Source organism: Vulpes lagopus, chromosome 8 (assembly GCF_018345385.1).
Source record: "Vulpes lagopus strain Blue_001 chromosome 8, ASM1834538v1, whole genome shotgun sequence".
In the NCBI taxonomy this organism is placed as follows: Eukaryota; Metazoa; Chordata; class Mammalia; order Carnivora; family Canidae; genus Vulpes; species Vulpes lagopus.
Window position 1 is genome coordinate 124,668,070 of NC_054831.1, and position 71,632 is coordinate 124,739,701.

Genomic DNA, 71,632 nt, shown 5'->3' on the forward strand with positions numbered 1-71,632 from the left:
TTGTAGGACACCCAGCTGGTGCCACAGAATTCCTTGGTGTTGGAACCCCCACCCCCCATGACACACATTCTTGACCACAAGTGTCAAGTGTTCTCTGCAAAAGCAGAGGAGAAAGACACAGGAGAAGACCTGCAAGTTTTTCCAATACAGGCATGTCTTCGTCTGCTGGGGCTGCCATAACAAAGTGCCACAAATTTGGTGGCTTAAATAACAAATGTATTATCTCACAGTTCTGGAGGCTAGAGGTCCAAAAGGAAGGTGTCAGCAGGGCCACACTCCCTCTGAGATTCTGGGTAGGATCTTCACCCCCCTCCCCAGCTTCTGGAAGCGGCATCAGTCCTCCGTGTTCCTTGGCTTACAGCTAGTTTCTTTCTGGTGTCCCTTGGCTAGCTACTCTAGTTTCTGCCTCTGTTGTCACATGGTGTCTCCCTGTGTGGCTCTGTCTCTTTGATGTAGGAAAGATGATAAGGTTCGAACCTGATGGCCAAAAGAGAATTCTTGAGAGGGATCTGGCGCAAAAAAGGTGGTTTTATTAAAGCACGGGGACGGGACCTATGAGCAGAAAGAGCTGCACTGGGGTTGTGAGTTAGGAGGAGGTTAGGGATAGCGTAACCCAGGTATTTTGGAAACAAGGTTTCCAGAATCCTGAGGGAGCTAGCTATTGTGAAGAAAAGGTCATTTGTCACTGTTTAGTAAAAACTCAGTCATGAGACTCTTCAGATATATATCGGTGGGCCATATGCTTGGAGGATGATTGCCAACATGTATCTTGGTTGGATGGGGTAGAGATAAAGGAAGTTTCCAAAGGAATTTTTGTATGTTAAAGTAGACTTACAGAATCTTCAGGGTCAGGCTAAGATTGCCTCTGGCCTTAGGAAAAAAAAAAAAAAAAAGAATTAGCATTAAGGCAGCTGAGTCCCTAGAGGAATGTCACTCTCCCTGTTTCAAGGACTTGTCAGTGGGCTACAGGTAGAAAGGAAATTTTCTTTTGCCTGTTTCCCACATCATCTTTACATCACCACCTTATAAGGACACCGGTTATACGGCTCAAGGACCCACCCTGCTCCAGCATGATCTCATCCTAACTAATAACACCTGCAATGACCCTATTTCCAAACAAGGTCACATTCTGAGGCTCTGGGGGTTAAGACTTCAAACATATCTTTTGCCAGGGGCGGGAGTGGGGGTGGATGACACACAATTCAACTTGTTAACAGGAAAAGATTTAAGAAACCGAATCAGTAACACTTAGAGATGGACTACGTATTTAGGGGAGGGACAAAGGGCAGAAGACTCAGGAAGGCTGAGAGCCAGGTGAAGAATACAGCAACCCTAACTGTAATAATAATCACTAACATTTACCGAATGCTTCCCATGGGCCAGCGCTGTGCTGAGTGCCCACACATATCTGTATCCCATATAATCTTTCTTCTCTTTCTTTGGGTCTTAGCTTAAACAGCACCTCCCTCCCAGACACCCTCTCCAACGTTGCCCCTCTGTACTCTCTACCTCAAGCCCTCCACAGAATATACATCAATTTATAATTATTTTGTTCTGTTTACTTCCTAGCTAAATGAGTGTTGGAGGCCCCAAACCCCTCTACAAGGCGGTCACAATTACTATCCCATTTTACAGCTACGAAAATTTAAGCTGATATTAAGTTGCCCAAGATCGCATAGTTACAAAGGGGCACACCTGAGACTGGGACCCAGGAAGACTTGACCCCTATAGCCCATACCACCTCCAAAAATGTTTCAGTGAGTGAATGGAGATAACCAGGAAGTGGGGAGAGGACGGGTCAGAGATGGATGTACTGGGTGATATAACAGTTGTAGGAACAAGGCCTTCATACTAGAAATGGTTCAGAAGTTGCACCGGGAAGGAAGAAGGACTCCTAACCCACCTCCTGCCCCCAGGTGTTGGAGAAGAGGGTAATGAGTAATATCCTTTTGAAGGAGCTGCAGAGAAATCTTTCAGGGTAGTCAAAACCCCACAGCTTAGAGTTTAAGGACCTGCCAAGCTAGATCAAACTTCCTTTCACGATTTCTCAATACTCCATTTGGATCAATCTATATTTTGTTTCCCAAACTCATCTTGTATATTTCTCCCTCCAAGACTTTGAAGCTTGTCACTCTTCCCACCCCAAGTACATTCTCCATCTCTTCTTCACTCCCTCCTCTGCTGCCAGCCTGCCTAATTTTCAAGTCATGGCTCAGGTTCAATTCTTCCACATAGGCCTCTCGTAAAGGCACCAGCCTCAACTAGCCTTGTGATTCTTTCTATTCTCAGAATTCCTCTAGCTTATGCCACTGACAGAGACCAACTAGCCTTCCTCTTATCCGGGCAGCACTGAGTGGCAGATTGTTTGCCACACATCCATTTCCCAGGTGATACCTGCTGCAGAGGAGAGGGAAAATGAATTGGCAATGCATAACTGGCTATCAACTGGAAGCCCAAGGCACTTACTGCTCAATATCAGCTTCCAGCAGCCTCCCATAAGCCCCACTATGGTTCCGCCTGTTGGATTCTGAATTATAAGTTGAAGCAGTTTATCAATTCTGCACAGCAAACTTCAAAGGAGTTCAGTTGGCCTCCAGAGACAGTTCTCAGATTAATACCAAGCTAACAACCTAGTTGAGCTTAGTAGTAAACTACGTAGCTTGCCAACTAATATCAAGTCAAAGACAGAAGCAAGCAAGCTGCTTTCAGGGGCTGTCGCTCAACAGGGATTGTTTGCCCTGAGAAAACTTCCAAAACACTGAAGTGCGAAGACCCAGAACTAAATAAATTTCTGCTTAGCCATCCTGAGTCTGTTCCTAACAAAGTTTAGAAGAAGCAAAGCAGCTACAAATCTTTCTCTATGAAAGTTTTAAGATACAATACAGCATGCCATCAACAAAGAAAATTATTCATAAACACAAAGGGCAATTACTAAAGAACGTGGAGATGTGATTCTTGTCCCAGTTCTGCCCTGGATGATGCCTGCCCCTTTCCCTCTCTGGATCTCAGTTTTCTCACCTGAAAAGTGAGGAAGTTGAACCATATAATCTCCAAGGGACCTTCCAACCATAAAATCCTTTAACTGCTTTCTGCTCTCCTTGATACAAAACATCCAATTACTCATTGAAGATCATTAATCTTGTGTTATCCTCAGGGCCACCACATATGGCTGTTCAGGATGTACACTGAACAAATCTGGAGGTCACCATTCATGTTATAATCTGTGTAAACTATACCCCTGTGTTTGGGGGTGCACAACCTAAATATCCATGTATAGAAACTTTGATGTTGTTCTTCAATCTTTTTTTTTTTTCAATCTTGTAAAATATTTCACATTTCACTTTAATTTCCTTAATACCCATTGTTTCCCTTGTGTTCCTAACCAGCAGGGATAAACCACATTAATATCTGGTACTGGGTAAAGTACTCTCTTTGGATTAGCTCTTACTCATGGACAGAAATTGAGGATAATACACTCAGTGTATTATTAATACACTCTGTTTGTTGATCACCTACTGTGTGCAAGACACTTTACATGTATTAATACATGTGTATATTTAATTCTTTTTTTTAAAGTACTATCCTGTTTCTTTTTTTTTTTATTTTTTTTTATTATTATTTATTTATGATAGTGAGAGAGAGAGAGAGAGAGGCAGAGGGAGAAGCAGGCTCCATGCACCGGGAGCCTGATGTGGGATTCGATCCCGGGTCTCCAGGATCACGCCCTGGGCCAAAGGCAGGCACCAAACCGCTGCGCCACCCAGGGATCCCCTCTTTTTTTTTTTTTTAAGATTTATTTATTTATTTATTCGTGAGAGACACAGAGAGAGAGAGAGAGAGGCAGAGACACAGGCAGAGGCAGAAGCAGGCTCCCTGCAGGGAGCCGGACGTGGGACTCGATCCCAGGTCTCCAGGATCAGGCCCTGGGCTAAAGGTGGCACTAAACCGCTAAACCACTGGGCCACCTGTATACTTAATTCTCATAAAAGCCTATCAAGTATATATTATCATCTTTATCTTTGGATTAAGTAAGAGAGATTAAGTAAACTGGTCAAAGTCATAACTATGGCTAAAAAGTGGCTGGGACAAGTATTCAAACCCACCTCTGACTCCAAAATTCATCCTCTTTTAACTCCACTATCCAATAAAAATTAATTAAAAAAAAAAATAAATAACTCCACTATCCATTTCACCTGCTATGCTCCAGAGTCTTCCTCCAAACCTGACATTTTTGTGACATCAGTGAACAAGTTCAAGTAATTAGAACATTTGGCTAACTGGAAACAGCCATAACAGAGCATAACCACACTGGAAAGAAAGCCAGCATTCGCCAATTTCCACCTTGATGTTGTCACTTGCTAGAGATGTATTCACCTCTCTGTGGGCCTGTTATCTGCCAAATAGGGGTAATGGCTTAGGTCCGTTTTTTCCACACACACACCCCCCCCCCCCAGGTTTATTTATTTATTTATTTATTGCTCAGGTTTTTAAATTATTTTTCATTTTTTTTACTTTTTTTTATTGGAGTTCAATTTGCCCACATATAACATAACACCCAGTGCTCATCCCGCCAAGTGCCCCCCTCAGTGTCCATCATCCAGTCACCTCAACCCCCCACCCACCTCCTTTTCCACTACCCCTTGTTCATTTCCCACAGTTAAGTGTCTTTCATGTTTTGTCACCCTCACCATCACTGATATTTTCACTCATTTTCTCTCCTTTCCCTTTATTCTGGCTTGGGTCCTTTTTAGGCTATTTGAGTACCAGCAATTCCTTTTTTTTTTTTTTTTTTTTTTAGAATTTTTTTATTTTTATTTTATTTATGATAGTCACAGAGAGAGAGAGAGAGGCAGAGACACAGGCAGAGGGAGAAGCAGGCTCCATGCACCGGGGGCCCGATGTGGGATTCGATCCCGGGTCTCCAGGATCGCGCCCTGGGCCAACGGAAGGCGCCAAACCGCTGCGCCACCCAGGGATCCCAGTACCAGCAATTCCTATAGCAACAACTATTTAATTATTTGCACTCTCTGACTTTTAAAGTTGATTAGTCTTTTGGGCCCCAATTAAACTCTTGTGCCACCCTTACGACCACTTTAGCCACCATGGAGAATTCCTTGTGGTCCCTGTTCCTTGGACCTCCCTAAGGGCATTCATTCCTGTGCTTTCCTCCTTGCCTTCAAGACCCAAATCTGAGAGTTTATTCCATATAATTTGTAGCCTGTGAGACACTTGCTTATTTCCTTGTTTCCTTGTCTTTGAAGTCTCCAGCTTTTGGGGGATCTTCCCAATGAATCATGCACTGCATTCCTAAAGAGGGTTGATGTGAGAGTCGTGGTCAAGCAGGGGTGAAGTGGAAGAATGGAAGCTGTTTCCCCTTCACAGACCCTGTCTTTTTTTTTTTTTTTTTTTTTAGACCCTGTCTTTTGACTCAACATCACTCAACAGAGCTAGAAGACCTCTGAATGAGCAAATGCACAAATTTCAGATCCAGATCAGGTTTTCCCTCTCACTATGAATAGTCAAGTCACTCTGACTCCGATTAGGAGGGTGGACTTAAGCAGATATCTAAATAAAATTATAAAATTAAAATGTGTGTATTATTTGTCAAGTATAACTAATATTTTATGCTCTGTAGTACTTAGATGCAAGATAGAATTAGAATCTTTTCCTTATTTTTCTGTACCAGGTTATATCTGGCTCTGAACACTTACCTATCTGGACAGAAAAATGTAATCCTGGTTGCATAAAGGCCTGCACCTTTCCCAGAATTGTACATGAGTATCAGGGCATTTGGGGGAAGGTTCTCTGATCTTCAGTCTATCCAAGTTGACAGTAAGATACTCACTACCCAAAACTATATGACCTGTTAAAGGATGACAGCCTGTCACATCCACTCACTCCATGCCCTGCCCAGCCATAGAGACCCCACTTACCCCCCAAAACTCAGGGCTCCATGTGACACTTAGAGTGGAGGAATTGCCTATCCTGGAGTGGCGATTGATGGCTACCTAGGCACTGGCTCCTGCTACTATTGTGACTGCCACAGCCACCGGGGAGAGTTCTCTGTGGTCCTTGCTTCTTTGTGGCTCCAACCCATGCCATCCAAGTCCTGAAAAGGAGTGTGTGATGGGTGAAGCCTAGATCACAGATTCACACCATAGCTGCAAGTGATGCTGGGAAAATGAGTGTCAGGCTCTATAGCATCTAAACTCATTATCCTCATCCTGGGAGAGGGAAGAGCCAGCTGTAAGGAGCAAACTAGAGGTGATTATGTTTTGATCATCAGGGCAAGGAATTAGGCTGAAATGCCCATTAAAAATGGGTATGATTCAGGGGGGCTGGGCTGGCTCAGTCAGTAGAACACGCCAATCTAGGGGTTGTGAGTTCAAGCCCTATGCTAGGTACCTACTTTAAAAAAAATGAAGTAAATAAGTAAAAGTGGGAAAGGTCCAGAAGTCATTCCTTTCCAACAGTTATCAGTGAGCAAAGGGGATTCTAGAAAGGGTCAGACTTAAAGAAAGGAAAAAGAGAAAGAAAAAGATGCTCTAAAGTGGGGCACAAAAAAAAAAAATAAAGTGGGGCACATTGCACAGAGAAGCCAGGACAGAGGAAAATCAAAAGATGGGGCAGAGGTCATCCTGCCCTAAATTAGAACCAGGTAAAACCTTCAGCTTTTCATCAAGGGCTCCAAGTCACCTGATCCTCCCACATGCCAGCAGGCTGCACAGTAACCAAGTCACACAGATGTGAGTACAGTGGGAGTAAATAATTAAATTTCTATGTCTTTGCTTTTCTTGCCTAAGTTCTCTCCATGTGAGAAAAAAAAACTAATGCAATTTTTCCCCATAATTGTGTGCCTCCTTTCCTGTACCAGGCATGAACATAAATAACAATTGATTATAAAATATGGTTCCAAAAAGAATGCTAATAAACTTGTTTACTGGGATTTTTTTATCTATAGGATAGTTTGAGCCTAAAAATAACAAGAAAACTATGATTACATAAAATGAGTATTTTTGTGTGTGTATTAAAAAAAGCTCCCTGCACAATTCTCTGCTGCCATATTACAATACATATAAATACTTACAAACTCTATATTACATATGCATACATGTGTACGTACATAAATACATGTGCATACATATACATGCATATATATATATGCAAACTATAAATTTTATTTTTTAAAAGATTTTATTTATTTATTTATGAGAGACACAGAGAGAGAGGCAGAGACACAGGCAGAGGGAGAAGCAGGCTCCATGCAGGGAGCCTGATGCGGGACTTGACCCTGGGTCCCCGGGATCACACCCTGGGCTGAAGGCGGCGCTAAACCGCTGAGCCACCAGGCCTGCCTGGTACTACACTTTTTTATGGCTGAATAAGATTCCATTGTATGAATATGCCATATTTTGTTTATCTATTTATCAGTTGATGGATATTTGGGTTGTTTCCACTTTGGGGTACTGTGAATAGTACTGCTATGAACATTCATGTCCAAGTTTTTGGTTGAACACCTGTTTTCAGTTCCTTTGGGTATATACCCAGGAGTGGAATTACTGGGTCATATGGTAATTCTATGTTTAATTTATTGAGAAATTTCCATACTGTTTTCCACAGTGGCTGCACCATTTTACATTTCCATCAGCTATGCACAGGGTTCCGTGGATTAAAATTTTAGTATGCAGTTTCCCAGTGCAAGACTGTCCTGGCATGAACAAAACAAAGCCCCTACTTTTGAGAAACTGACATTTGGCATAGGGAGTCACGGAATAAACAAGTAAATAAATATGAATCATCTTTTGATTTTTTTAATAATTTAAAAATGTAAAACACATTCGTAGTACACAGGTCACACAAAAACATGCAACATTGGGCTACAAGCCCAATTTGGCCCAAGGTGCTACGATTTTCTGACCCCTAATGCAGATTCCCACTCGTCAAGGCTGATTTGGCTACAGCCAACCTGCCAGGTACAAAGATCAAAGCTGACCCCTGATATAATTCCTCACAGTTCATCACAATTGACCATATCAGTAGGAAGAAGTAGGGTTGTTGTTCTTACCATGGGGGTTGGGAGGAATGTGTATGGAACCCAGGTGACCTCATTAGATCCCTCTGGATATTCTTTGACAGTTATACTGTGAGGGGGCAAGTGCTGTAACCCTGGCATGGTGAGAAGGGGCTCAGACCACCACTGGGTAAGCCATCAGGATTTGAAGAAGTGCTAGTGAGGATGAGGATAGAGGAGGAGGGAGAGGATGAGTATCAGCTGTGGCTACAGGGGCTATGGTTCATCCCAGTAGTCTCCCTCTTTTTCCCCTTAGTAAGAAACACCCATGAGACCCATGAAGGAGCTGCTACTCATTAATGTTCAGAGAAGGGAATCTGCATAAGGCTTGAACTTTGGCCACCATGGGAACATGTCACTCAGATCTCCCATCAGGGGTGACTCTACCCCAAGGGAAGTAGTTAGCTGGTGATCTCAGCCACAGTGCCTTCAGGATCCGCTGCAACGTTTGATCTGAGGCCATGCTCTTCCCAGGCAGACCTAACCAAAGACTGAGCACAATGGGGATCCTAGGGCCTGGCCATATCTGTCCAACAAAGGACTCCTCAATGGGTGATGAGTTGGTAAAACTTTCTCTGAGCTGCACTGCAGTATGAGGTTCTTCCTAGCCACCTCTCTTCCTTCTCCCTTTCTTTTCACAGGATTAGATCTGGTATGAAGACCTTCCCTGCCCTCCCTCATTCCCTTTTCCCTTTTCACTTCACAGGCAGTGACCCCAAGAAATCTCTTGTATTTATCACCCTATCTTGGCATCTGCTTCCTGGAGGACATATCATATAACCTAGCAATTGACTTTCTAGATATTTACTCACAAGAACTCAAAACATACATCCAAAAAAAAAGACTTGTGCACAAATATTCATGGCAGTTTGATTCATAATGGCTCTAAACCAGAAACAACCTAAATGTCCAGCAACAGGTGAATGGATAAACAAATTATAGTATAGCCATGTGTCTTATTCAGGGTACTCCAGAGAAATAGAACCAATACAATGTGTGTATGTGTATCCATTTGTTCATTTATCCATTCATATAAAGAGATTTATTATAAAGAATTGACTCACCTGATTATAGAGGCTGAGAATTTTCATACTCTGCAGTTTATTAACTGGAGACCATTTTGTGACCATGAAGCAATTTGAGTAAAGAAGCCAGCACTGGGAATAATGGAGAAGAGAGAAAGAAGGAGGAGCCTGGATATCCTGAAGCTGCCATACCAGTCCTGGACTCCCTATTTCTGACTTCTTGTAATACAAAAAAAAAAGTAAATAAGTGAAACTCCCACTAATTTGTTTAGCACAGTCTATAAATCTATTTCCTCATCAAAAAAAGAAAGGAAAGAATAATAGAAACCTATTATTTATAGAAACCTGACATTTTAAAAAAATAAAAATAAAAAATAAAAAAATTTTAAAAATTAAAAAAAAAAGAGAAAGAAACCTGACATTTAAGTGCTCAATAGATGTTAGCTATCATGATCAAGATTATTCCATGGGGTGCCTGGGTGGCTTAGGCAGTTAAGCATCTGTCTTCAGCTAAGGTCATGATCCCAGGATAGTAGGATCAAGCCCCACAATCAGGCTCCCTGCTCCTAGCGGAGGCTGCTTCTCCCCCTCCCTTTGCCTCTGCCTGCCAGTCCCCATGCTTGTGTTTTCTCTGTCAACTGAATAAATATTTTTTTAAAAAAGATTACTCCAGGCTTCTGTAACTGGCAATTGAATCCAATTTATAATTGATACAGCAACCACTAAAAACTATATTTATGGGGCACCTGGTGGCTCAGTTGGTTAAGCATCTGACTCTTGATTTCAGCTCAGGTCTTAATCTCAGGGTCCTGAGACCTGCTGGGCTCCACACTGAGTGCTAAGTCTGTTTGGATTCTCTCTTCCTCTCCCTCTCCCCCTGCTTGCTCACTCTTTCTCTCAAATACATCTTTATTTTTTTATAGATTTATTTATTCATTCATGAGAGAGAGAGAGAGAGAGAGAGAGGAGAGAGGAGAGAGGCAGAGACACAGGCAGAGGGAGAACCAGGCTCCATGCAGGGAGCCCAACGTGGGACTCAATCCTGGGTCTCCAAGATTAGGCCCTGGGCTGAAGGTGGTGCTAAACCACTGAGCCACCTGGGCTTCCCCTCAAATACATATTTAAAGAGAAACATATTTATTAAAATGATTTAACAGGGAAGATATTTATAAAATAGGATATGAAATATTTAGTGGGAAAAAACACATTATAAAACTGTATAGTAGGACTCCAATTTTAAGAATTACAGAAATGCATAAAAATGCATAAAGGTTTAGTAGTAATTAGTCCTGAGCAGTAGGATCACAGGTGATATTTGTTTTCTTTAGAGTTTTATTTCCAAAATTTTTAAAATAAACACTGGAAATTGATAATTAAGGAAAATGTTATTTTAAGATATTAAAATGAGGCCAAGATAGAACAAATGATTTTACCTTAAGCAAATTCTTTTTTTTTTTTTTTTTTTTTACTTATTTATTCATGAGAGACACAGAGAGAGAGGCAGAGACACAGGCAGAGGGAGAAGCAGCCCCACGCAGGGAGCCCAACGCGGTACTCGATCCTGGGTCTCCAGAATCAGGCCCTGGGCTGAAGGCAGCACTAAACCACTGAGCCACCTTAACCAAATTCAAGCTAGCAATCTATGTGCTATTATAGCATCTAAGGAATATAATGAACAAATATGTGCATTCATAGTGAATTCACCCACACAGCAGACCTAACTAGTGAGAGCCAGGGATTAAAAGAACCTGAACACTAGTAAACTGATAATGTGTAATATGTTTATGCTGCAAAGTTTCCATCCCATAAGAAAGGAATGTCTAAGCTAAGTCCTCCTCAGTCCAGGGAACTTGGTCTGTTGCCTACACATTAGTGACAAGCCTTATAGGAAACATCAGGCATGTCTTATTAAATAAATTTTAAAAGCATGCTTCTTATTGATTTTTTGCCCATGGACACAGAGACCCCGTGCTGAGCACTGTCTAGGACAATTGCCTGAATTAAAGGGTTGTACCAGTAAAATGAATCAGGCTTTGGTTCTGCTTAAGGAGACAGGCTCATAACTCCAAGGTATTAACACAAAATTTGTACCTGTGAGTCTCTCTCTAGCAAGTAGCGCAGCTCACTCAAGCATGATGTCTGTGCTATGGCCCATAAATCAAAAAGAAAAAAAAAAAAAGCTGTTTAGGATCAAGGAAATTCATAGTTGTATATTTTACATTTTGGTCCTATTTCTGTGGTTCTGAGAATACTAAGGAAAGTGGTTTTCCGACATAAATCCCAATGAAACATTTCTTCAAGAATAGGTACAGTACCAAGAGACTATTATAGAACATTTGGCCTTTGGAAAAATAACCAGCCCTGGCATTGTGCTCAGAGTGAAATGTGGTGCTCTTAGCCACACTGGCCAGCACTTTGATGCAGGAGCATTGTACTTCCACAGTTCCTTGGTGTATCTTTCTTCTCCCCCACCTGCAGCACATCCACAGTTTCCTCAACTGCCCAACTTGATCTCCAGCTGGCTTAAAGATGCTTGCTTTTTCTATTTTCCCCCAATATCTTTTTCAAGGCTCTGGGATCCTAGAGCACAAAAGATCGAAGGGGCATCTGATAATGCGAAGCAGAAAGCAACTCCACTTAGTAAATATTTGTACCTCACTTGTTCCTATGATTTCTCAACCATTATGAGTAATAGCAGTAATTGCTAACATTTAGAACAGACTCCATGGGCATGCCACCTGGGCAGGTTACATGGGGCTCCACACTCAAAACAACCCTGCACTTGGCGTAGTGCCCTTGTCATCTTAACAATTTTTGAAGATTTTCATTTTGCACTGCGCTCCAGAGATTATGTAGCCAATCCTATTAACATTTATAGGGCAAGGGCACCTGGGTGGCTCAGTGGTTGAGCATCTATCTGCCTTTGGCTCAGTTTGTGATCCTGGGGTCCGGAGATAGAGTCCCACATCAGGCTCCTTGCAGGGTGCCTGCTTCTCCCTCTGCCTGTTGTCTCTGCCTCTGTGTCTCTCATGAATAAATAAAATCTTAAAAAAAAAAATTATAGGGCAGACTGTTTATAAACCTTTACACATATAAAAACGGAATGGATGGCGTACCTATGTAAATTTCCTCTATCTCAAGATAATGTACAAAAGACTGTTTTCCAGCCACTAAAAAATGTTTAATTCGAGAGAGGGGAGTGCTCAGCAAGACCTTCCTACACAACCTACACAACCCTGTCTTTAAAAAAAATTTTTTTTGAACTTTCACATTACCATTTCATATCACAAATCTTCAATTACTGCAGTTATTTGCTTATTTTCTATAAAAACATAAATTCCACGTTTTTCATCACTATTTCCAGCATCTAGCACAACGTCTGACACATTACAGGTAATTAATAAATGTTTTCATAAATTGTGTCCAAAGCTTCTAGGAAAATGTAAAATGTAGAAAAACAATAGCTCTGCTACAGAGCACAACAGACCATCACCACCCATGTCAAGTCATGTAATTGCTTTGGGTGCTGATTGATGCAAAAATAATGCTTTTTGTGGCCTTTTGTAAAGTAAAAGCTCATTTAATTAAACAGTATTTGAGTCCCTGCTAATCTGCTTTGCAAAGTGCTACCTGCTACATGCCAGAGGCATTTTTAATAGGTTATCCCTCATCTCCCAAAATTGAATCTGGTGGAGCAGGGAATGGTTCTCAATCTGTGGTCTGGGAAGGGTCCCTAGAACCCCTTCAAAGAGTTAAAACCATAGTAAACATTGTCTTTTTCATGCGCAGTCTCTCACAAATACATAGTGGAGCTGCTGGGAGGCTACAGGATGTGTGATGAGGGGGGTGTGGAATGTGTGCTTGCGTGTTCCTGCGTCCTAAAACTTTCTCCATTTTAAATTCTAGCTCAGCAAATATTAACACCTACAACCCGCATAAACAGAACTCTTTGGCATTTTCCCTAATTTCTAAGAGCATGAAGAGGTTCTGAGACCCAAAAGTTGGAAGGACCCCTGCAACACAGGCCATTAGCAACAACAACAAAATAGCTGTGGAGGACAGTGGAGATGAAGATGTGAGATTTGCATTGCATTGCAATCGAAAGGTTGAGAGCGGCCTAATCGGGAGGAAAGAGGCTGGAGAGGTGGAGGAAATGATGGAGAAGGGGGCAACCCGGGCACGGGTCCTCAGGGAGTGCGCCCACGACGTGCAGAGAGCTGTGCGGAGGCAGCCCCCCCCCCTCCACCAGGACATACATCTCGTTCCCTTGCAGGTCAGCGATCTCATAAAAGCTAAGACATAACTTGGACCAGTAGGAAATCGTACGGCGGTCTCTTCGATTTCTAATTTTTTAAATTGTCAGGTTAGCAAAAACTGTAAACTTCGGGAGTAGGGGGTTAAAACCTCTGCTTCCTGACTTGCAAGGGGAGGAAGGGAGGGGAAACCGGTACAAGGCAGAAAAGGGCGGGAAAATAAAGCACGAAGAAAAAAAAAAAAAAAAGAAAGAAAGAGCGGGCTTGGGGGAGGGGGAGGAGGCCGCGCAAGAAGCCAATGAATGAGAGCGAGGCTGCGGCACGTATCCACCCCCCGCCCCCGCCGCCCGACTGCGCAGGCGCACGCCCGGTGATCTCGCGGGAAAGAGCCGTTGCCGGTCCCGGCGTCGAGCCCAGGTGGCGGGGGGAGGGGGTGGAGGCGGGAGTGAAGTCTCGCGAGAAGAGGCGGTTTCGTAGCGGAGCCCTCGGGCTGAGTGTCTGAGGCTCTACCGCCGGATCTGCGGACGGTTTCCTGAGCCCGTTAGTGCCCCTGCCGAGACTCACGTCGCCGTCATGTCCCGCTACCTGCGCCCCCCCAACACGTCTCTGTTCGTAAGGAACGTGGCCGACGACACCAGGTGTGTACAGGGGAGGGGCTCCGGGCCTACCCGGGGAGGCCGCGGGCGCTTGGGGAGGACTCGTGCGGCGGCGGCGGCGGCGCGCTGGGCCGGGGGAGGGGAAGGCGAAGATGGCGGGTCCCGCGCGGGCTTTCGGGCCCCGGCTAGGCCGCGCCGCCGCCTCACCCGCCGCGTGGGAGCGAGGGCGGCGCCCGGGTCCTCCCAGGCCGCGGGGGGGAATTGGGGGAGGAACGCGGGCCGCGGGGGGGGGCGGTTAGGGGGGAACGCGGGCCGCGGGCGGGGGGACTGTTAGGGGGGGAACGCGGGCCGCGGGCGGGGGGACGGTTAGGGGGGAACGCGGGCCGCGGGGGGCCGGTTAGGGGGGGAACGCGGGCCGCGGGGGGGCAGTTAGGAGGGAACGCGGGCCGCGTGGCGGGGTTTCGGTCTCCCCTCCCCCCCTTGCACTCGGGAGCCCCTTCCTCCCGGCGTCTCGATGCGCCCAGCCCCCGCCGCGGCCGAACGCCCGCTCTCCGCATTGATCTGAAGTTCACGTTCTTTGGGGTACACGCCCCCTCGGCCCAAGGGGGGGGGTGTTTTGTTTTGTTTTTGGTAGTTAAAAAATTGCAGCGAAATAACGGGATCGGGGGAGGGGCACGTACGGCGAAGCATTCGCAACTCTTTTGTTGTGTTGTACTTCTGATTTTGAAAATGTTGGAGAGGTTTGGAGAAAGGGAATGTTGGAAATGGGAAGATAAATTATTCCAATTAGACGGTGCGAACTAGTTCTTCCCATCTGCCGGAAATAACCGGTCGCCCCTTTGAGAAGTGAGGTTTAGGACGTTGTAAAACTAAAATTGGATTAATCCGGCTTTGTTCTCACCAGTTCCCTTAATTGCTTGTAGTTGCCGTCAGAATTTTTTTTGAAAGAGGTCTCATCAGTAAAAGATGTTAGGTTTCACAATCGCCCTAATCCCTGAAAAGGCAAATTTATTTTGGTACTCCTGTGTGACTTACATTTTTCTGCCCTAACTTTAGGTAGGAAAGTAAACTGTGTCCTAGAGTCTAGAATATTTTTCCTTTGTCATTTTGACCTTTATGATTTTGAGGAGTTACATATATTTGTGACTTTTCAAACCTTTACCTCCTATTAAGTGTCTAACCCTGTCGCTAAAATTTTAGTATGAAAGTGCTTGATATTTTTCGGAGTACTAGTATTGGTTTGGTACTTTAAAAGAGAAACATTAGAAATAACATGGAATCTAATGCTACTGTGCCTTTTATGAAAAATTAAAGATGTGGTTAGAAACAGTAGATAAATTGTGACCAGGTTTCCTTAGGTGCCTTTTCCTATTCCTGTAAAATAGTAATAGACTATTACAAACTGCATTGTCTTCCAAAGATCTTGGATCTTAGCGTTCCTTTTTCAAAAAAGAGAGATTGCCTGTATATTTTTATGCACTTAAAGTTGCCTCTTGATGTTGAGATTTAGAAAGCAAACGGTCACCCAGGGATACGGCACAATCCCTTTCATTTATTCGGATTACAGAAAGATAGCTATTTCTTACCCATTTTTTTAAAGAAGTGAAAATAAAAACTAGGGGTCTTTTTATGATGTTTTAGGTCTGAAGATTTACGACGAGAATTTGGTCGTTATGGTCCTATAGTTGATGTGTATGTTCCACTTGATTTCTACACACGCCGTCCAAGAGGATTTGCTTATGTTCAATATCCTTTCTTCAGATGGCTGATTAGTGAGGGGTGTTGGAGTTTGAAATTCAAGTTTATGTAAGAGGTAACATCTAAAAAGTAGTTTACTTTTGTCCTCTAATGTTTTATGTCTTCAAATTTTTGAAAATTAATTCTGACTCACACATTGCTCTTAACTATTTCTTAAAGTTAATCCAAAAACAGTAAAGTATTTAAATTCCCATTCATGCTGCTGAAACTCAAATCAATGATTATAGTATGTGATTTAAATTTGAATACACTCTGGTTGCTACCACCTATAATGTAAGTCAAATTAAAAGTTAATATGTTCTTGTGCTTAGCAATTAAAGTTTGGTATTGTCTGTTAATTTGAATCACTTGATCAAAAACAAATTGTATAACAATGAGGTAAACTTCTTTAATATTGTCCCCTAATTTGCTGTCCTCTGTTGTTACCTCAGAGAATGTAAAGCTGTACAGTTATGGCGACCCCAAAGAGAAAGCATGAAAGAACCTTTAGAGTAGAGTTCAACACTTAAGGCAAGTAGACAAGCCAAAGACCTCTTAAGGATCAGGCTTGAAGAGAAGGGAGAGTTTGGGAAAAGAAAAAATAAAGAAAAGCTGGAAGAAGGACAAGCCTAATGGGAGACAAAGCCTCGCTTTATCTACAAAAGGGGGAAAAGGTTGTTTTTCAAAGTTAAAGATAAAGCCATCTGTCATATTTGGCCAAGCATCTCATGACAAGTCCTTCTGACAAGCACTTAAAGAGTTAAAGGTCAAGATGAAGTTGAATGATGGCCAAGATTAAAGGAGTCATACCTGATGTATCCTACAGAATAACTTTTCCTTTTTTTTTTTTTTTTTTTTTTTAATGTTTTGTAAGCAGTTAATTTTCAAAACTATTCTGGTTTGGTCTAGTGACAAAACCTGTAACTTGATTTATGTGGGCCTTGATGTTGTGATTGTGGTCTTGTATAAATGCACTCTCTCTTAGCTTGTCAAGTTAAAGTGTACCAGGATGTAATGTTAAGTTTAAACTCAGCATATTTCTGTTTTGGACCAGGTGGTCAGATCCCATAGGGTAGTAGACAGTGCTCTTTGGAGTAGCATGAGGTTCTCCGGTCAAGCCGACTCCACAGAGTCGTGCTTAAAATGGGAGACAGTGCTAGCACTGGGAACTACTTAGAAACAGTTCTGGTAGTTTTGTAAGGTCAAATCCACTGGAGATAATGCCTGTTTATAGATTTTAAAGTGGCTGGGGAGGGGGGTGGGCGCACATACATACTCCTGACTTCTAAACTTAGGTCTGTGAAGGCTCCTGGTCCTGCACTGCTTTCCCACATACCATCAGTTAGCCCTGAGTGGATTGCAGAAGACATTCTCCTTTGTATGAGTACCTAATCAGAATCTATAGGAGGTCATTCCCTGACCCGGAGTTTTAGGTGACATTAACTTCCTTCAGTGAGAGAGCAAAGGTTTGGGCTGTGGGCATGAGACTAGGAAATGTTGTTACTGCTTAAATTCAATAAGTCTCTTGAAACTTAGGAGTCCTAGTGAGACTTAGGGGAAATGTTGAAAGCTGTTACTTCTACAAAGGTAGTGATCAAGGACAGGTGAGAAAATTGGTTGCAAAGCTCTGTTACAGAGAGGATAAGAGCTATATTTGGCTTGTGGTTGTTTTTTTTGTTTTTGTTTTTAAGCGATGCTTTCTGGCTTCCATGTTGACCCGATTTTATCTAGGTTGGGGTGGCCTGGGAACCTGGATCAACAGTGATTTGACTCAAGAGTATGTGATACTTGGGCCAGAAGAGAGTTGTCATCCGTCTAAAGGAGAATCACATACTTATACCTAAAGTCTTTTTATATTCTTAAAATCGTTAAAAAGAAATCAGTCTCAGGATTTTGCAGATCCTGAGTACAAATTTCTCCATTACTAGCATCAGATTGATATTTGACCCCGTTCCCAGTTAGCCTTTTCTTAACATGTATAGTAGAACTTTGCCATGGTTCATCCAGCCCAGGATTCTGTTTTTGAGGGTAGGTCCAGAAAAGGAGTTAATCTCAATAACTTTGATACCTTTTAATTATAACCCTCTAAAAAGTAAATTATATTCTGTCCCCTGGGATTGTAAGTAGTATATCCATTAAGTGAACTTTTAAAAATACTTTTAGAGCTCAACTTCATTAATCTTGAGGGGTATTCCATTATAGTACTCAGCATTCTAAACTCCCTATCATCATCCTTTGCCTTTTCATGTTGAAAGCCCCATGACTTAGGACTTGGGGAAACCTGTCTTGCATTAACATGCGCGTAATAGCTTCAGGACGAGAGAACTGGGAACTTGATACGGTTAACTCCTTTCAGAACAAAAAATAGGAAATCTGATGAGGCAGACCTTTTTGATATCTGAAATGGATATTAGTGTCAGTCTTGAAGGGAGTGTGCATCTTCGGCGATGTTTTTTAATCAGCTCAAGATCTGCTTGTCTCTCGAATTTGAGATATGTAAATGGACAAGTTAGATTTTTAGGATAGAGTGAAAAATCTATACCCAGACTTAACCTGTTTCCCTTTCCAAAGCTTTTATATCAAACTGCTCTGAATATTTGTTTGGCTTCCATTAGAATGGTGGTTTTAAGAAAGGAGCTAAATTTGGGCAGAATAACTTTGTAAAGTCAAGGGTTCACATAGTTTTATTGCTGACAATGAGGGAAGAGGGCAAGGTGGCAGCAGCGTCTCAAGTCAGAAAATGGTACTCGCAGACCCTCTCAGGTTTATATAAATGTTACCTTGAAATTCTCAGGTTAAAAACCAGTTCCAGACCCACTTCTCGCAGGAAGCTGTATGTTTAGTATTACAGTTAGGGCTTTCCAGTCCAGGAATCTTTAGAAATGGTCTGTTACTTTTTTGACCGCATGTTTTTATAGTCTGTGCATGGGTGTAATACGCTTTTGGTATAGTGATGTCTTGAGTATTTATTGCTTGATTCTGTCTTGATAATCCACAAGTGGATTGCATACCAGCCTTCACTGTATGGCATAAGGAAGACAGCTACATGAAGTAATAGTGTTAGGTATATCGGAGAAAAACAGCAAAATAAGATGGAAGTTAATGCTTTATCTCTTGTAAGGTAAGGTATATTCTGCTTGCTTACACAAGAACTATTGGCATTTTCTTTTTTTTCCTTAAACATAAATGAAAAACAGTTTTGGTTTTATTTTAAGGAATTTTTGTTTTAGTATACAGCATAGAGCTGATATTTTTTGTTTTGTAAAACTTTCATTAAAACTTGGAAATTTTTGATAGCATTACTTGGTAGTTCAGCTACAACAGATCTTTAATAACTTTATAATGTGTATTCACGTGTATTTTCAAATGTATGCTGTAGGAAATCACAAGTGCTTTTAATGCTGTGAAGTGTCTATAGCCAAATCAACCAACCTAAATAAGTGAGGTCTGGATGATTTTCTAGAATAATATTGAAAGATTGTGAGTTGTTCCAGACTTGCCATCTGAGCATTCATTCATTATCAAAGTATGCAAAACTTCCCAAGCCCCTTAACATTTAGCACATTTGAGGATGTCCGTGATGCTGAAGATGCTTTACATAATTTGGACAGAAAATGGATTTGTGGCCGCCAAATTGAAATACAGTTCGCACAGGGGGATCGAAAGAGTAAGTACCCTTATGCCTAATATATGTATATGTATAATACGTCATTTTTAAATGGTGCTTAGTATCTTTTCTTTTTTTTTGAAGTATTTGCAATTTGTCTATCTGTTCGAAATCTAAAAAGATAATTTTTGAATAGATAATCTCACATACTTTGCAAAAAGGTAGAATGTGAAGATTAGAATGCCTGAAATACGTGTTTGGACTTTTTAAGAAAGTCGATCAATACTATCCGCTGCGGCATGTTTAAATTACTGGGGGTGGAATTAAAAGGGAAATAATTTGGAAAGTATTGGGTCTTTTCAGCCATTTCTCTTCATAAAGACCTTCACGGTATAATTGGCTATTTGTGTGGGTGCTTGTCTGTGGAAATGAATAGATAGAATTAAACTGAGAAAAATTATAGGTGAAACCTAGAATTGGTTTTATATTAGTCTGTGGTTTTTATTATGCAAGCAAACACCAGCTAACCAGGTGTAGGCTGCATGCTAATGAGGCAGGAGTACGGGCTTTGGAGTCATAGACCTGGGTTTGAATTTGGGCTCAACCATTTTGTTACCTTGGGCAATATATTAAGAGATGAATATAGCTGCTGAAGAAAGGAGGGGCATGGAAGTAGACGCTAACTGCCAGTAATTCTCTGGTTCTTGTGTTGGGTGGTGGGTTCTTGGGTATTCGCTGTGGTATTTTTATAAACACACAGACTTCTAGTACTTGCTTCATAGACTTGAATGAGGTAATGGGAATTGAGGACTGTCCAGGGGTACTGGGTAAGGCATCCGATAAGTGCTCTTTTCCACTTTTGTTGTGTTCTCTCAGAACCATATAACCAACCATTATCACTGCATTTTGATACTAAAACATTGTTCCTAGGCTACCAATAGGTATTTTATCGTTGTTAATTGTATTCCTAAAAAGTGAAAAATGCACAGAATAATTCCAAATTATCATATGGTTCAGTCATTCATATTTTAATTTGGAAATTTTAAAAATGTGGTAAATTTTCCTCATGTTGGAGTTAGTTGGCATATTTTTTGACAGCAAGCCAAATGGTGAAAAGGTCTGGAAAAAAAAATAGTTGGGAAGATACTGGAAAGTATCATTTTTATTTTATTATTATTTTTTAAGATTTTTTATTTATTTATTCATGACAGACACAGAGAGAGGGGGCAGAGACACAGGCAGAAGGAGAAGCAGGCTCCATAGAAAACCTGACATGGGACTCGATCCCAGGTCTCCAGGATCACGCCCTGGGCTGCAGGCAGCACTAAACCGCTGCGCCACAGAGGCTGCCCGAAAGTATCATTTTTAACATAACAGTGTTTTGATAGACTTCCTTAAAAACAAATCCCTTCTTCAAGATCATTCAAGATCAATAGTTGTATTAACCTTGATGCCGATTTAGGGGTATAAGGGAGGCAAATAAGGAAAATTTTCCTATAATTTGAAGACTTACTGTATAAGATATTAACATTTCTAAATATTTTGTTCCGTTTATTTCATAGCTCCAAATCAAATGAAAGCCAAGGAAGGGAGGAATGTGTACAGTTCTTCACGCTATGATGATTATGACAGATACAGACGTTCTAGAAGCCGAAGTTATGAAAGAAGAAGATCAAGAAGCCGGTCCTTTGACTACAACTATAGAAGATCTTATAGTCCTAGAAAGTAAGTGTGATGTGTAGTACAGTAATATTCATAAAAGATTTATGTTTGTTAGCTTTTAATTTTTTAATATTTTGTACACTTTAATTATATACATTGAATGCTTCATTGAAACTAAAAATATTTTAGTGCTTCATTTAAAAAGTTTTATGGCTCATTTTTTTTAATTAAAAATTTTAGAAGACTGTAAATAGACATTTGTCACTGTTTGCTCTTTCTGATGTACTTTTTAGCAGTAGACCGGCTGGAAGACCACGGCGTAGCAGAAGCCATTCCGACAATGATAGGTAAATAACTTTGCTTTGAAAAAGACTTAAACGTTTTTTCAATTTCAGAGTGAACTTTTGCTCTAAAAATAACAAATTTGATTAATATAGAATCTAATTTTTACTCTAATTGTATCTCTCCTCTGTTTTGAAAGATTCAAACACCGAAATCGATCTTTTTCAAGATCTAAATCCAATTCAAGATCACGGTCCAAGTCCCAGCCCAAGAAAGAAATGAAGGCTAAATCACGTTCTAGGTCTGCATCTCACACCAAAACTAGAGGCACCTCTAAAACAGATTCCAAAACACATTATAAGTCTGGCTCAAGATATGAAAAGGAATCAAGGAAAAAAGAACCACCTAGATCCAAATCTCAGTCAAGATCACAATCTAGGTCTAGGTCAAAATCTAGATCAAGGTCTTGGACTAGTCCTAAGTCCAGTGGCCACTGATAGTAAAAACCTTGATATTTTTAGGCATGTATCATTCATTTACTCATAGTTTGGTTTACTTAAATTATCAGGAATACAATGTTGCAATGATGCTTAAAAAAACACTTGTCAGTTTTCCCTGTACCAGGCAAATGGTTATAATTAAAATGATATGCTGTTGAGAAGCCACTCTTAAGAGTCCAGTTTGTTTAATGTTATGGGCAGCTACCAATTTGTGGTGTCTCTGTATATTTTTGTAAAGATTCTCATTTTTTATGCTTGAAGTATTGGTGAAAAGATGTTGGTTGACCATAATTTGCAACATTGTCTTATTAAAAATAAACTTTCATATCCATATTTGGTAGAACTGTTAACCTAGAAATGTAGCTTGCTAATAAGATAGAATGATACAAAAGTGAAGTTGTAGCCACAGTACAACACTGATCAGACACATTTAGGTTCAGGGTGGACCTTTTTGTCTTGTTAAGATGTCTAGGCCCGTGATAATAGTTAATTTAAGACAGAGCGTGGAATAGTTCTTTTGTTAACCCTGCTGTCTTGGGGAATGATGCCAGCCGCGTTAAGTAGGATTGGGGAAGATTGAGTTTTTGACTGAAACATGGAGCCTTCACTACTTTTTTCTGGTTTCTTGAAGATTTGGAACATAAAAACATCGGAAGAACTACCTTAAAATTTGAGCAGGTCAATGGTGGCAGAAATCATTTTAAGGGGAAAAATGCTCTCATGTAGTTACTCTAAACTTTAAGGAGCATTGCTGGTCATATTGCTTAGTTTTCTTACTGCTATTGAAAAGCAGCAAGTAAATTGTTTCAAAGTAGGTTTTGTTTATGCATACGCAGAGTATAAAAACTGAATTTTGATGCTTCTAGCACCTGCCCTGTGCATTTGTATCAAAATTCGCCTACCACTTTATGAAGGAGGCTTGTTCTTCACACCTCAGCTTATTTCACGTGAGGCAAGTTGAAAGAGAACACTCCCATTCTAGGTGATTCTATGGTGCCATGAAATTTAAAATATATTGGAAAAAGAATTAAGAGTCACATCTCTGAGTTTGATTTTCAGTGTAGTACCTGGCAATAAATACCTGACTTAAAAAAAAAGACCCTAACCATTTATAATTTCTAGCATTTCTCTGAGAGATCGTTTGGGGGGCAATAAAAGGGACATGTCCAATCTCATTTCAGAATAAAAGCTAGCATCTTTTAAAATTTTAGATTGCTTGCTTGCAGGTATAAGAAAGATTGTGGGAAAACGATTCCTTTTAGAGGATTACTTTTTTTCAATTTTGGTTTTAGTAATCTAGGCCTTGCCTGTAAAAGAACAAAAGATGGTTTTTAAATACTGTTTGTGGAATGTGTTTAAAGGATTGATTCTAGAACCTTTGTATATTTGATAGTATTTCTAACTTTCATTTCTTTACTGTTTGCAGTTAATGTTCATGTTCTGCTATGCAATCATTTATATGCACGTTTCTTTAATTTTTTAGATTTTCCTGGATGTATAGTTTAAACAACAAAAAGTCTATTTAAAACTGTAGAAGTAGTTTGCAGTTCTAGCAAAGAGGAAAGTTGTGGGGTTAAACTTTGTATTTTCTTTCTTATAGAAGCTTCTAAAAAGGTATTTTTATATGTTCTTTTTAACAAATATTGTGTACAACCTTTAAAACATCAATGTTTGGATCAAAACAAGACCCAGCTTATTTTCTGCTTGCTGTAAATTAAGCAAACATGCTATAATAAAAACAAAATGAAGGAAATAATGATTAACTGGAATTATTATAGTTTTGAATGAAATTCTAAAATAACAGTGGAAACAATTCTTGTAGATTTAGGAATATTTTTAATCAGTGTTGCACTAGGCACAACTAGCTTTTCTTTGGAAATGATAGATCCTGCCAGAAAGGTACATCTTTTATATACTACTTAAAAATTCCTTATGTAATGTCAGAGTTTCATGATTGCATATTAAGCCCCTTGGGTTAAATAATAGAGATTATTGGTAGTATTAATATAAGTATTAAAATGAAATTTGAGTCCGCTAACTGTAAGTTTATATTTTCATTATTGGATGGTCCAATACTGCTCTTCCCTGTCCTAAACAAGATGTATTGGGCCTTATATTTATGGCTTGATTTAAAATACTTCTGCATTGAATGTCAGTGAGCAGTTAATATATTAAGTGATAACCGCTTGGGGAAACTGGTTTAGGTATGTTATGGTTTGAATTCTAGCTACTATATAATGACAACAATTTTAACTGATACTTAGTATTTATGATGTGCCAGACACAGTTCTAAAAACTTGATGTGTTAACTCATTTACTTTTCATAAAACTAGGAGAAAGATACTTTGAGTAACCCCATATCACAGATAAGGAAATTGAGACACAAAGGAGAGGCTGTAAAAGGCAGATCTAAGATTTGAGCCCAGGCCTAGTCCTTATTATTATTTTTTTTTAATGGACTATAATTTGAGAAAACTAGATTGAGGAGATATCCCATTGAAATTGTTCAGTCTTTGTGTAGAAACAGAAGGCCTGATGATCTCATTTTTGTTTTTATTTATGTCACTTAAAGTGATCCCTCCCCCCCCCCCATTTCCTTGAGAACTATGTTACTTCTAAAGTGACATACGTAACAGCTTCAAAAGGACTAAATTACAGTTGAACCCATGATAGTTAGGATCCTACTCATACTTGATGAGGATCCTTACACAGTGCTTTAATTTTGGGCTACATAGTTCTACAGTTATGGAGGATCTACTGTGTGTCTGGCACTGTTATCAATATTAGAGTAGGTCATATGAAGACTCAAGTGAAGACTGACACTTCACCTCTCTTTACTTAAGATCTCTCTGCATTTTGTTTTGTTTTGTTTTGAAGCCAAGTAAGCAAGAAGAAAAATGACAGATAATGCTTCAGTGAGAAAGGAAAGGTGCTACATAGAGTATGAGCTGTTAAGTTTACAACCCAGGGAAAAGACCTGGGGACTATTGTACTATTCTCTTGAAAATTTGGCCCAGTAAGCTGCTACATCCAGTTCAACTAACAAAATCCTGTATACCACAGAGAAGAATAAAGAAAACCAAACTGACAAACATCCTTCTTTTATTTAAGACCAAACTGCAGCTGGAATACCCAGTACAGTTCTGCTTACTACACTTCAAGAAAGATCTGAGAAAGCGGAAAAAGAACCAAAGAAGGGCAGTTCAAGCGACCAAAGGGTGGGTGGAAGGTGCTGCAGTATGAATACTGTACGAATATTTTGACTCTGGTCTGAAAAGATAAAAGAATGTAATCGAAACTACATGGAATAATTGAAGTCCCTTCAAGTTTGAAAGTAAGCATTTTAGGACAAATAAAAGGAAATTCAACTTTGTACTTGTGGAAACTAATCCCTAAATCTGAATAGGTTTATATTGATTCATGGGTAACAGGTCCATAATAAATGATTGGAAACTAGGATGTCTGACTATCAAGGAAGACAGCCATAGTCTCTCACAGTGCCTCTGTTGGTCTGTCTCAAACTGAATTGGGTGAGAAAAGGTATGGTCCAATATAAACTTTTTCTTGGTTATCTCTTAAAGTCAGTTCCATGTTCGCTATTGGCAAATCTTGCCTTTGTTTATTCCAGTGCCAGTGTTTTTCTGCTTAATGGTTTGCTTTGTTGGCATCTAAGTTTATTGACTTGTATGCCACGTGCAGTTTACATCTTCCTTACACTCTTTCCCAGGTAAATTCCGATTCTGATACTTGACATCTAGCTAAGAGGGTCCATCTCTTCTCACCTCTATCCTAAGTCAGTATATTCAGCAAACATTTATTTACAGAGCCCTTTCTGTGGGCAAAAATTGTTCTGGGTAATTGGGGAGAAAAATAGAAAATTCACTTATTTAATAAATGTCTACTGAGCACAATCTAGTGAATCATTACAGTACAGCCTCATTGTTTCGAGGTGTATTATTCGTAATTATTTTACACCATTCGTATCTTAAAGTAATTATAAGACCCAGAATACTATCAAAGATAATTTTGTGGTTATCTGACATTTAAAAGTATCCAGTATTTCTGTTTGCATCCCATTAATACAAATAATGAAAAAATGTTTTAATCTGTAATAAACTGATTTATTGTGCAGTGACTGTAATATACTAGAGTTATATTAAATTGTTAACTCTGCCTCCTCAAACACATATTAGGCGATAATCCCAAAAATAAGTATTTAACTTGGCATTAGATATAAAGGAGACTCTGGGTGCTATAATTAGATTATTTTGAGGCAGACAGAGAGCTGTTATCCCAACTGATTTAGTATGTTCTGTAATTGAGAAAATGTTCACCAGATTATACTTTTTAGTGATTTACATGTACATTTTATAGGGGACATGTTCTGTGTATAGTGAATAAATAACTTTTATAGTATCACAAAAATGTTTTGGATTCCTTAGTTCCTTATTAGGATATGAAGTTTGTTATACATGATTCTTCATCACTCACATTTGAGTTTTGTCATGTTTCTGCCACATTTTAAGCTGCTTTCCGTGGGAAGTTACTCATCTAAAAATATGGAAGTGTTTGAGCCTTTATAAAAAAAAATTTGAAAATATTGCACATAACTACAGAAGATACGAAATGGAAGTATTTTTATCCGTTTGATGAAAAAATTTTTTGCAAACTTGCCTAATAACACAGCGGAGTAAGTGGCAAATCCTAGGTTGGAGTTAATGGTTTTTTCATGTGGTTCCTCTACTGCTGTTTTGTGCCTTTTTTTTTTTTTAATGGGAAATTTTTTGTAACTTAAAAAATAATATAATGGAATCTACAGTTCATGTAGAAGGAAGATTTAATAGATTTATGGAAAAATATATCAAAAGATATTTGTAATCTTCCTGAATGAAAAAAAGATTCAGTATAACCTAAGATCTCACAACTAATTGTGACAGGCTGTCTCCATTCTGGCTTTCCAAATTTCAGTCTCCTTGTATTGCTTTTTTGACCATACTGTTGTTTACAAACTCCTGAGATGCTTTGAAAAGGGGAAGCTATGACTTAAGACAGCACAAAGATAGTTGAGGAATACTCTAAATGGTATTTCTACCAGGAAGTCAGAGCCGTTGTAATTGAGAAATGAAGAAAGCTGCCTATTTGTTTTCATTCAGCTATTGACATCTTTAAGACATAGTTGCTATAGAAAAGTTTCCTTCTCTTGGTTTTTTTTTCTTCTGCCCCCCTCCTCCAACAGTGTTGGTTATGTTTATTGCATTGTGTTTCTATGTATTCTCTAACAGTTGTTTCGCCCTATTAAAGTTGGGATTCTTTATTTGGAATAAAAAGCAAGGCATGTAAATTCCTTTTATTGATAATTGACAGAGTAGCTTGTAAAGAAGTAAAAGGCCTTTGTGTCTAGTTTTTTTGTAGATCCCGTCTCTGAACACTAGAGTGAAATAAACTGGTCTAGGAACCAAAAAATGTGGTGTCCCCTCCTCCCCTCTTAGGTTTAGTTCTGCCTTCCAGGTTTATGGCTGGGTAGGCCTTCCTCATTTGCATGAGAGGCTTTAGAGATGTACTTTGTCTCCTGTTTTACAGAGTAATTGCCGATGAGAATGCAATTAAAGAAAAACCCAAAAACCTTCGTTTTTTTTTTTCCTGCCTTGTGCTTGCTTTTGGAAATAGAACTTAACCAGAAATGAAATGTAAAGCTAGGTCATAGACCCAGATTCCATCATACTGTACACCATCAAAAAGATGACAAATTTAAGTTCTAACAGTCTTAAGGCTACATGGCTGACTTCAGCCTTAGAGGATAGGTGGTTTCTCTTTACAACAACTTTTTGGTTCTCACAAGTACAATAATTTGGGAAATTCCTGTAGGCTAACCAAAATTGTAAGTAACTCTTCTGGGAGTGAGAGGTTATGATCATTAACCTTTTCCCTAGGTTATCCCTAGCTATTAAAAACTTTATGGTTAGTAAGCCTTTTGTACTTGATCCTCAAGTCTGAACACTTCCCACTTGAGTCAATCCTAAGCCCAAAACTTAGTATATATATTGTATAAACCCAATGAAGTTTCAGTGCAGTTACAGAAAATTGAGTTTGACGATCCTTGGCATTGTTCATAGACCTTACACTGGGAATATAAAAAAAAAAACTGAAGTTTTGATTTTCTCCAAATCTGTTACTTGCTGTTTGCATGATAAAAGTAATGGCATTGCGCTGGGATTCACCACCTATTAAACTAGTTGAAGCCACCTCCCCCCCCACCCCCAACTGGAACCAAGTGTGGTTCTTGTGATGCCTCCCCCCCCACCCACCCAAAGTTCCCTGGTGGAAATTCTACTTTTATATATAACATCCAAACACTGGACTCCTGGGGGGCTCAGTGGTTGAGCATCTGCCTTTGGCTCAGGTCAGGGTCCTGGGAGGAGTCCCACATCGGGTTCCCCACAAGGTGCCTGCTGCTTTCTCTGCTTAGGTGTCTGCCTCTCCTGTGTCTCATGAATGTCCTGAGTACTAAAAACCGACAAACACAAGGGTTAATTTGAGGAATCCTTTTCTTTTTTTAACCTTTATGATAGTCACACAGAGAGAGAGGGGCAGAGACAGGCAGAGGGAGAAGCAGGCTCCATGCACTGGGGAGGCAGAGGGAGAAGCAGGCTCCATGCACCGGGAGCCCGGGTCTCCAGGATCGCGCCCTGGGCCAAAGGCAGGCGCTAAACCGCTGCACCACCCAGGAGTCCTTTATCTCTATAAACCTGTCACCTTTGAATGTAGGAAAAGGAAGAGGCAGGTGATTGAACCTGCTTTGACTTGCCAATGAATCAGAAGCTTAGTTTCTAAAGTGTTCTGTGGTCTTTTACTGTTAAGCCTACTTGGGTGGGAAGCTGTTGTAGAACTGTTGAACTGACCCAAATGTCTTTTTTTTTTTTTTTTTTTTGACCCAAATGTCTTTATCAGCAAATTGGTTACCTCTTAAACAACAGTACTTTCATTTTTCAGTTCAGTTAATTATGTGCATTCTAAAATAGTAAAGATAGTCATAACAATCTTTCATAAAATACAAACAAGCCACTGGGGGGGGAAGAGGCAATTTTATTTTTTAATTTCATGCTTGAAATTCACAAATGCACATGAAGTACTATGTAAACTTTAGGATTATTTGACTTGAACAATATCACCTCAATCTAAGTTTAACTGGGGAAATACAATTTGGCCATTCTGCTTTAAAATGTCAAAAAGCCACCAAATTAGAATAGGGCACTTACAATTAGAATTTTTAAATTGAGTCTCCCGTACAGATTTGTAAGTTAATGTTGGATTAACTTATAACACGTTATCAAGATATTATGCAAGAAATTACATCTTTTGCATTAATGGTCCCCTGGGTTGCACTTGGACTAGTAACAAAATATATACTGACATCATACACTAAACTATATTCATATTATAGATTACAAAAATTATTGAAAGCCAGAATGAATCTTTAAGGTTGGAGGGACCTTTAATAGTTTAATCTTTGGGTTTAAGAAAGAAAAATTAGTCCCATACTGCATCTCACATCTCTTAAAAATAGGAAGTGTTTTAGCAGCTTAAAACCTTTAGTTATATAAAACTTATTACACTAGGATTTACTTTGAAATATAGTTTACAACCAGATCAATTATACATACACTGGCACTTTAGCACAAGGGCAAACTTTTAAAAACAAATTATTTTGGACCTTTAAAATCAGGCCATAGTATAAAAACAGAGTCCATGGTCTTACATTCAGCAAATTCATACTAAAATATTCTATTTTTGTAGGATAAAGCCAACAAAACTTTACATATGCTACAAGTTTATTACATATATTTACATGGCTCTTTCCTAAGGTACTTAAAACTTTCACATTATACAGCTCCCCACTTCAAGTAAGCTTTGCAGGGAATGATTTGAGACCAGATCACTGTCAGAATAGCTTATGCAGTGCTGTAATACAAAAATGTATTTTGAAAGCTACTCAGTGACCACCAAATACTGTTTCTGTAAGAAATGGTTTTGGTGCATTAGTTGGCAGACACCCACTGCATGAAACAAACGGCCATTGGGATATATGGTCTCATCTAAATTAGATAGCCCCTAGTGCCCTTTACCACATTTCACCAGCATAGTTTTACAAAAATGCAACTATTCTCTAAGAAAAACTCATATTTTCTTTTTGGCAGTGCATCGGGTTGTTGTCATATTCCTGGTTTGGGTGTTTCTAGGACTTTAAACTGTTAAATATTCAACTACTCCAATCCCTGTAGGTCTTAGATCTTAACTGGATGCTTATAATCAGATTCACTAGCTTCCAACAAGTAAATCTACTGATCCATGAATGATAATCTTAAATTAGTATTTGTGCCCAGCAGACCATAGGAAAAGTTGATTACCATTCCCCAAATCTAAATTTGACAGGTTTCATTTAAGAGTTACTCAATCGAGAACACAATATCAAGTACAATTATCAATAATTTAGTTATTTCAAGTTGCACTGATACTACCATTACATCACAGTGCACACTACACGTAAAACAGTTAAGATGAAATCTAATAATGTTTTCTACATTAGCAATTTTACAGATTAATTCCCTAGTGAATTTGGTCTGAAACAACTGACAACTACCCTTAAATAGAACTAAATTTAAACATTAGTATTTTATCTTATTTTATACCTGTACTTTAAGTAAGGTTTTAAGTTGAAATGTCATTATTTCCTTATCAGAAGGATTAAAGGAAACTGGAACCCAGTGGCTTGGTGGTTTAGGAAGAACACTTGGTGATGGTGGCTCACTAAACTTGGCTCCAGCGTAGTTCTGATTAGTTTGAGACTTAAAAAGTAAAGTGGGACTCGATAAGCTAGAGTTCCAGTTTTGATTATTTGGAAAATTTTTGTTCTTCCCCCCGTTTTGCATGGCCTGCCGTGCAGCTGCTGAGGAGGTGTAAGTGTGTCCTCTTTCTTTTTTCTTGTGAACAATCTTCATTTGGGAATTCTGATCCTTGGTCTTCTGTCTGTTAAGCTGTTGCTGGTTCTTACTAACATTTCTCGACTGAGGGGCTGGAATGTTATACCTCTCTCCACCACCCATCTTCAGCTTCTTTGTCACCTACACATAAATGGAAAGAAAATATTGAGCAAAATTCCAGTAAGAAAAGTTCAAAACTTGAGGAAGGTTCTGTAGCCCCAAACTTGTAACTCCAGAATTCATTTTGGAAAGAATCAAAACTGCTCCTCGGTTGCTTTAACTTCACTGTATATTCACACTTCATTGTATGCACAGCCTTTATTACCTTCTTTATAAAAGGCTTAATCTGAAAATCTGAACAATCACTTTAAAAATAAAGACAACTGGTTTAGGAGCTTTGTTCCAAAACATGAATTTTGTACCTTTCGGTCTGCTTTTCGGATCGCAGGATTTCCACCACCTGTCCCCTTCCTTGCTGCCAAGCCCAGGATAAGAGATGTTGCTTTCTGCCGGATCCTTTCCTTTGTCTCAATACAGAAGTTTTCATGGGCCGATCCGCCGAGTTCAGCCTAAGAGCTGAGGCCAACATCGGAGTCTCCTCAGCACACAAGCTTGAGAGAAGTCCTAGCTAGGAAAGTAGAGATCACTCCGTTACTTCAACTCAAAAAACCTGGGGGGAAAGGGATGGTTCATATTTACTCCAGAAATACAGTTAAGAATGGCCGCTTCGTGAACTAGTTAATAAGATAGAAAATCCTCTTGTCCCTGTCCTCCGTGGAGTTCGCCCAGCCCGGCGACCCGGGGGTGGGGTCTGCAAGTGTCCCCACGAGTTACATTTCCCCCCGGGAGGGTGGGGACTTTCCTGTCTCACGGATCCTGTCACCAAAATGTTCAAACCAGGGAAGCATCAGCTTTTACAGCCACTCCCAAGAAACCGGCTGAAAAGGAGTTTTCCTCAAGAGACCACGTTTTTAAAATCCGCTTCGAATATTCCCATCTTGCGGCCCATCACGTATCGCAACACGTCGACGTCACGGAAAGTGTCCCCCTTCAGTTACGAACTCTCGGCTCCTCCCCATCAAGTTTTCGCAAGCCACAACCTAAGCCAATTTCCCATCTCGACTACACAGAAAGGGCTCGGGGCGAGCACCACGCACTCCCGGTTCCACCCCTATCCCAAGGAAGCCGGGACCCAACCAACGAGCCCCTTCTTCCGGGAAGGGCAAGGGCCTTGCAGACGATTGCCACAGCCCCCGGGTCAGTCGCGCTCGAGCCCAGAAGGTTCGGGTCTTCCGGGCGGCCTCCCGGCCGCCCGCGCCCGCCCCGGTTCCCCGGTCTCGCCGCGTCCCCCAACAATGGGGAGCGCGGCCGCCAAACATGGCCGCGCCCGCGGCGCCGCCGCCACTCACCGACTTCAAGCTCGGGACGGCGGCGGCGGCGGCTCCTGCTCGGCGGCGAAGCCCCCCTCCCCTCCCAGGGAGAGACGACGCACGGAGCGAACGAAACCCACGGGCACCGACGAGCCAGCTGCTGACCACCTCGGCGTCCGGACTCGACCTCCTCCTTCCGCCTCTACCGACAAAATGGAGGTAGCTGCGAGCGCCGAAGCGGGGCCGGGAGGCAGGGCGGCCAATCAGCACGCGCCGCCGCGCCGCCTGGCCAATGAGAGGCGCGCCGCCGCCTGTTGCTGGGGCCGGCCGGGCCGAGGGAGGAGAGCTTGCGGCCGGGTTTGAAATCCTCCCCGAGAGGTGCATGTCGGGAACAACTGCTGCAGCCCCGGCCGCCGGCCGGCCCCCCGCGCGCCCCGCCCCGCCCCTCCGCCCCCGGGGCGGTCCTGCCCGCGCGCGCTGGGCGCCGGGGAAGGGGCGTCCAGCGCCCTCCTGGCCGCGGCCCCGCGGCTCCGGGGAGGGCGGAGCGGGACCGAAGCGGCTCGGCTCCGAGGTGGGCTCGCTGGGCCCCGTGACCGGGTTTCAGCGACGGAAGAGCCTCAACAAAGTTGCCTCCCGAGCGCCGGCCGCCGCCCGCGCTGCTGCTCTCGCCGCCTCCTTCTCCTCGGTCGCGAGAACGTCCCTGCAGCCCCCCGGCCCGGTTGGCGCCCGTCCTGCGGTTCCCCCTGGGGTCCCCCACCCCGGCCTCCTCGAAACTTTGCGAAGGGGCCTCGCCTGTGGAGGCGATTCCCGCACATGCGCGGATCGAGTCAGTGGCTCCTTTGTGTCCCCGCGGGCCCCTCGCTTCGGCTAGAGCCCTCGGCTAGAGCCCTCGGAGTTAGGGCGACTGCGGGTCCCCGCGTCCGCCCCCAGGCCCCCGGGGGCGAGGCCCGCGGCTGGTGTTTCGGAACACGGTATCTCACCCGTTGTCAGCGCGCAAGAAAGCAGGGGCGCCCGGGTGGCTCAGTGGTGGTGCCTCTGCCTTGATTATTCCAGCGAGGCCCAGCGAAGAGGGAAAGGCAACTTCTTTGGGGTACATAGATAAGCAATCCAAAATGGGTGTTTTAAAAGAGAATGCCAAATTCTATGAACATATGAACATGTTTTTTGCAGGACTTACACTTTTTATAAGTTTCACATAATTCATTTTTTTTTTAATCTGCAAGTGTTGTGCTACCATCATCCGCCACCCCTGTGTCTTTCTAGCCATGGACCTTATGTTTTCTTAAGAAAACTTATTTAAGCTACTGCATTTTAAAAGAGAAGTTTGTTAATCAAATTAATTTGGTAAAAAATATAGAAGAGATATTTTTGAGCATGGGGCTTTCTGGTGCTAATCATATTATAGTCAAATAAGATGTGTATAATAAGCACCTGCTAGCTTACTGAAAGTGTAATCTGTTTCCTAAAATCTCAAAAAGCTAGCTGGCTTAGACATCTGGCCAGACGGCCAGGCTGTATTTAATGAGTTCCGACTTTCAACTTCAGAAAAGATCCTTACTTTGATTTTTTTTATATATATATATATATAATGGTTTGTAAAGTGAAAAGTCTGGTTTCAGTCTGAGCACTTTATTTTTCTGATTTTTTTTGATCATCTTTTAATAGCTAAGATTTATTAAACGCTAAATGCTTATCACTGCATTTTATATATTCTATCTCATTGAATATTTATCTCTAAATGCATTCTTTTTTTATATAAAATCAATTAGCCAACATACAGTACATCATAAATTTCAGATGTACAGTTCAGTTATTCATCAGTTGCATATAATACTCAGTGCTCATCACATCACCTGCCCTCCTTAATGCCTATTACACTATCCCCCCACCCCCTTCCCCTCCAATAATCCTATTTGTTTCTTGAAGTTAAGAGTCTCTCATGATTTGTCCCCGTCTCTGATTTCTTCCTGTTCAGTTTTCCCTCCCTTCCCCTATGATCCTCTGCACTCTTTCTTATATTCCACATATGAGTGAAATCATATAATTCTCTTTCTCTGATTGACTTACTTAACACAATACTCTCCAGCTCCAGTTCATCCACATCGATGTAAATGGTAAGGTTTCATCCTTTTTGATGGCTGGGTAATATTTCATTATGTATATATAATATTCCATATATATTATATATTATATTCCCTTTTTTATATAATATATATTATATTCCATTTATATACATATGTATTCCATTGTTATATATGTCAATCAATCACATCTTCTTTATCCATTCAACTGTCAATGGGTATCTGGGCTCTTTCCACAGTTTGGCTATTGTGGACATTGCTGCTATAAACACTGGGGTGCAGATGCCCCTTGAGATCACAACATTTGTTATCTTTGGGGTAAATAGTTCAATTGATTGGTCATAGGGTAGCTCTATTTTTAACTTCTTTTTTTTTTTTTAAGATTTTATTTATTCATGAGAGACACACAGAGAGAGAGGCAGAGACACAGGCAGAGGGAGAAGCAGGCTCCACGCAAAGAGCCCGATGTGGGACTTGATCCCAGGACTCCAGGATCACGCCCCAGCCCAAAGGCAGGTGCTAAACCACTGAGCCACCCAGGGATCCCTATTTTTAACTTCTTGAAGAACCTCCATACTGCCTTCCAGAGTGGCTGCACCAGCTTGCATTCCCATCAACAGTATAAGAGAGTTCTCCTTTTTCTGTACCCTTGCCAACATTTGTTGTTTCCTGAATTGTTACTTTTGGCCATTCTGACTGGTGTGAGGTGGTATCTCATGTGGTTTTGATTTGTATTTCCCTGATGATGAGTGATGTTGAGCATTTTTTCGTGTGTCTGTTGGCCATTTGTTGTCTTCTTTGGAGAAATGTCTGTTCATGTCTTCTGCCCATTTCTTGACTGGATTATTTGTTTCTTGGGTGTTGAGTTTGATAAGTTCTTTATAGATCTTGGATACTAGCCCTTTATCTGATATGTCATTTGCAAATATCTTCTCTGATTCTGTAGGCCTAATTCTTTTTTATTCATATCATCCAAACATCTTTCAAATCCATCCCTGCTACAGTCCCACCCCATCTTCTTTTTTCTCTCTGCTTTCCACCTATTTGATTGCTTTTTTAAAAAATTTATTTATTTAAGAGAGAGAAGGGGTGGAGGGACAGAGGGAGAAGGAAAAGGGGAAAATCTTAAGCAAAACCTCCACATCCAGTGTGAGCTCCTTGAAGGGCTCAATCTCATAACCCTGAGATCATGACCTGAGCCAAAATCAAGAGGCTGACACTTAACTGACTGACCCACCCAGGCACCCCTGACTGTGTTACTTCAAAACACACACACACGCACACCAGAACAACATAGTTCACTGGCTTCAAATTGTATTACAGAATTCAGTCGCCTTGCTCTCCGATTGTTACCTGTATAAACACGCAAGTAGTATCTTGGGACACTTATAAACAATACACACAATGTACTGGATACTTTCTCTGCCTCATTATTTTTCGCTTATCTGCACAAATTATTGAGTAGGTGCTATTTTGACCTCTACTGTGCAGATGAGGTCCATAGAATTTAAAGCTGAAAGCCACACGCTAAGACTCCGGAGCCCAGGCTCTGTGTTCCCTGCAGCACGTGTGTCTGAATCACCTCTGTCTTCCCCAGTGCCTGAAAGGTGCCTTGCCCAGAGCAGCACTGAGTGGCTGTTGATGGGACTGCCAGGACTGGTTGGGCAGTATGAAGCCTCCATTTCTGCCCAGTTAGAGTCAGGCTGCTGTTAAAGCCTTTCCCATGTCCCAGACTCCCAGCAGCCCCTCAATATAGTTCCAGCCTCATCCCTCATTAATATTTACCAAGTGCTATTTACCAAGTGATAACAGCTCAGAACTGGAGAGCAGGAGCCAAAAATATACCCTCTTCAGGACATCTGATGCAGCCTCTACCTGTCCCCTGCCAGTCTTTAAAGTCAGTTCCACCAACACAATCCAATTAGTGGTTCTCAGTTCAAATAGGAAAATGGTGATCCAAAGCAACAGCTCTCAGGATATAAATCAGCCACCAATGCCGAGAGCCAAATGCATAATAAATATGTAGGTGTTTAATACAAAACCTTAATTTAACCAAGATTTATCTGGTGCCTTCTTTGAGGCAGGCACTCTTGCCAAGCCCTGGGGATACAGTAGTGAATGAAGCTCCATCCCAGCCATAAAAGAACTCAAAGGCTCTTCCCTTGACAATTTATCAGAAAAGAAAGCTGGGTGTCTGGGGAGATTCATTTCCTCAGTTCTTCCCCTGAGAGTCAAGGACAGACCATGCCAACTGTAAACACAAAAGTTAACCTGCTAACATTGGAGTTTGGGTTACAGACATTGTACCGGGGATCCCTGGAATGGGGGTCAGGGGTGGGGATTGGCACAGTCACTGAAATCCTTTCCCTGGAGGATGCATTTTGAATTATGTATCAGTGGGAGCCAAAATCAACAACATCTGTTGCATAAAGTTTACCTTCCTAATCTGTAAGTACAGTGGGACAAAAAAGGTGTTTCACAATGTTTGGCTTTGCAGGATTGGCAAGTTGCAGGCTGATACTTGTATTTTAAACCCCAGTGAGTGGCAAGGCAGTGAGGTAATCACGCAGGTTTGGCACACTTTTCAAACACATCTCTAGTTGGACCCACTGGCATTCAGGCTGGATCATATATCTCCCAGTTTGCTGGACTCAAAAAATAAGCTGGTTTGGTTATTTATCTTCCTCAGGCTCATCTGTGAATTCAGGGCACAACTTTGAATGCCTGCAGGTCCATCAGTTGGCTAATTTCAGCTGGGAGAAGCAAGTTCTTGGAACTTGCCAAAAAAGCAAAGTGGGACACCTGCCTGATGTTTTGATGTGCCTTAGGGCTCTAATCTTGTTGCCAAACTGGTATCAAAACACACACCCCTCCACACTCCGTGAATATGTTTCCTGGGGAAGCATCTGCTGTGCGTTCCCCAGTTGCTCACACATTCCCGAGCTGTTGCAAATCAGTTCTCAGCCATTACAGCCAATTGGGTGTAATCACTAAATGGGGCACAGGAAGTCAATGCTAAACTCCCACACTTCCTGTGACTCTGACCCAGGGCTTCTCAACCTCTGGGACCTTTGAAGGATTCTGATGCACGGACTCCCACTCCAGAAGCAGAATCTTTGAGGATGGGTACTTGGGTGCTCCAAGTCCAGCTGATGGGGGACAGAACATGCCACTCCCAAATCTGCCCCTGTGACAGAAGGATTATTTTGAACTAAAGGCACTTGAAAAAGAGCAGGTGCAGAAGATCACCCTGACCTCTCCTCCCTTTTTCTTCCTGGAAACAAAAAAGAACATTCCCGTGTGAAAGATGTCCTCCTACACCAGGAGGAGAGAAACATTCTTATTACCAGAGCAGGGGCCGGAGACTGAGAGAATTCTGTACAAACAGACTTGGTCAAAATAACTCTTACCTTTCTTTAGACTCCCCACATACTTTGCTTTTTCACAACTGTATCCCTTGTTCAACGTATTATAAAAGCATTTAGGCTTTGCCACGTCTTTGGGTCTTCATTTCCTTATCACTTAAGATTTATATGAACTAACTCTGTGTGTTTTTCTCCTGTTAATGTCTCCTGTCAATTTAATTTTCAGGCCAGAGATCCTAAGAAGGGAGAAAGAAGATTTGGCTTCCCCTCCACAGCTGATTCCAATGTCTCACTCTGGTCGAAAACTACTGCTCTAAGTGTTCCTAAGAGGAATCCCCTGCCACGGGAGTGTATGTATGAAGGGCACCCCCTTTTGTCCTCTGTAATCCTCAAAGGTGGTGATTATACCAAACAATCACAAGAAGCGAACACCCAGAGTTCTTTAGATCAACTTTTTGAAGGGTTCATCACACAGGTGGACTCCCAGAGTCTACCATCAGTTCCCTTGCTAGTCTGTTGATCCGAGCTGTCCATTTCTTGGCCCACTCTAAGGTCAGAGCTCTCAGTACTCCAGGCCAGAAGCTGTGTGGACTGAAGGACAAGCAGCAACCTTGAGAAGAACAATCCAAACAGGCTCAGGCTGGCATCCCGATTGATTGGTTGATTGATTGATAGCAAAAGGAAATGCAGGACACCCAATACTGAAAAAAATAGTGGAACATGGGAGCCATCCACTTCTATGTAAGACCATGGCTATATCTGTCTCCCAACTGTTCACACCCATGGCACAAAGAAAAGATACACTAGGCTCCAGAGAGAATCTAATGAGCTATGAAGCCACTCAAGCTCCCACCATGTGTTCTTAGCCTGACAATCTCTCAATTCCTGTAGTCATTTTTCTCTTATGCTGCCTTGTATTGCAGCGCCTCACCTTTTTAACATATTCCAAGTCTACATGAGCAGAGGGTTTTTTTGTTTTGTTTTGTTTTTGTTTTTTTCACATTCATTATCTCACTCAATCTTGGCATTAGCTCCATAGGATAATAATGCCTCCAGGATAGGCATTATCACCACGCTATAGGTGAAGAGACAGGCCGGGAGAGACTTGTTCAGGTCTGCAACAAAGATCTTCCATCTTAAACACTTTTATTGGAGTTTTTCTTGTTATGTAAGTGACACCTCTTAGCTATAGAAAAGGCAGATCAATAACAACCCCAACGACAAAAAATCACTCAACATCTTACCTCCCAGAGAGAACCGCTGTTAAGGTTTTAAGGGAATGTCTTTCCAGTCTTTTTTTCCAAACTGAGAGCCAGTGCGCAGTGGGAAGAGCACAGACTCCAGAGGCTGCCCACAGTCTTATCTCTGCAGCTTACTAGCATATGGTATTAGCAGACTTCTCAACCTCTCCTCGAGTCATTTTCTTCATCTGTAAAATGGGGATAATAACATCACCTAACAGTCAGTGTAAGGATTAAACAAATAAACATCTTTGAAATACTTAGAACAAGTACTTAGAAAGCACTCAATTACTCAGCTTTTTTTTTTTTTAATTTTCATAAGAATGGTAATAGGGGAGCACCTGGGTAGCTCAATGGGTTAGATCCCAGGGTCCTGGGATGGAGCCCTCAGCAGGGAGCCTGCTTCCCCCTCTCCTCCCTGCTCATGCTCTCACCCTCTCTCTCTCTCTCTCTCTCTCTCTCTCTCTCTCTCTCAAATAAATAAATAAATAAAATCTTAAAAAAAATGGTAATGGTAATAAATGATATACATTCTTTTGTTACCTTTTAATTTTTATGTTTTAAAATCAATATATTGCAAACCTGTTTCTGTGTCTATATATATATACACACATACCTACATCACTAACAGTATTTTATGTTATGACTATCATTAATTTCACCATCCCTGGCTGTTGTTTCCAATTTTTTGCTATTGTATGCTGAGCTGAATATCCTTATAGATAAATCTCCGTTTTCTCTTTTTTTTTTTTTTTTTTTTTTTTAAATCTCCGTTTTCTTAAACAAATTTCCTTTAACTAAATTCCAGAGGTAAAACTACTCTGGTAAATATATAGCTAAGACTTTTGCCTTTCACCCCCACCATCAGGGTGTAAAAGCCGTATCTCAGGTTTCTGGGTCTAAAGATACTATTCTCCCTCCTGGTTATTTATAGCTGCTTCTCTAACATCAGATCTGCAAGAGGAGTTGGTGAATTAACATAGAAAAGAATTAGTAAAAATAAATTAATTAAATTAAAAATTTTTAAAAGAAAAAAGAAAAGAATTAGCCAAAGGAATTTTAAAAGTTTTTTAGGGACCACAGGTTATGCATTGCTCCCAGTTTTAAGAAATATGCTTGTGGGGGCACCTGGGTGGCTCAGTGGTTGAGCATCTGCCTTCAGCTCAGGGTGTGATCCCAGGGTCCAGGATCAAGTCCCACATCGGGCTCCCCAGAGGGAGCCTGCTTCTTCCTCTGCTGGTGTCTCTGCTTCTCTCTGTGTGTCTCTAATGAACAAACAGATAAAAATCTTAGAAAGAGAAAAAGAAAGAAAGAAAGAAAGAAAGAAAGAAAGAAAGAAAGAAAGAAAGAAAGAAAAGAAAGCAAGCCTGTGGGACAGGTCTTTCTTCAGGGAAACTATGTTAGTAAGATCTACTTATTTAGCACAGTTGATGAACACCATAACTGTCAATTTGACAAACGTCTGGACTTTTCCACTGACTCAGGCAGGCCAATGTTTGTCCTCTGGCTGACTGCTTGGGTTTGGAAAGAGACCATGAGTCAAGTTGCTGTGGCACAAGAGACTATGTTTTGCCACAACAGAAAAAAACACACAGATTGACATCATTTTAATAGATGATTAAAAGTGCATAGCTGTGTTGACTCCATGGAGTGACTCCCACTCCTGAAAGCAGCAGGCACCAAGGGTGTCTCCACTAAACCCACAGCTTCTAAGGCATGGAGAGAAGAAACCTGCCCAAGGACAGTCTCATCTCTTGATTCCAGTTCACCATGGCTGAATTTTTATATCACCTCCTTGTCTTTAACTGATAGACCTTTATTTTATTTTGTTATAACTGTTACCTTGCAGGATTCAAAGATGATCTTTTGCATATTCTAAATGTGCCCCTCATTAGATAATAGTATTAGGTATTGAGCACTTTACTATGAGCAAGACACTGTGCTAAGCAATTTATATGCATTATCTTATTAAATTCTCACCATAACCCTACTGAGGTCAGTAGTATTTCTAACCCCATTTAACAGCTGAGAAGACTGAGGCTCAGAGAAAAAGGTTAAATGATTTGCCCAAAGTCACACACAGAGAACTCAAACCTGGGTCAGCGTGATACCAAAATCTGCTCATAACCATTCTGCTGCACTGCCATAGTCTCCAGGGTCCATATTCCTAGGAAAGGCTCAGAATACAGCTTACTATGGAATGGGAGGTAGCCACCTTTCTGAGTCCAGGCTATCAGCAGCCCAACAAACTTGCACATATATTCTTAACGCCTCTTAGGGGAAAATAGCAAAAAAAAAAAAAAAAAAAAAATGAGGGCATTTATATTCCTCCATATATGGGGTTATTTTCAAAGACATCCTGCCCACAAAGGTGCATTTTGCCCACAAGGGTACATCCTGCCATGAAAGGATACTGCTAAGAGGCAGGAGCTGAAGGAGCTTCTGCAGCAGTGAGCCTAAGGTGGAACACTGCCCCCTGCAAAGAAATTGCAACCAGGTGAACTCCTGAGGAAGAGTTGCTGAAGAACCCCCAAAAGTGCCCATGATAGAAAGAGACAGCTTTACATATCCATCAAGCTAAGAAAACACAGAATCATCTGACAAGATTTTTGGTCCAGAAGGAAATTTCTTGCTGACCATTACCCTTCTTCCCTGACTGCAATTCCACAGTTGTCAAAAACTATAGTCAGCCAGTGGCAGCAGGGAGAACAAGGAAGAGCAGAGCATTCAACTAATTGTGAATCAAGTTTAGAGTTCTGATTATCACCTTGGCTGACCAATTTTAATCATTGAATCAAAATTGAGTTTAAAATTTAAAGTGACTGGGACGACTGGGTGGCTCAGTGGTTGAGCGACTGCCTTTGGTTCAGGTCGTGATCCCGGGGTCCTGGGATCAAGCCCTGCATTGGGCTCCACACAGGGAGCCTGCTTCTCCCTCTGCCTGTGTCTCTGCCTCTCTCTCTGTGTCTCTCATGAATAAATAAAATCTTTTAAAAAATAAAAATAAAATTTAAAGTGACAAAAAAATAAAATTTAAAGTGACATTTTCAAAATATATAAAGAACTTATCAAACTCAACACCCAAGAAACAAATAATGCAGTGAAGAAATGGGCAAAAGACATGAACAGACATTTCGCCAAAGAAGACAACAAATGGCCAACAAACACCTGAAACAATGCTCAGCATCACTCATCATCAGGGACATACAAATCAAAACTACAATGAGATACCACTTCATACCGGTCAGAATGGCTAAAGTTAACAACTCAAGAAACAACCAATGTTGGCAAGGATGCAGAGAAAGGGGAACCTTCTTACACTGTTGGTAGAAATGCAAAGTGGTGCAGTCACTTTGGAAAATAGTATAGAGGTTCCTATTCTGTAATCCAGAAATTGCACTAGTAGGTATTTATCCAAACGATACAAAATAGTGATTTGAGGGGGCCCATGCACCCCAATTTTTATAGCAGCAATGTCCACAATTGCCAAAATATGGAAAGAATCCAAATGTCCATCTATGGATGAATGAATAAAGAAGAGGTAGTATTTACTTATAGTTTGGGGACTTTGACATGATAAATATTCATGGTGTGTAAAAGCATGATACATAACCGTACGATCTTACTTAAAATGCTTACTTGTGTAGATAGATACACACACGGGACCTAGAAGTCAAACTGCAAACTGCTTGTGATTATGGATGACTTTGTTCTTTGCTTCTTGTATTTTTCAGTTTCCTTTTATGCACATATTAACTTTTAAAAAATAAATTTTTTAAAAACCTAAAAAAAAAAAAAAAAAAGAAGAAGAGGTAGTATAAATATACAGTGGAATATTACTCAGCTATCAAAAAGGATTAAATCTTGTCATTTGCAATGATGTGGTTGGAAATAAAGGGTATATGCTAAGTGAAATAAGTCAGAGAAAGACAAATACCATATGATTTCACTCATGTGGAATTTAAGAAACAAAACAGATGAACATAGGGGAACAGATGGAAAAGTAAGATAAAAACAGAAAAGGAGACAAACCATAAGAGATTTTTAAAAAAGATTTTATTTACTTATTCATGAGAATACACAGAGAGGAGAGAGAGAGGCAGAGACACAGGCAGAGGGAGAAGCAGGCTCCATGCAGGGAGCCTGACGTGGGACTCGATCCCAGGTCTCCAGGATCACGCCCTGAGCTGTAGGCAGTGCTAAACCACTGAGCCACCGGGGCTGCCCCACCATAAGAGATTCTTAACTCTGGGGAACAAACTGAGGGGTGCTGGAGGTGGGCATGAGAGGATGTGGTAATTGGGTGATGGAGATTAAGGAGGGCACTTGATATAATGAGCACTGGGTGTTATATGCACCCGATGAATCACTAAATTCTACATCTAAAACTAATACTACCTTGTTAACTAACGAATTTAAATAATTTTTTTTTAATTTTTGAAGTGACCACAGGATTTTATAACTGAAAAGAAAGAGAAAGAGTGGTAATGAAAATATCAACTAGTTTTGTAACACACAGCATCCAATCAGACATTTGATTAATCAACCTTAGACAGCCGGTAGGGCCACCAGGAACATACTGGTTAAATGTCAGCCCTCCCTAGGAGTAAGAAAAAAAATCACCTCACCCTGAAAATGGGTGTTTTGTCCATTGGGTAGAAAAGGATTATCAACCTTAAGCATATTTAAATGAAGAATAGGGGCACCTAGGTGGTTCAGTCAGTTAAGCGTGTGACTCTTGGTTTCGGCTCAGGTGGTGATCTCATGAGTCATGAGATTGAGCCCCCCACAATGTGGAGTCTGCTTGAGATTCTCTCCCTCTGTTCCTCCCCCCACTCATGCTCTCTCACTCTCTTTCCCTCTCAAATAAATGAATAAATCTTTAAAAAAGAATTTTGTGGTGACTGGTTGGCTCAGTCAGTAAAGCATGTAACTCGATGTCTGGGTTGTCAATTCAAGTCCCACATTGGGTACAGAGATAACTTAAAAAATAAAATCTTGAAGAAGGAGGAGGAGGAGGGAAAGTTGTTTATGAACTAGTAACAGACCATTAAATGTATGAACCAACAATTAATAGAGCTGAGGGGAAAAGGACATTTCCACAATAATCATTTGAGACTTCAATAGCACACTCAATAATGGATAGAACAACAAGATAGAAGATGAGTAAGGAAATAGAGGATTTGAACAATATAATAAATGAACCAGGTCTAATAAATATGTAGAGGACACTCTACACAACAATTATAGCATATACTTTCTTCTCAAATGCACAAGGGACATTCTCCAGGATAGACCATCTTTTAGGTCACAAGTTAAATCTCAATAGACTTAATAATACAGGTATCATTCAAAGTATCTTCTCTGACCATAGCAGGATGATGTTAGAAGTCAATAACAGAAGGAAAACTGGGAAACTCTCAAAACTGTAGAAATTTAAAAATAGTTTTTGTAGCATGCAAAATTTATTTCAACTGTACATAACAGATGTCCCTTTTTTTAATAAAACAAACACTTCATTGCCATATGCAACTACTAACAATAATATGCACACTGTACAATATGATGCAAGATTCAGGTATACAACCAACTGAGTCTTCAAATAGCAGTCACTAAAAATGGCTCTCCCATTCACAGAGGAAAAGCACAATATACAGATTTTTTTCAAGATCCTATACCATTATACACTATTACTGTGTTTTGGCAATTTTATCCAAAAACACATAATTAATATAGCTTATATATCATGGCAAGTTTAAATTTAGTGGCAAAGGGATGCTTGAGTGGCTCAGTGGTTGAACATCTGCCTTTGGCTCAGGGCATGATCCCCATGGGGAGCCTGCTTCTCCTTCTGCCTGTGTCTCTACGTCTCTCTTTGTGTCTCTCATGAATAAATAAAATATTTCTTAAAAATTTAGGGGCAAAAAAACATGTAGGCCCCCTGCAAAAGGCCTGAGACAGCTTACACCTACCTTCTGGTTCAGGGTCTTCACCCTTACACTACAACACTAACTGCACCGTTGGCCTTGACAGATAAACAGCACACTCTTTAACAACCAGTGGGTTAAAGAATATATCACAAGAGAATTTTAAAATATTTAAAGTTGAATGAAAATGAAAGAATCATCTACCAACACTTTTGGGACCCAGTGAAAGCAGTGCTAAGGGGGAAATGTTTAGATAAAAACACATTAAAAAAACAAGGTATATAAAAAATAAAAAACAAAGTATATCTCAAACCAACCACATAACATTATGACTTAAGGAAATAGAGAAGAACAAACTAAACCCACACTTAGCAGAAGAAAGGAAATAATAGCGATTAGAGCAGAGATAGGTGAAGTAAGAATTTTTAAAAATAGAAAAAAATCAACAAAACCACAAGTTGTTTCTTTTGAGACAAAAATCAATAAAATTGACAAGCCTCTAACTAGATTGACTAAAAAAGAAACTCAAATTACTAAAATCAGTAATGAAAGTGGGGACATGACTACCAATTTAACAAAAATAAAAATATTATGAAAGAACTATGAATAACTGCACTCCAAGAAATTGTATTACCTAAATGAAACAGAAGCATTCCTAGAAAAGGAACCTACCAAGACTAAATCATGAAGAAATAGACAATCTGATTAGACCTACAACCAATAAGGAGATTTAATCAGGAGATTGAATCTCCTAGGAAAGAAAAGTCCTTCACCTAATGGCTTCACTGGTAAATTCTACCAATATTCAAGAATTAACACCGATCTTTCTCAAAGTTTTCAAAAAAAAAAAAAAAATTGAAGAGGAAGGAACAAATCCTAACTCATCCTTTAATATACTGTTATCAAATCCAGGTATCAGGAAATCCAGACACTGCAGGAAAGGAAAAATGCAGACCAATTTCCCTTATAAATATTTCTACAGGGCAGCCCAGGTGGCTCAGCGGTTTAGTGCTGCCTGCAGCCCAGGGCCTGATCCTGGGGACCCGGGATAGAGTCCCACGTCGGGCTCCCTGCATGGAGCCTGCTTCTCCCTCTCCCTGTGTCTCTGCCTCTCTTTGTCTCTGTCTCTGTCTCTCTCTGTGCGTGTCTCTCATGAATAAATAAAACCTTTAAAAAAATAAATATTTCTACAAAAGTCCTTAACAAAATACTATCAAACTGTGGATCACTGGGTGGCGCTGCGGTTTGGCGCCTGCCTTTGTCCCAGGGCGCGATCCTGAAGACCCGGGATCGAATCCCACGTCGGGCTCCCAGTGCATGGAGCCTGCTTCTCCCTCTGCCTATGTCTCTGCCTCTCTCTCTCTCTCTCTCTCTCTGTGACTATCATAAATAAATAATAAAAAAAATACTATCAAACTAAATTCAATAGCATAGTGAAGCAACTATACACCATGACAAAGTGGAATTCATTCCTGGAAAGTAAGGACAGTTCAACATATAAAAATCAATCAGTGTAATATACCACATTAACAAAATGAAGGAAAAACACATGATCATCTCAGTAGATGCAGAAAAAGCATTTGACAAATTCAACATTTTTTCATGATAAAAACACTCAACAAACTAGGAATAGAAATAAATTATTTTTAACATAATCAAAGCCATATCTGAAAAACCCACAGCAAGCATCATACTCAGTGTGAAACATTGAAAACTTTTCCTCTAAGAACAGGAACAAGATGATCACTTTCACCATTTTTTTTAAAGATTTCATTTATTAGTTTGAGAGAGCAGAGAGAGAACATGAGTGGTGGGAAAAGGGCAGAAGGAGAAGAAGAAGAAGCAGGATCCCCACTGAGTAGGGAGCCCAATGTGGGGCTCCATCCCAGGACCCTGGGATCATGATCTGAGCCAAAGGCAAATGCTTAACTGACTGAGCCACCCAGGCACCCATCACTTTTACCATCTCTATTAAACATAGTCCTGGGAGTCCTTTGAGTAATTAGGCAAAACTAAATAAATAAATAAACAAACAAACAAACAAATAAATGGCATCTAAACTGAAAAGGAAGAAGTAAAATTATCTCTGCTCACAGATGCTATGACCTTATATATAGAAAACCCTAGTTTCCACCAAAAGACTTTTAGAACTAATAAATTTGGGAAAGCAGCAGAATACAAAATCAACACAAAAACCAATTGCATTTCTATACCATAACAATGAAAATATGAAAAGAAAATTAAGAAAACAGCAGGGTCCTGGGATCGAGTCCCACATCAGACTCCCTGCGGGGAACCTGCTTCTCACTCTGCCTATGTTTCTGCCTCTCTCTGTGTGTTTCTCATGAATAAATAAATCAGGCTCCATTCAAAGAGCCCAGGACCCCGGAATCACACCCTGACCTGAAGTCAGACGCTCAACTGCTGAGCCACCCAGGCGTCCCTGTTAATGTTAAAATATTAATGCTACCAAAGTGACCTACAGATTCAATGCCATTGTTATCAAAATCTCAATGAAATTTTTTTTTTCAGAAATGGAAAAATCCGGGAGTCTCTGGGTGGCTCAGCGGTTTAGCGCCGGCCTTCAGCCCAGGGCATGATCCTGGAATCCTGGGATCGAGACCCGCATTGGGCTCCACACAGGGAGCCTGCTTCTACCTCTGCCTGTGTCTCTGCCTCTCTCTCTCTGTGTGTGTCTCTCATTAATAAATAAATAAAATATTTGTTAAAAGAAAGAAATGGAAAACTCCATCCTAAAATTTATATATATGGAATTTCAAAAAACCCCGAATAGCTAAAACAATCTTTCAAGAAGAACAGAAGGACAAAGTTGAGGTCTCACACTTCCTGATTTCAACACTTTCTACAAATCTACAGGAGTCAAAACAATATGATGCCAGCATAAAGACACATCTGTAGATCAATGAAATGAAATAGAGAGCCCAGAAATAAATCCTCATATGTCAAGTCAAATGATTCTCAACAAGGGTGCCAAGACCATTCATCAGGCAAAGGACAATCTTTTCCACACATGGTGCTGGGAAAACTAGAGATCCACATGCAAGAGAATGAAGTTGGACTCCCATCTTATACTATAGCTAAAAAAACAGCCCCATAGATAGATAGATAGAGTTAAACAAAAGAGCCAAAACTCTTAGGAGAACTTGGAATAAAAGCTTCACCACATTAGATTTGGCAATGATTTGTTGGATTCTGATACCAAAGGCTTGGTTGGTTGAGCTTCTGACTCTTGATTTCAGCTCGGGTCATGATCTCAGGGACATCAGATTGAGCTTCATGAGGGGCTCCATGCTTAGCATGGAATCTGCTTGAGAGTCCCCCATTCACTCTCAATAAATAAATAAATAAATAAATAAATAAATAAACAAATAAATAAAATCTTTAGAAAAAAAGGCACAGATAACAAAAGAAAAAATAGGCAAATTGGATTTCATGAAAACTAAAAACCTCTGTGCATCAAAGGATACTATCAATAGAGTGAAAAGGCAACCTATGGAATAGGAGAAATTAATTGCAAATCATGTATCTGACAAGGGCTTCATATACAGAATATATAAAGAACTCCTAAAAATAAACAACAGAACAACCCAATCCAAAAATGGACAAAGGGCTTCAATAGATATTTCTCCAAAGAATACAGATGGCCAGTAAACACTTAAAAGATGTTCAACATAACTGATCATTAGGGAAAGACAAACCAAAACCACAGTGAGATACCACTTGACAACCATTAGGATGACTATTATAAAAGCAAAAAGCAGAAAATAACAAGTTTTGGGGCACCTGGGTGGCCCAGTGAGTTAAGTGGCTCATTACCATATGAACCATCAATCCCACTGCTGGATATACTACCAAATGAAGTGAAAGTGGGTCTTGAACAGATATTTGTTGCAGCAGCATTATTCATAACAGCTTATTCGTGGAAGCTACCAAGTATACTTTGACAAATGAATGGATATGCAAAATACGGTATATACATACAATATAATATTATTCAGCCTTAAAAAGGCAAGAAATTTTTGATATATGCTACAATGTGGATAAAACTTGAGGACATGGTGCTAGGTGAAATAAGCCAATCACCAGGGGCACCTGGGTGGCCCAGGGCATGATCCTGGAGTCCCGGGATCGAGTCCTACGTCGGGCTCCCTGCATGGAGCCTGCTTTTCTCTCTCTGCCTCTCTCTTTCTGCCTCTCTCTCTCTGTATCTCTCATGAATAAATAAATAAGTAAATAAATCTTAAAAAAAAAAAAAAGAAATAAGCCAATCACCAAAAGATATATACTATTTGATTCCATTTGTTCCATGAGTAGTCAACATCAGGGAGAGAAAACAGAATGGCAGTTACCAGGGAATCAGGGGCTGCGGGGGATTTGGGGGAGCGAAGGAATGGGAAGTTATTTCTTTCTTTCTTTTTTTTTAATTTTTATTTATTTATGATAGTCACACAGAGAGAGAGAGAGAGGCAGAGACATAGGCAGAGGGAGAAGCAAGCTCCATGCACCAGGAGCCCGACATGGGATTCGATCCCGGGCCTCCAGGATCGCGCCCTGGGCCAAAGGCAGGCGCCAAATCGCTGTGCCACCCAGGGATCCTGGGAAGTTATTTCTTAATGGGTATAGAGTTTCAGTTTTAGGAGATGAAAAAGTTCTGGAGGTGGGTGCTGCTGATAGTTGTACAACAACAAAAAAATGTACTTAATCAGGGTGCCTGGTGGCTCAATGCTTAAGCATCTGACTCTTGATCTCAACTCTACTCTTGGTCTCGGGGTTGTGAGGTCCAGGCCTGCAATCAAGCCTGCATTGGGCTCTGTGCTGGTGGGCATGGAGACTACTAAAATAAAATAAAAAAGTACTTAATCACTGAACTGCACACTTAAAACTGTTATGCTGGCAAACTTTATGCTGTATGTATTTCACCACAATAAAAAAAAATTGAAAAAAAAAGTAAAATAGAGATACTTCTTTATTTCTTTTTAAGTTTTATTTTTTAAAAATTTTTATTTATTTATGATAGTCACACACAGAGAGAGAGAGAGAGAGAGGCAGAGACATAGGCAGAGGGAGAAGCAGGCTCCATGCACCGGGAGCCCGACGTGGGATTCGATCCCGGGTCTCCAGGATCGCGCCCTGGGCCAAAGGCAGGTGCCAAACCACTGTGCCACCCAGGGATCCCTCTTTTTAAGTTTTATTTATTTAAGTAAGCTCAACACCCAATGTGGGGCTCAAACTCATAACCCAGAGATCAAGAGTCACGTGCTCCACCAACTGAGCCAGCCAGGTGCCCCAATACTCTTTATACCATGGATCTTCCTTTTCAGCATGCCATTACATTTGTTTGACTGAGGTAGAGGTACAAATGGAGACCACATATCATTTGTCTAAATACCTAAATGAGACAAGCTAAATTAAAGTTGTTCTATATTCCTACCTTGTCAAATTGGCATTCATAACAACAAAATCAACCTCAAACTTTCATATCATTGGGATGAAGTTGCCTTTTGTTTCAAGGTGGGGCAAGAGATGTGGAAAAGCATTTTCCTGGGTCCTGCACAGAATTAATCATAAGAGTGGATGCTGAGGTACTAATGACCTGCTTGTGTACTTCATTGTCAACGATTATTTTTTTGTAATTTGATTTTAAGAGGCTGCCTTCGGCTCATGATCCCAGGGTTCTGGGATGGAACCCCATGGCTGGCTCCCTGCTCAGTAGGGAGCTTGCTTCTCCCTCCTCCACCCCCAGTTCCTGCTCTTCCTTGCCATCTCTTTCTCAAATAAATAAAATCTTTTTTAAAAATTTGATTTTGTTTTTTTTTTTAAAGTGGGAGACACACATTTCCTTTTTTTTTTTTGTTTTAATTTTTATTTATTTATGATAGTCACACACAGAGAGAGAGAGAGAGAGAGAGAGGCAGAGACATAGGCAGAGGGAGAAGCAGGCTCCATGCACCGGGAGCCTGATGTGGGATTCGATCCCGGGTCTCCAGGATCGCGCCCTGGGCCAAAGGCAGGCGCCAAACCGCTGCGCCACCCAGGGATCCCTCAAGAAATGTATTTTATGTGTGTTTGTGATAAGGGGCCTTCTAAACTGGGAGGCCCAGAGCAAGGGCCTTTCTTCCCTGAAATAGGAGGTGATGTATCTGCTTATCTATCCCTAAGATCTAGTAAAAATGAAATCGAGATCTACAGGCGTATCCGATAGTCCTGTGGCTGCTACGTCCATCAGAAGGGCCCTGGAGCAGGCAGTGAGCACGTAAAGACCTTAGATTGTCTTTTCACTCTATTGATGGTGTTTTTGATGCACAGAAGTTTTCAGTTCTCATGAAATCCAATTTCCCTGTTTTTTCTTTTGTTGTCTGTGCCTTTGGTGTCAGAATCCAACAAATCATTGCCAAATCTAACGTGGTGAAGCTTTTATTCCAAGTTCTCCTAAGAGTTTTAGCTCTTGTATTTATTCCTTTGTGGTAATTTTTTTTTTCCTGTAGTACAGGATGAGAGTCCAACTTCATTCTCTTATGTGTGGATCTCCAGTTGTACCAGCACCACATGTGGAAAAGATTGTCCTTTGCCTCCTGAATGGTCTTGACACCCTTGTTGAGAATCATTTGACTTGACATATGAGGATTTATTTCTGGGTTCTCTGTTTTGTTTTTTTTTTTAAGATTTGTTTATTTATTTGTTTATGAGAGAGAGAGAGAGAGAAAGAGAGAGAGAGAGGCAGAGACAAAGGAGGGGGGAGAAGCAAGCTCCATGCCAGGAGCCCTACGCAGGACTCGATCCCGGGACTCCAGGATCGCACCCTGGGCCAAAGGCAGGCGCTAAACCGCTGAGCCACCCAGGGATCCCCTGGGTTCTCTGTTCTATTCCACTGATCTGCAGATCTATCTTCATGGTGGTATCATATTGTTTTGACTCCTGTAGATTTGTAGAAAGTGTTGAAATCAGGAAGTGTGAGACCTCCAACTTTGTTCTGTTTTCAAGCTTGTTTTGGCTATTCGGAGACCCCAACACCTCATAACTTTCACTATATTCTGTTCTTAGAAACCAGTGACTCAGCCCAGCCCACAATCAAGGGGAGGAGATGACACAAAGGTAGTGAATACCAGGAGACAAATATTACTGGAAGCCAAATTAATGGGCTGCCTACTACAATAGTTAACACTTACTGAGGACTTAATATTTAAGCACTATGTATATATACTCATTTAATCCGGACAAAAACCTGGGGATCTGAAACTATTATTATACCTAATTTCTACTAAAGAATTGTGGTTTAAAGAGATTAAATTATTTTACCCGTGGCCCCATGGCTACGTACGATGGAGTTGGGATTCAGACTCAACCGGTCCAGACCCAAAGCTGTGCTTATAAGCATTGTACTTACTATCCATGCACACTCGGCTGCCTCGATATTTCAGACGAATGCAAAATGTTATTCGTTATAATTTAGAGATTGCATTTACAATGGGCTAAATCTCAGATGACTGCTCATGAGTAGAATAAGCTCTGTTAGCTGTATTTAGCACTAGTCAAATGAATTTGAGAAATTCTTCTATTTTGGTTCGATGTCAGCCTATTACGGAAATTTGCTACCCACTGTGGAAAAAGGGACAAACTCACTAACACAAACATGTTGAAGAATTTCCTTTCTTGCTACCCTGGAAACTATTTAGATCCTCCAGGCTTCTATAAAGAGGACCTCAGCTTCTGGACCTTATTTCATACGGTAATGAGCTGCTTCAAAATATCAAATTTCTCTTGAACTTCCTCAGAATCTCTGGGCAGGTCACACACAAGAGAACTTTATGAAAACAAGTTTCCAGAGAACTTCTCGGTCGGAGAGAATTCTGCTTTCAAATAACCGCATCCCACCTCCTTCCGCAGTCAGATTCTGCTGTCTGTGATGGAAGGCCTCCTTCCCAGCCTGGGGAATGTGTCAGGGAGTGTCTGATGGGGTCACAAAGACTCTTTGCTTCTATTTCCCCCCTTCTTTGGTGACCACATCTGCAAATTCTCAGAAGGAAAACACTGGCTTGTGTTTTAAAGCCCAGGATAGAAATCTTGGGTTAGAAGTGTTTTGGAAATACTGAGAATGTTTTCAAGCTTGTTTTTAAAAGACGGTCCCCTGTTTTCATTCTGTTTTTAGGAGCAGGTGCAGTTACCTTCATGCTCCAGCTTAAAAGGGGAATCCGTGCTGATGCTGTCCCCACCTTTAGCTTGAAGGCCCAGTTCAGTCCCTGGACCTGGGTTGGATGCTGTGCAGGGGCAGAGACAAATTAAGACATGGGTTTTGCCTTTAAGGAGTTCTGACAGTAGGATCCAGAAACCAGAGCAACTGTGTCTACAGTGAGGCAGAGTGTGCTGAGTGCTATGAGGGAGCTGCAAACAACCATAAAGAGGGCTCCTCACTTCTGCATGCAGCACCCCTTTCATTTTACTTTTCACTTTTCAAAGGTGTCCTTGAGTTTCACCCTGCACCTCTCGGTCTGCACAGTGCTAAGAGCCCAAGCTCTGGAGCTAGACAACCTGCGTTCGAATCCCAGCTCCACCTGCCCAGGTAATGCTAAACCTGGGGCAAGTTACTCATCGTCTCTGGCTTAGTTTCCTCATTGGTAAGACGGAGATAATATTCTCTATCTCTTTGGCTGGTTATGAGGATTAAGTGAAGTGGTCCATTTTTCTTTTTTGCAACACATACAAAAGGTTTTTAAAATTTATTTTTACTTATTTTTATTGGAGTTCAATTTGCCAACATATAGCATAACACCCAGTGCTCATCCCGCCAAGTGCCCCCCTCAGGGCCCATCACCCAGTCACCCCAACCCCCGCCCACCTCCTTTTCCACTACCCCTTGTTCGTTTCCCAGAGTTAGGTGTCTCTCATGTTTTGTCACCCTCACTGATATTTTCACTCATTTTCTCTCCTTTCCCTTTATTTCCTTTATTAATTTTTATATTCCCCAAATGAATGAAACCATATAATGTTTGTCCTTCTCCAATTGACTTATTTCACTCAGCATAATACCCTCCAGCTCCATCCACATCAAAGCAAATGGTGAGTATTTGTCATTTCTAATGGCTGAGTAATATTTGAAGTGGTCCATTTAAATGGCTCCATGGTGGGACGTACAGGACATTCAATAAATGTCAGCAGCTATAGCGTCTCTCTTTTATAATCGAGGAGGCTGGACTTTAAACTGACTTGCCCAGAATCATTCAGCTAGTATGTGGTGGTGCAGGACTCGAACCCAGGACTTCCAAAGCCAAGTCTGGTGCTCTTTCCATTGCATGGCAGCCTGAAAGCTCTGGGAATCTAGAATCTGACACTGGGGCTGGGGAAAGGGATGCAGGTGGGGGGAGAATGGAAGGAAACCCAGGAAGGTTTCCTAAGACAGTATGAAATACAGACATTTCCTGAGCTCCAGAATCCGAAAGCCTTCACCTAAGGATGACTTCCAACAATTCAATTTGATGGTGTATCTTCCTAAATATATTCGTGTAGTGCCTTTCTTCACAGAGAACATTCCACCACTTTTAATGGCTCCCCCACCCCGCCCCTGTGTTCTCAAACACACTGTGCATGTAGTGTATGTGGGTTACCTGCTATTCCAGTTCCAGCTGTTGCATAATAAATCACCCTAGAGCAGTGGTTTTATTATCTCTCAAGGTTTCTGAGGGTCAGTAATTCAGGAAGAGATTGGCTGGGTGATCTGGATCTCATGGGGTTGTTGGTGGTGGATGGTAGAAGGAGCTGGAACAGCTGGGAGCTGGTTGGGCATCTCTGTGTCTTCGTGTAACTCTCAGAGCCACCCCCTCTGGTCTCTCCACATGGGAGGGTTTGGGCTTCCTCACAGCATGGCTACCTCAGGGCAGTCAGATTGCTTGCGTGCTAACCAAAGGCTCTGAGAGTGTTTCCAGCCTTGAAAGTCATCACTTCTGAGCATCACTTCTGGTTGAAATTGTCAAAAAAGTCTTCCTCACTTCAAGGAGAGGGGACACAGACCTCACCTCTCCATGGGACGAGTTATATGGATGGGAGGTCATCTTTAGAAAAGACAATCTGCTAGACTTGTTTTACTGTCTGCCTTCCCTGTTAGAACACTTTTTCAGTCACTCGTGCATTAATTTATTCACTCCTTAAACACCTGCTGAGTGCTTACTATGTGCCAATCACTAAGTTAGGCCCTTGATAGAGATTATTTCACTTAATCTTCATGTCAACGCTTTGAAGTAAATGCATTATCCCCATTTAACAGGTGAGGAAACTGAGGCTCAGAATGGTACAGTGATCTGCCCCAAAGTCACACAAATGGAGAAGCCATGATTTGAACCCAGAACCGCCCCATTCTAGAGCCTTTGTCCATTCTTTCCATCGGGCTACACTCCCAGCCTCCACACAATCTGGTCAACACTAGGGTCTTTTGATCTGTACCTTGGCAAACCTCCTTGCCCTCCATCTCCCCAGGGCAGGTCAGTCTCTGGGGAAAGGAATAGGAAGACACTCTTTGGGGCCAGTGGGAAGGAACCCCCAGTCCTGTGTTGGCCGCGGCACCAAACACTGTTTGGCATCCCTGGCACCAGGGATGTAGAAGGGACCAAAAAAGGCACAGATCCCTGCCCTGAGGGAGTTTCTATTTCAAGGAGGAGAAACAAATGTACTAATATGTGAAATATATAGTGGGTTTCAGTTGATAAGTACCCTGGAAAAACTGGGAGGCCGAGAATTCTGGGGTGATGTGGGAAGAGCCTATGGGGCCACGTGAAGGGAAGAGTCCAGGGCACAAAGGACTTACCCAAAGCACCTGGAGCTCGTCTTCCCTCCTTCCTGGGGAATACTACACTACGTTTCCATATATAACATCGCATGGGTAAAAAAATCCTTACTGCTAAGTGTGGTGAGGATTAAATGAGAAAACATCCATGACGAGTCTAGCTCTGCGCCTGGTACACAGCTCACCCTGTGGAGATTATTAGAATTTTCCTCTCATGCATTCAATGCACATTTAAGTACCAACAGAAAGTCAGAACTTCATAGTCCGTCCCATTCTCTAATTTTACGGAAGAGGGATCTAAGGCCTAGACTTGTTCAAGATCCCATGACCATGCTGAGGCTAAGCCAGAACTCGAACTCGGTCCCTTGTCCCCACACTGTTGCTTCCTCATCGAACAGATTCCCCACACCCCCCTACACACACAGACACCCCGCTTGTTGACTCTTTCCTGTGTCCTCTTGTGGGTCTTGCAGGCTATTGTTAAAGGTTATTCATAGCATTTATATAAGGTGATAAGGGGCAGTGGTGGGGGCAGGGCGGTCCATGGATTAAAAACAGGACAGGGAAGAAACAGCAGGAGTAAGGAGGGACTCTGACCTAACAGGATTCTCCCTGAACCCGACAATGCAGAAATGAGCACAGAAATCCAGAAGTCGGGGCCTGGGACCAAGCTTGAATAGTTTGGTCAAGGGGAGAGTCTTTGTCCCTCCTCTTCTCTTCGGCTGATGATGCAACACTGTGAAACAACTTTGTTTTCCTGGAAGGCTCAAGATAAACCCATCTCGGGCCAACTGTGGGTCAGGAGGATCCAGCCAACTGGCCTCCGCCCAGGGTGGAAACGGCAGCTGCTGACCTGGGGGGGCTGCTGAATCACCAGGGGCCCAGCCAGCCGGGTGGCAGGAAGCGCCTCCCTCTGACCCACTTCCCTTGACCCCTGCCCTGGGAGCTCGGACGCAGGTCCCTCTTGGCCACAATTCTTCCCGCCCCTCCCCCAGCCTAGCGGCTCCTTTTGTCCCCAACTCTCCGTCTCCCCTTCCACTCTCCTGAATTCTTTGGGGCAGGGTGCATCCGGGGAGTGAAAAGAGAGTCCCCCCCCTCCTCCAGGAGGTTGCCCCACACCCCCAGGCTGCCTTCCCACCGTCCCTATCCTCTGATTCTTGCTCGCTCTGGATCCTAAACTTGTCTTTGGCCCTTTTTTTGACTCTTCCACCCGCCAAGCACAGGTGGAGACCCCCGAGCTCACCAGTAGACCCTAACTGGTAGATGGGACCATTTCCGAGAAACAAAACAGATTGAGAAGTGGGACTGATGCTGTGGCAGAGAGGACTCCTTGCGGCAGCTAGGACTTGGGTTGGGCCTGGTAGAGTCAAGATCAAATAGGTAAGGGTGGGGGGCTGCAGGCTGGCAGACAGGTGGGACCCAGATGCAGGACTGTGCGGGCTGACTCGAATTCGGATGGAGGCAGGAGGCCCTTAACCAGCAGCTTTTCAAATTTCAGATTGAGACCCGGTGGTGGGTGACCAAAATTATTTTTGTGGCTGCATATCGTGTTTTTTTTTTTTAAATGAGAGAGAATAGAGTAGAAGGGAAGAAGATGGAAACGACAATGCCAGAAGGTATCCCACCGAGTAAGGATGACCACCATTTCCTGAAACTCACTTTGCAGTCTTAGCTACAGTATGGAAGTGATGAGTGTACCGGCTCGTGGTGTAAAGTGAATTTGCCGTGCATTACACTTAAAGGGAATTTTAAAAGGGGACACCTGGGTGGCTCAGTGGTTGAGTGTCTGCCTTTGGCTCAGGGCACGATCCCAGGGTCCCTGCCTCTCTCCGTGTCTCTCATGAATAAATAAATAAAATCTTAAAAAAACAAATAAATAAAATCTTTATTAAAAGAAAAAAAATCCTCTTACCAACCCCTGTTCATTTTACAGATGAGGAGATGGGGCTCAGGGAGGCAGCTCGGGCAGGACTGGGATTTGGACGCAGACCTCCTGCCTATGGGGCTCCTTCTCTTCACACTATCCCACCTTCCTGGGCTGATGGAACAGATGGACCTCAGCTCTTCAATACTCTGGCTCCCATTAGTTTTTTTGTCCCAAGGACACTCCGCTTTTTTTTTTTTTTTAAGTTTTTATTGAAATTCCAATCAGTTACCATACAGTGTAGTATTAGTTTCAGGTGTACGATATAGTGAGTCCACACTTCTGTACATCACCCTGAGTTTCACAAGTGCACTCATTAATTCCCATCACCTGTTTCACCCATCTCCCCACCCACCTCCCCTCTGGTGACCATCAGTTTGTTCTCTATAGTCAAGAGTCTGTTTCTTGGTTTGCCTCTCTCTCTTTCTCTCTCTCTCTCTTTTTTTTATCTTTGCTTGTTTGTTTTGTTTCTTAAGTTCCACATATGGGTGAAATCATATGGCATTTGTCTTTCTCTAACTGGCTTATTTCCCTTAACATAATACTCTAACTCCATCCACATCATTGCAAATGGCAAGATTTCATTCTTTTTTTATGGCTGAGTAAAAAAAAAAAAAAATATATATATATATATATATATATATATATATCTCACATCTTTATCCATTCATCAGTCAGATATTTGCACTCTTCTGATACTCTGGCTATTGTAGATAATGCTGCTGTGAACATTAGGGTTTGAATTTGAATACTCTAAATTAGTATTTTTGTATTCTTTGGGTAAACATCTCCTAGCACAGTTGCTAGATCACATGGTAGTTCTACTTTTAACTTTTTGAGGAACCTCTCTACTGTTCTTGAGTGGCTGCACCAGCTTGCGTTCCCACCAACAGTACAAAAGCGTTCCCCTTTCTCTGCATCCTCCCAACACCTGTTGTTTCTTATGTTGTTGAGTTCAGCTGTTCTGAAGGCACGAGGTAATTCCTCATTGTAGTTTTAATTTGCATGCCCCTGAATGTGAGTGACATTGAGCATCTTTTCATGAAGGACACTCCACTTTTATTCATTCCATGCATGCTTGCTGAGGCCCTACCCTGGGTTGGGGCTTTGTCCCAGGTACTGGGATAGTACGGAGTTTACAATGCAAGTGTAGGATTTACTGCCTGATACTAGTTTTCTCCTGGGTTAATGTTTACATTTTTTGGTTTCAGATTGGGGATGTTAAAAACTATTCTAACACTTGTTTAAACAGTAGGGAAGGGCGCCTGGGTGACTCAGTCGGTTAAGAGTCTGCCTTCAGCTCAGGTCATGATCCCAGGGTCCTGGGATCAAGCTCTCCCCCACTCATGCCAAAAGCTCCCTGCTCAGTGGCGGGCCTGCTCCTCCCTCTCCCTCTGCCCCCCACCCTGCCCATATGCCCTCACTCAAACAAATAAAAGCTTTATAAAAAATAAATAGTAGGGAAGATTTTATTGAAGAATACTGCAATAGGGGAGAGAGATGGGGCTCTACCCCCAACACAGCACAAACAGCTGGGAATTTACAGCCAAGAAGCAAGGTAAGGGGGGTCAGTGGACAGGAAGTCACTCCCAGGAGATCTCCAGAGTAGGGACACTCGAAACCCACCTAACAGGATTCCTGCTGAAGGCCAAGGACTTGGATATCAAAGATGAGAGATAAGGAACTTAATCAGGTATCAGGAGTGGGGGATGATTTAGCAGGATTCTTCACTAAAACCTGGCTGGGCAGACAGACCTAAGACAGGTCAGGGCCCAAGGTCAAGGCTGACTTGGAAAAAGGGCTCTGAGGAGCCCAACTACAGTTTGGTCAGAGCCTTTGTCAATCTTTGTCTTTCTTATCTATCTTGTGTTTCCACTTGTCCCTGGTATTTATATGGTGCTTCCCGATTTTTGCACTTAAATGCTAGGTACTATTAGGTGGGAAAGCTGACAACTAAGGAAATCAAGTCACTTGACCAAGGTTCGCTGGCAGGACTAGGAATAGAGACCATCTGTGTTTAGAGCCCCAACGCTTAACCAGTGAGCAACTCTGCTTCTCAAAAACCCAAACCCAGCTTTCTGCTACTGAGGACACCCCGCCCAGCAGTCTTAGAGCCAGGGTGTTACTGGGACTGTGCTCACACCCCCGTCTGAGCCCCATGATGAAAGTCCAGGCTATTACTGGATGCTTCCATTCTTGTCTGCACTGGCCCCTGCCCAAACTGTTATTTATAACATGTTTACTGCTGGGGCTGGGCTGGCCACAAGGACAAAGAACAGGCTGAAATCACCCCCTGCAGAGGCTGGGCACTCGAGCCCAAAGTTTGGCTCCAAAGTCCAGGTTTGTTGATCACCCCTGTGAGGTATCTCTTCAACCACCCTCTCTCCTCTATCCATGGAGGACAGGAAAGGGCATGGGCATATCCACGGAGGAGAGGAAAGAAGGCATGGGCGCGCTGAGTCTCTCAATACCTCTGGCCTGGATGTGTGGCAGCTCAGAGAGAAACAGCTAAAAGTTAGCGATGGCCACCTCCCTCCCTGTGGCAGGCTCTGGGGGCATTTTTGTCTCCTTCCTTACATTTTTCTAAATTTCAAAAGCATCTACCTTGAAAATTATTACTTGTTCTGGGAGACCCTTGGGGGAGTTTCCTGTCTTAAGCAGACCCCCTTTGGTCTGTAGCTCACCATCACTGCACTCTGGGCAAGGCCCCTCTCCTGCATTGATTTATCTATGTACTGAGTTTCTTTTCTCTCCTTTTCTCCTCTCTCACCACAGGTAACCCCTCTGGTCCCTAAGTCTCCTTGCCTTTAAATGTATCCTTGTGAAAGATATGCTGCACTGCTTTGTACCAGTATGTGTTTTCTAATCTACAAAAATAGTAGTGTCTTACCCATCTTATTCTGTTTCTTCTCTTTTTTAACCTGCCACCTATGGGGACGTTATCTGTGTCTGCTGTTTACTTTCATAATTAGAAAAAAAGGCCTGACAACTAAAAACAAAGGTTGAGTTGGAGGGATTTCAGGGGTAGCTGTGAGTGGATGTGAAGTCACATGGTTCCTTCTTCTGAAATACAAAAGTAATGCCTGGGAAAAGAGGTACTGCTGGGGAGGGGATGTGTATGTATTCATCTAGGAGTTTCCAGCTATCCTCACTGGGAGGGGCAGGAGGCGGAGCAAATGGGCCACAGGGCAACGCCAGAGTGGGCAGGGCCCTGTGAAGGTTGCAGGTGAGAAGTAAGCAGGACAGATCCAGCCCATGGTTGTATGTTGTTTGTTCATCACGGTGTTCCATTAAAAAATCAAGGAATTCCACATGCAAATCCAAATTTGTTACCTCTTTTGAAAAATCAGGGGATCCCTGGGTGGCGCAGCGGTTTGGCGCCTGCCTTTGGCCCAGGGCGCGATCCTGGAGACCCGGGATCGAATCCCACATCGGGCTCCCGGTGTATGGAGCCTGCTTCTCCCTCTGCCTGTGTCTCTGCCTCTCTCTCTCTCTCTCACTGTGTGCCTATCATAAATAAATAAAAATTAAAAAAAAAAAAAAACCTCTTTTGAAAAATCAGATAGTTTGGCCACTTGAGCCATTCCCACAAGGGACAACCAGCAGAGTGGAGACTGGGCTAGGGCTCTCCAGTCGGCCACCAGCCTCCACTCTGAGGTCAAAACCAACTCTCTACCTGCCCCTACACAAAGTTGCATTTGCAATACTTGCCTTAAATTTTATCAGATTCTTAAAGAGGGCCCTGACCCCCTGAAAACCTTAAGAATAACCCTACCTCCCACCCCCACCTTTGTTGAGCACCTCTTCATATATTTAACATGTGGAGGGCATCTCTCAATCTCCAAGCCTTTTGCTCTTCTCTTTTAATATTATATTGTGAGCATTTTCCAAAGTCATTGTGATTTTTTTTTAAACTTGTAATAATAAAAATAAATAAATAAATAAATAAAAACCTGTAATAGCTGCATTACATTTCAACACATGACGTATCATAATGTATGAAATAATTCCTCTATTATTGGATGTTTAGAATGCCTCCGGGTTCTCACTATCATAAATTATACCAATGTAACCATCTCTGATCATCTTTGATCTTATGATGAATTTCTTAAAATAGATTTCTACAAGTTAATTACTGTTTCAAATGCTATGAGCATGTTTAAGATTCATGAGAGCAACAACAGCGTTGTATAGCACCGTCTCATATAATACCTGCGATCACCCTTTGAAGATTCCCAGGTAAGGAAGCTAAGGCTTGGAGGGGCATGTGACCAAGGTGTCTCATAGGTGACAAGGGAGCTGGCTAAGAAATGTGGACTGTCAGGCCCACCTGGACCTGTCAAGTCAGCATCTCTGTATTTTGAGCTCTTCCCTCCTCCCTGGTGATTATCTGATGAAGTTAAAGTTTGAGAAACACCCAGGCACCTGGGTGGCTCAGTCGGTTAAGTGTCTGACCTGGGCTCAGGTCATGATCTCAGGGTCCTGGGATCTAGCTTCTTCGGGCTCCTACTTGTGTTCTCAAAAAAAGCAGGGGGGAGGGGCACCTGGGTGGCTCAGTGGTTGAGCGTCTGCCTTCAGCTCAGGTCATGATCAGGTCCTGGGATCGAGTCCCACATCGGGCTCCCCGCGGGGAGCCTGCTTCTCCCTCTGCCTATGTCTCTACCTCTCTCTCTCTGTGTCTCTCATGAATAAATAAATAAAATCTTTAAAAAAAAAAAAAAAGCAGGGGGAGCAGCAGAAGGAGGGGGAGAAGCAGGCTCCCCCCTGAGCAGGAAGCCCTACATGGGGCTCAATCCCATGACCCTGGATCATGACCTGAGCAGAAGGCAGACGCTTAATTGACTGAGACACCCAGGCACTCTAATAAAAATCTATTTTTTTAAAGATTTATTTATTTATTTATTTATTTATTTATTTTATTTATGATAGACATAGAGAGAGAGAGAGGCAGAGACACAGGCAGAGAGAGAAGCAGGCTCCATCCTGGGAGCCCGACATGGGACTCGATCCCGGGACCCCAGGATCACACCCTGGACCAAAGGCAGACACTAAACCGCTGAGCCACCCAGGGATCCCCTAAAAATATATTTTTTAAATTATAATTAAATTAAAAAAATAAAGTTTGAGAAACATCGACCATATTCCAGTTCCTCATTTCTGGTTGAAGAAATTCATACCAGAAAAAGAAAGTGCCTTGATCAACGTAACACAGATTCTCCCTAGGCCAGAAGTGAAACCTAGGTCTAGCCCAGTTCCAGAGGCTGCACTCGAACCACCACCCCACAGTGTAAAAACTGGTGTCAACTTGCTTTTGGGTCACACTCCCACTAAATGTACAAGCATATCTGTGTTAGCACATGCTTGCCAACAGTGCTATTGGTTTGGGTTTTTTTTCTTAGTTTGATAAGTGAATCATCACATTTTAAACACGCTTTATGCAACCACCTATAGAGTACCTGTAGTAAAACTTCATAAAGACACACAATCATTTTCCATTTAAATGTTACCACCAACATTTGCATTTAGTACATTAAAATAACTGGATACTGAGTTTTTAAAAGCTAAAAAGAGTAGCAGTTTGGTGAAAACTTATTCCACATGCTTGCAAGTGCATGTTGTTTTCATTTTCCTAGGTTAATTCAGGCACCAACATCCGTACTGGAAACTGAGTCATCTGAAGGAGCAGATGGCCCAGATGTTACAAAGGCTGCTCCCCCACCCCCTCAGCGTGATGGGAAGGACTTCACCTCTGAAAGTTCCTCCTTCAATCAGGCCCTAAATATAGCACCGCCCCAGTTCCAGCATGGGATAGATGCATCCAGTAGATGGCGGAGTCTCACAGAACATGGGCTGGTGTGGCTGGCTGTCCACAGGCCAGGTGACAGCTGGAGAAAATCAGTTCCCAGGGCCCCCCATTCCCCCCTGCAGATGCACCTGGCCTTCTCTGGGGAGAAAGAAAACAGATTTCCTGTGTGGGTCCCATCAGCCCTGCCCAGGGTACCCAGGGAATTTGGAGATCCTGGCTGAACCCACCAGGCAAAAAGGGCCCTTACCTCCCATCTCATCCAGACTACCCAAGGTGTGTCTGAGGACCAACAACATCCCCTTGGGAACCTATTGGGAATGCAGATTCTCAGGCCTCCTGCGTGTACTCCCATCAGGAACCTTGGGTGGGATGGGGAGCAATCTGTTTTAACAAGCCCTTTGGGTGATTCGGATGCATGCGGAAGTTATAGAAACACCAATTAACTTCAACTTCCTCATTTTAGGAATGGGGAAATTCAGGCTAGACGAAGGAAGTAACAGCACACAGCTGGGCAGGGGCCGAGACGGCACATTCGGGGTGTTTGTCCCACCGTAGGTCCTTTGGTAGCTTCCTTGTTTTCTTCATTTATTTGCTCATGCACGCATCATTCATGCATTGGACCTGCCATCAGGCACTGCAGGCTGCAGTGGGGCCTCAACACCTCAGCCCCATGGACGCTGAGCAGCATCAATCCCCAGGCCTGCGTGCTGTGGGATGTTTCCTAGCATTCTCCACCTTTACTCCCTGGATGTCAGTAGAACCAACCATCCCAGCTGTGGTTATCTTCAGACACGGCCAGATGGCCCCCTTATGTAAGGCTGGCAGATAAATATAGACTGCCCCGTTAAATTTCAACATCAGAGAAATGATAAATAATTGTTTAGATGTGTATGTCAGATATTGTCAGCCTATATTTTTACTTGCAGAACGTGGCAGCTCTGTCTTGGGGGCAGATCTCCCTTCCTGAGAACCACTGGCCTAGATCTGTCCGTTGGGGTTTGAGACGTACAAAGGGCAGTGACTAAAAAGATCTGACGAGATAATCAAATGCTATTTGCCAGGGTGGACAGGAACTTCATCATACTCATCTCTGTACCCCTAGGAAGAAGGAGATTCTCGTTTCATCTGTCTGATAAACCACAAAACAGACTCTTAACTATAGAGAATGCACTGAGGGTCCCTGGAGGGAAGGTGGGGGCAGGTGAGTTAAATGGGTGATAGATATTCAGGAGGCACTTGTAGTGATGAGCACCGGGTGCTATGTAAACGATGGATCACTAAATCCTACTCCTGAAACTAGTATTACACTGTATGTTAGCAAATTGGAATTTATTTGAATTTATTTATTTATTTATTTATTTATTTTTAAGATTTTATTTATTTACTCATGAGAGAGAGAGAGAGAGGCAGAGACACAGGCAGAGGGAGAGGAAGAAGCAGGCTCCATGCAGGGAGCCCGACATGGGACCCGATCCTGGGTCTCCAGGATCACGTCCTGAGCCGCAGGCGGCACTAAACCGCTGGGCCATCTGGGCTGCCCAGCGAACTGGAATTTAAATAAAAACTTGGAACAATGAATAAATTAATATTCTATTAGATAATAGGTATGGAAACACTTTTGTCTGTACCAGGTACCTGAGTCTTTACTGGGCATTAGGGACACAATCCCTGCCTTCAGGGAGCGCATGGTCTAGCAAATGTAAATGAAAAAATGGGGTTGGTTTGACCCACATAGCATTTTTAAAAGATTTGACTTTGTGGTCAACATTCTAAAATGGGAAGCCATTACATAAAAGTCAGGATTTCTATTATCTGTTGGAAAATGTGGCACGTTCCAAATGTTTGGGACAGCTGGCACTCAGGTCTGCATTCCCATGTAGCAAGACTTGGCTGTAGCTGAGAGATGTCAGTCTCCTGTGATTGGGTCCTATGTCCCTGTCCCCCCACTGTCCCCACCACTCTCTGTTGCCCCATACCAGCACCCTTCACCCATTGATGTTTTCTGGCGGACACCGATAGGCATTGAATTTCAAAGTTCTGATCTGATAGGCAAGAGGGATTGGAACGGAATGTCCTTTTAGGTGGTCTGTGTAAGGCTGGTGCATTACCTCCATTTTGCAGATGAAGAAACTAAGGTTTAAGAAGATTAAGTGAATTGCTCAAGGTCATAAGAGCTACATGGGATTAGAACCCAAGTCCCTTGACTCCAGGGGCTATACTGATGCCCCTCCCCTCCCTGGTCAGAGTTCCTTGTGAGAAATAACACCATTACAGGGACAGAATGCTGTGGTACTGGGGACCCAGAGGGGAAGTGGTGAGAGGGACGGAAGGCCAGACCTCCTCATGCTCACTCATCTGTGAAAAAGAGTAAAAGCAAGAGAAAGCTGACTTGGGTGGCTGTTGAACAGTAGCTCTGACTGGGACCCAGGGCCAGCTCCTTAACGCACAACTACCAGGACTCCTCAGCACCCAGCAGGGTCAGGAAGCTCAGCCCACAGACCACGGTGAGTAGCTTTCCATTGTTGCTTTATTTGGGACCTCTTCCTCATTTCAGAAAACCTGTGTTCTTTGAAACCTGGGTTCCCACTTTCCCCCTCCCCCTCCCAGGGATTTAAGAAGCTGGGGGGCCTGACTGGGGCCAGGAGATTGATGCCAAATGAAGAGGACTCCCAAGGTGTATGAGGACCAGTCACAGGAAGGCTTGGGGCTGGTGCCGTCCTCACCCTTGGACAGGATCACGAATCAGCATTCAGCTTTGCAGGCCCACCAAGGTCCAGACAGAAGGAGACAGTCACTGACATGCAGACAGCTCAGTAGGGTGAGAGCCACACTAGGTCCAGGAGGCCAGGGGTCCACTCCACAGACGTTCCACTCAGCAGGACACTAGTGTTTATGAGTGTGTCCTGCGCCAGCACCCAGGTGAATCTCAGCACTGGTAACTCCGTGGCCTCAGGATATCAGTCCCCCTCTTTCCCATTCAGCTCCCTCTTCTGAGGACTTTGGGCCCGAGACCAGCACTCATGGGCCTGCCACAATGAGGGTTGGCTGGATGATGCTGGCACCAGATGGGCACCTGGGCTCAGCAAATGGCTTCATTGGAGATTCTGAGCTTCATACCATCTGCTGCTGCTGCTCTGGAATAGAGATAAGGATGATGAGGCTTCAGGCTGCTTCTCCCTCAAGTGGGTGGCAGGGAGACCCCCTGAGGACACAAAGATCAGGAATAAGGCAGAGAAGGGGCTCAGGAGAATTTGGGCAGGCCCTGGCCCCACATTGATTTCTACCAATGGGTAGAAGACCTGGTGGGTCTTCTTTTGGTGGGTTAAGACCTGGTGGTTACGGTGGGCAACGTGGTAGCATGGCTTAGCCGAGCAGAGCCTTCCAGGGTCTCCTCTCTTCCCTCCTTATCTTGTTGCACCTGTCACTCTTACCCTGTGCTCTCAGATGTGCACAGAATGTTCTTTTGTTCATTCCTATTAAAGCATATTCAATAGGACTCAGGGCTCTCACCCTACTGGGCTGGTCGGAAACTGAGTCTCAGTGTATAGGGAGCTTCTTTCACGTTCCAGCATTGCACATTGAATCCTAGGATCTCATACAGAGCATATAGCAGAGGAGGGACCTGACCTTCATGCCAGCCTGGCTTCTCCTATAATAGATGCCCATTGTCCAAAGGAGTCTGATCCCCTGAAGTCCAGCCCCGTCCACTTCCCTGGCATGCCTCGAGTCCAGATTCTTCACCAAGATTTGAAACCACCGTGCCTTGGGTTCAACCTTAGGGTTGGGTTATCACCCAGTACCTTCACCCAGAGGCCCACCATCTCCCCAAGGCAGCAGGGCCCAGGACATCAACACTCAAGGGACCCATGATTGTCTCTCCTTTCTCCTCTGGGTCACAGATGTAGGCTTCTCTCCCCACCCACCTAGGACCCCGGCTCCACCTTCTCACTAAACTCAGGTTTTTACAAAGGACAGAAAAAAGGGCTGTCTTCAGACAGCTTCTGCTTTCTACCTCAACTCCTGCAAAAAGTCTCGAGGCCAGGAAACCCCAAGGCTACTCTCTTTTTTTTTTTTTTTTTAAGATTTTATTTATTTATCCATGAGAGACACACACAGAGAGAGAGAGAGAGAGAGAGGCAGAGACACAGGCAGAGGGAGAAGCAGGCCCCATGCAGGGAGCCTGACGCGGGACTCGATCCCAGGTTTCCAGGATCATGCCCTGGGCTGAAGGCAAGTGCTAAACGGCTGAGCCACTCAGGCGTCCCCAAGGCTACTCTTTGAAGGGAGACAGGCAGCTGTATCTTACAGAGAAGGAAAATCAAGTCTCAGAGGCAATGGTGACACCTTCAGGGTCGCCTGGCCAAGGAAGAGTGCGGCCCACTCTCAGCGCTCCCAAACCTGTGCTGTCAGTCACGGGAGCCCGTGGGAGACTCAGGTCCCCCTCACCAATATGTCGGGTGGCCTTGGGTGAGTCACATCACCTTTTTTTTTTTTTTTAAGATTTTATTTATCTATTCATCACACACACACACACACAGAGGCAGAGATACAGGCAGAGGGAGAAGCATGCTCCGTGCAGGGAGCTTGATGTGGGACTTGACCCCGGGACTCCAGGATCACGCCCTGAGCTGAAGGCAGACACTTAACCGCTGAGCCACCCAGATGTCCCACATCACCTTTTTAACCTGCAGTTTCTCCAACTCTAAAAATGAAGCAAAACAGCATTACCAACCTGCTTCAAAGGGAATTTCATTTATTTTAACACTTCCAGAGCGCTCACTACATGCTAGAACTCTGCTAGCACTGTTGCCTTCTCTTGTCCAGGGCTCACAACAGCCCATGAGAGAGACACACTGTCACCACCCACATCTGAGAGGTGAGAAACTGAAGCTCACACAGGATTAAGACCTTGCGCAAGGTCGCATAGCTGGTGGTATATGGCAAAGTCAAGACTCAAACCCCGATCTGTCTGAAGGCGAAACCAGCTATACTGCAGCAAGAACCCCCAAGAAGAACAGGTGCGGCGAGTGCCTCGAAAGCTCTATGGTGCAATGCAGCCTCCAGGAACCATCCCCTCTTCCAGCTGAGCTCAGAAAAGAATTTAAGACCATTATTCCCTCTTCCCTCCACTTCCTGGGGAGAGCTAGGGTCCACAGAGCATGGGGTGTATCCTGCCCTGCCCCCATGCAAGGAAAGTGATGCCAAATGCCAAGAAAAGAAAATGGTAGAAAAGGCAGATCAATGGGATAGCCCAGAAGGAGAGGAGCCTCTGGTGTCATTCCTCCCCAAGCATGGGAAGGAAGGCGGCCAGGATCCCATCCAAATCAGGAGGATGGGGATCCCTGGGTGGCTCAGTGGTTTAGCACCTGCCTTCGGCCCAAGGCGCAATCCTGGAGACCTGGGATCGAGTCCCACACTGGGCTCCCTGCATGGAGCCTGCTTCTCCCTCTGCCTGTGCCTCTGCCTCTCTCTCTCTCTCAGCCTGTGTCTCTCATGAATAAATAAATAAAATCTTAAAAAAAAAATCAGGAGGATGATGGTCAGACTTCCCCGTAGAAATGGCTTGGGTTGGGCCTCCTCTGGGCTTTGCTGCCTCTCTTCTCCTCCCCCACCTGCTCCTACCCCCCACAAAGGAGGCCCTGAATCTCCTTCTCACACAATGAGTCAGAGACAACTCTTCCCACCACGGCTCCCTCCCTCCCCTCTGCCCTTTTCTCCCTGGGGGGTTGAGGCCACCCCAAAGTTCTTCTGAGAACCACAGCTGCATTCACACTATTGCCTCTGCTAGACAGTGAATCCATCCTCTGTGTGTCTCCGTGGATCTGCCTGGGTCCCAGGGGAATCTGACAGATCCGAAAGCAGGGGACAGGAGCCTGCTGAGAACGGGGAGGGGGTACAAAGTGTCATGGACTTTCTCCAAGACTTCACAGGAGTCCCATCTTAGCAGTACTCACTTAGCAGATGAGGTTACCAAGGCTCAGTCACATCAAGTAAATGGCAGAGACAGGACTCAAGCCCAGGTCTGTGTTTTCACTACCTTCCACCAGCTTTGCCCAACAGGGAGGGAGGTTTTCTAGAAGGTTCACACCATTAGGAGGTCATGGAGCTTAGTTCCATTTTTTAAAAATAATTAATGAATAATGATTTTGCTATTTAAAAGATACTTTTTTCAGTGTGAGAGCTTCTTAGGATAAACAGAAGAATCAAAAGCAGAAGTTAGTAGTGATCAAACAAATGATGATCTAATTTCTCCCAACCAGGATGTTTATCATTTGGCCAGTGGAGTGGCTTTGGCTGGTACATGGTTTTATATAGGATCTTATTCTTAGTCATTTATTATTTAATGTATATCCTTAATGAACCAGTGATTAAAGGCAGGATGCAAAAGGCATTCTGATGTCAGAAACACAAGGAACTAAGGAGAAGGAAGATGGTACGTCCCCTGCAAATTTACCTCAGGATTCATAAATTGTGTTTATCTGTTTACATTTCTTATATAGCATATCAGGGAAATTCTTGCACTTCCCAAAATTTCAAAGAGTGTTAAAAAGAGAAAATAATATGTGCTCTTTCTTCACCCATATCGGGCAAAAAGTTAATCTACACCGGCAGGGCACATGCAGAAGGATGCTTGCCAATCAGGACCCGAGATCTATTTTCTCTTGCATATGACAAACGTTGGGATTCTTCTAAAAGGATACAGATCAGCTTTTTAGGCGTCAAATGCCAGAACTTAAACCCTCAGGTCTTGAAAGTGACTTCCATTCTCTTGTTACATCTCAGCCTATTTTAATGTCCACTTGGTCCCCCAATAAAACATCGCTTCAATATGTGTTCACCAACCATACATTCCCTTCTGTCGTGAATATGAAGTGGATCAAGCGCAGATGCCACTTGGAAAGTGAGAAGTCAAAATTTATCTTCACATATCATGCATACAATTTACATGGTTTAAAATAAATGTTAGGGAAATTTTTGAACTGATTGAAAATAGTACATTTGGCTTAAAATCGCTTCCTTTTTCATGGGCCATACAAAATCATGGCTCAACTGATTGCTGATGGAGTTTCTAACATTATACATCACTGTGAAACAGTTGCTGAGTCAGAAGACATTGGAGACATTCCAGTCTGACCCCCTCATTCTATTTTCTTTTACTCTTTCAGCTTGGGGCATGATCCTTTTTTTTTTTTTTTTTTTAAAGATTTATTTATTCCTTCAGAGAGAGAGAGAGACAGGCAGAGAGAGAAGCAGGCTCCACGCAGGGAGCCCGACGTGGGACTCGATCCCGGGTCTCCAGGATCACGCCCTGGGCTGCAGGCGGCGCCAAACCGCTGCGCCACCGGGGCTGCCCTTGGGGCATGATCCTTAGATAACCTGGCACATAGACAACAAACATGATAGTTAACACTCATTGAAGGTAGATTAAGTGCCAGTCAGGCATCTGTTATGCATCTGCTACAGGCCACCCACCCCATTTACTCCTCACAACAGCCTTGAGTGGACGTACTTTGGTTTATCCCCATTCTATAGATGAGGACACTGAGGCTCAGGGAGCTGAGGCAATTTGCCCAAGACACCACGGATCTAATAAGAGGCAGAATCAGAACTCACAATTGTGATTCACGGATGCCTCTTAAATCTCTGTAAATTTCCTTCTTTTTTTTTTTTTAAGATTTTATTTATTTATTTGAGAGAGAGCGAGATCACTAGCACATGAGCAAGGGAGGGGTCGGGGCAGTGGGACAAGCAGACTCCATGCTGAGCACAAAACCTGATGCTGGGTTTGATCCCAAGACCCTGAGATCATGACCTGAGCTGAAGTCACATGCTTGACGGACTGAGCCACCCAGGTGCCCCCTGTAAATTTCCTTCTGACTCTCAGTTGATCCTTACCTGTTTACCACGTCTCTTTACAGAAGCAGGAGCTGGAAATCCAGGTCTCCTTGCAAGTTAGTGTACCGAGGGAGTCAGTACGCTGGGTCTGATCCCAAATCCCAGGCCAGAAATGGCCCTAGAGCCCAAAGCAAACAGATCCACGAGTCTGAAATAATTTGCTCTATCAGGAAGGGGTAGGTGGAGTGTGCGTGACGATCACCTCCCCAGATGTCTGGCCCATCTCTGGCTTCTCCTCTTCTCTCCATGGCCTCACTGCCCACACCAGGTGTAATTCATTCCTCAGTCTGCATCCAGCTGTCCCTGTGACCCTCTAGCCACTTTGTCACCACACAGATGTTAGTGGTCCCAAGCCTTATGAATCAGCTGCTTTGCTGGTGCCAGTTTCCTCAATCATAAAATGGGAGTGCTACCAATCCCCTGGTTGGCTTGTCATGCAGAATAGATGAGTTAATACAGATAATACAATAAGCGTCCATTACCGTGTTACTCTCTATTAGTGTCATAACCACTACTGTG

The 71,632-nt window shown here is 42.6% G+C and overlaps 3 protein-coding genes across 12 annotated transcripts in view; 2 read left to right on the plus strand and 1 right to left on the minus strand.

The window, feature by feature from the left end:
* Positions 1-13,773: 13,773 nt before the first annotated feature.
* SRSF10 (serine and arginine rich splicing factor 10) lies at positions 13,774-26,158 on the plus strand. 8 transcript variants are annotated; one of them, XM_041766567.1, is made up of 7 exons: positions 13,779-13,987; positions 15,587-15,691; positions 19,246-19,349; positions 20,852-21,014; positions 21,245-21,298; positions 21,433-21,534; positions 24,845-26,158. In XM_041766567.1, the coding sequence occupies exons 1-7, from the start codon at positions 13,923-13,925 to the stop codon at positions 24,903-24,905; spliced, it is 654 nt and encodes a 217-aa protein (XP_041622501.1). In that variant the 5' UTR covers positions 13,779-13,922; the 3' UTR covers positions 24,906-26,158. The 8 variants fall into 8 exon arrangements, with proteins under 8 accessions (XP_041622495.1, XP_041622494.1, XP_041622499.1 ...); XM_041766561.1 differs by lacking the exon at positions 24,845-26,158 and having other exon boundaries at positions 13,774-13,987; positions 21,248-21,298; positions 21,433-23,486; XM_041766560.1 differs by lacking the exon at positions 24,845-26,158 and having other exon boundaries at positions 13,777-13,987; positions 21,433-23,486.
* Positions 26,159-28,796: 2,638 nt separating this feature from the next.
* On the minus strand, positions 28,797-32,319 carry PNRC2 (proline rich nuclear receptor coactivator 2). 3 transcript variants are annotated; one of them, XM_041767940.1, is made up of 3 exons: positions 32,222-32,319; positions 31,134-31,339; positions 28,797-30,852 (listed from the first exon to the last, which is right to left on the minus strand). In XM_041767940.1, exon 3 carries the CDS (start codon positions 30,832-30,834, stop codon positions 30,415-30,417), a length of 420 nt encoding a protein of 139 aa, XP_041623874.1. In that variant the 5' UTR covers positions 30,835-30,852; positions 31,134-31,339; positions 32,222-32,319; the 3' UTR covers positions 28,797-30,414. The 3 variants fall into 3 exon arrangements, with proteins under 3 accessions (XP_041623874.1, XP_041623873.1, XP_041623872.1); XM_041767939.1 differs by having other exon boundaries at positions 31,134-31,335; positions 32,121-32,286; XM_041767938.1 differs by having other exon boundaries at positions 32,121-32,286.
* Positions 32,320-65,619: 33,300 nt separating this feature from the next.
* The window catches only part of CNR2 (cannabinoid receptor 2), a 22,623-nt gene continuing 16,610 nt past the window's right edge, over positions 65,620-71,632 (plus strand). Inside the window, exon 1 of the mRNA XM_041764952.1 lies at positions 65,620-65,721. The gene's annotated coding sequence lies outside the window, so the exon portion shown is untranslated. The remainder of the gene's footprint in view (positions 65,722-71,632) is intronic.

Excerpts from the sequence above, each read along its gene's own strand:
- SRSF10 (XM_041766560.1), top strand. The coding sequence starts at position 13,923 with ATGTCCCGCTACCTGCGCCCCCCCAACACGTCTCTGTTCGTAAGGAAC. Across the intron at positions 21,015-21,244 it reads AGATCTTATAGTCCTAGAAA|CAGTAGACCGGCTGGAAGAC; the intron begins GTAAGTGTGATG and ends TGTACTTTTTAG. Across the intron at positions 21,299-21,432 it reads AGCCATTCCGACAATGATAG|ATTCAAACACCGAAATCGAT; the intron begins GTAAATAACTTT and ends CTGTTTTGAAAG.
- PNRC2 (XM_041767940.1), bottom strand. The coding sequence starts at position 30,834 with ATGGGTGGTGGAGAGAGGTATAACATTCCAGCCCCTCAGTCGAGAAAT.